Source organism: Aquila chrysaetos, chromosome 1 (genome assembly GCF_900496995.4).
Source record: "Aquila chrysaetos chrysaetos chromosome 1, bAquChr1.4, whole genome shotgun sequence".
NCBI lineage: Eukaryota > Metazoa > Chordata > Aves > Accipitriformes > Accipitridae > Aquila > Aquila chrysaetos.
The window spans coordinates 41,115,036-41,186,938 of record NC_044004.1 but is presented as its reverse complement, the minus strand read 5'-3'; the positions used below and the strand labels follow the sequence as shown (position 1 = coordinate 41,186,938).

General features: G+C 38.1%; 2 protein-coding genes and 1 long non-coding RNA gene across 7 annotated transcripts; 2 read left to right on the top strand and 1 right to left on the bottom strand.

Annotated features, from left to right (window-relative positions):
• The first annotated feature begins 23,378 nt into the window (after nt 1–23,378).
• LOC115352714 lies at nt 23,379–35,790 on the top strand. The gene is made up of 3 exons (XR_003927244.2): nt 23,379–23,506; nt 27,622–27,712; nt 35,499–35,790. It is a non-coding gene; the product is annotated as an uncharacterized LOC115352714 (long non-coding RNA).
• A 1,220-nt stretch (nt 35,791–37,010) lies between these two features.
• On the bottom strand, nt 37,011–55,722 carry FBXO8 (F-box protein 8). 5 transcript variants are annotated; one of them, XM_030040474.1, is made up of 6 exons: nt 55,520–55,722; nt 50,247–50,583; nt 47,894–48,020; nt 40,242–40,360; nt 38,420–38,616; nt 37,011–37,655 (listed from the first exon to the last, which is right to left on the bottom strand). In XM_030040474.1, exons 2-6 carry the CDS (start codon nt 50,573–50,575, stop codon nt 37,468–37,470), a joined length of 960 nt encoding a protein of 319 aa, XP_029896334.1. In that variant the 5' UTR covers nt 50,576–50,583; nt 55,520–55,722; the 3' UTR covers nt 37,011–37,467. The 5 variants fall into 5 exon arrangements, with proteins under 5 accessions (XP_029896334.1, XP_029896593.1, XP_029896161.1 ...); XM_030040733.2 differs by having other exon boundaries at nt 50,247–50,586; nt 55,520–55,688; XM_030040301.2 differs by lacking the exon at nt 55,520–55,722 and adding an exon at nt 55,301–55,405 and having other exon boundaries at nt 50,247–50,586.
• Nucleotides 55,720–71,479, top strand: CEP44 (centrosomal protein 44). The gene is made up of 11 exons (XM_030041130.2): nt 55,720–55,884; nt 59,142–59,288; nt 59,903–60,050; nt 61,065–61,211; nt 62,166–62,273; nt 63,699–63,830; nt 64,207–64,416; nt 68,037–68,106; nt 70,051–70,178; nt 70,438–70,475; nt 71,278–71,479. The coding sequence occupies exons 2-11, from the start codon at nt 59,200–59,202 to the stop codon at nt 71,333–71,335; spliced, it is 1,128 nt and encodes a 375-aa protein (XP_029896990.1). The 5' UTR covers nt 55,720–55,884; nt 59,142–59,199; the 3' UTR covers nt 71,336–71,479.
• Nucleotides 71,480–71,903: the final 424 nt, after the last annotated feature.

The following is a 71,903-nucleotide window of genomic DNA, read 5'->3' as shown; positions in this document are numbered from 1 at the left end:
ACCTGCTTTGCATTGCTGACTTATTTTCTTGGAAGTTTTTCTTTAAATTTGGCCACTGAAGTTTAAGCAGCTGAACTTCTCAACTGGCTTGCCAGGGCAAACACAGGCTCTGAAGGTAAGAGTTAGGTTTCCCAGAATAATATCACTGTATCTGTTTAGTTTTACCCATATATTGCAAGCTGTTTCCACTACGATGAGTCTAAACATAAAAAAAAGAACTATCTCAGTCTGTTTATATTTTCAGCATTTAATTTAAACAAGATATTATAATGTCTTTGTATCTAAAGTAAACACTTGCTGCTTTGACACTGCAAAATGTGATGCTGTAAACTAACTGGATCTTTTCCAGCTTTACCTTGTGTGCCTTGGTTGGCCTAGAATCAGATTTTAACGTTACTATTGGGACTACATTTTCAAAGTAATAAACAATTAAACAGTAGCAATGTGGTGGTGAGGAAATTTTTTTACTGTAAGACTTCAGCTAGCTCAGGTTTCTGTTTCCAGTGATTTTACAAGCAAACATTAAATTCCTTCTTTTATTCTTTCCTCGGATGACTTACAATCAAAACATGGCAGGAAAAGTTCAGTATCATAATTTTATACAAGAAACTAAATTTTATTAATGATTTAATTCTGTGATTATCTGTCAATTACACAGAATCAGATTTTTTAATCAATGGTCTCTCAACTGCTATTTTTATCGTACTTTCTGTTGATGGAAATATAGGACTGTGGCTACATACTATACAAAGTCTCCCTAAACCACAAGTTGTTTTAGTTTGATTGCAGGTAGCATAACTATGGCCTACAATAGTCATGGAGCAGATAATATAATAGTGAATGAGAAAAAAGCTTTGAGGGATGTTTTGTTAGGAGTCTCCAGTACTGACTTTCACACTGTCATAGACGTGGAATAGGAAAACATATATGAAAATTTGTACCCACCCTACCATTTTGTGCATTCTCAGAGACTTACGTTCAAGTGTGTTACACCCTTTTAACTCATATTTTGTCTCTCCTGGATCTCAAATGGAAAGCTATATGTCCTCCAATATATCAAAATATCTATGGGAGGGTTCTGTGTAGGCGCCATATAGTGTCTCTGCTCAAGAGGTAATATTTGGACTTCAGTCTTGTGGTGTGCTAAATTTAATGATAACTTAATATCCAGTCAGAATAATGGGTGGACTCATTGGTAGAGAGAATCCTTTAATTCAAAACTCACAAAGGACAAACATATAGGAGCAAAAAGAAAAACAAATTTCATTGTACAGGGAAGAAAAACCTTATCTCAAAGGTCTCATCCTATAGTTTGGATACACTGTTTAGTTTCAGTGGAAATCTTAGGCAATACTGGATGGAATGCTGGAAATCCCGAGAAGTGGTTTTTTGGATTGCTAATTTCTTTGCTGCACAGGGGTTCTAGCAGCATGGGCCTGGAGAAGCATGTGGTGTACCAGCGATGTTCCCAAACCTGCCGTACGCGGGTCACTGGCCTGAGCTGCAGAATGGGCTGAGTGAGACGGGGCCTCTGCCTCAAGCAGAGGTGACGGACATAGCTGTTTTTCAGGTGTCCTCCCCTAGTTACAGTGTTCGTGTAAATATTACCTAAGTGATTTTATTTCCTGCTCTAGCCCTTTCTTACACTTGATCCAGTGCCATGAAATTTTAGCAAGCTTCATTCTTGCACAGCTGTGATAAAGCAATGCATGCCCTTGTAAGCTGAGATCAAGACTGTCCCACAGGTAAAAATGGTGTAAGAGAATCCAGGAAGCCCCTTCCCTCCCTACTTCTAAGTAGGCTTTTTTTGTGCTGCTTTCCCAGACAATTTTCCAAAGAATCCAACGGTAGCGTCACAATTTAAATCCTTGTGCAGTTGATGTTCTTTCCACTGACTTTAAATCAGGCCCCTTTGGATCAGGCCCTAAGTAAATAATGAGAATTTCTTCCACCTCAATTTATGTTTAATTCCCAAACTAAGCAGTTATGTCTTTCATCTTTATTCTTTATATTTTTTTCATGACTCTGCTTGTTATTTTAAGGAAGCAGTAATGTATACAGCATCTATATACACAGAGTGCAATACATATATATACACACACACACACTCCCTGAAGTCCAGTGGATTGTCTTGGTGAAGGGATGAATATATGACTGCAAGAAACTCTTTAGAGTTCATCCAGAATACATAGTTGCTCATTACATTGTAGCCTGGACTCAGTCAAAGGTGTATTTAATAGTAATTTAAGATTTTCTTTTTTACCAGTGCAAACCATGATAAATGGTTGGAAAAGATGCACATTCAGGGAGAAAAAAAGCCCTCTCTTAGTATCCAGCTTGCTGCTTAAGCCTGCAAAAATCAGGAAATGATAATATATGTTCAATAACCAGTTAAAGAATAAAGCCAATTATCTCATCTACCGACCAATGCAAAGTTTTTCCCAACTGTACATTTTCAAGTGTTCAGTCCCAAAACTAAGTGCTTTTAATTCCATTCCTGTGCACGTGTGCATTTATACGAGGGCCTTTCAGTACAAAATCACGTAACACTAGAGATATTGGCTTCTCCCTTCCAGTTTCCAAATTAACTGTTGTCTATGAATGATATCATCACTGGCATGCTGTCTGTAAGCTGTTTTTGCTATGACATGAAGTGCTTTGCATCATACTGTATGTTCTGTCACATGCTAGCTTTCATTTTCATTTCTGAGTGGAAGGATAAATATTGCCTTTGGAAAGAGTGGCAGCAGAGGAAAGAGCGTGCTGCGTGTCAGAGATTGCTGTGGCTGTTGTGCCCTAGCGAAGCATCCTGCGAGACGGTGGCCTGGATGCACCCCACTGCCCTGGAGGGATGGAAATGAAGTCCCTCATTTGAAGTAACCTTAGCTGAGAAAATGTTACCTTAACTTAACCTTAGTTATGTTAACTTTGAGCCTCACAACCAATAGAAAGGCATATCCAGAGGGGAATTTGGATTCTAGGTGCCTCTCCCCACTGCTGGTGCAGAGGGTAACAGATACCTCAGTGCCTGTGTTTTGGTGGCGTTTTGGCAAGGTGGGCTTTATCAAAATTTTATGATACTGAGAGAGGAACAATAACTATTTCAGGAAAAAATTAGTATCTAGCCATCATCGATGTAAATAATTGTGGCCAAGGCATATTTAGGGGACAAATATGAGAATTAGAAGAGGGACTGTTGAGGTGGTACATAAAATCTTAAGTATATAGAGCCATTGGCTGTAACAATGCTCTCTTTCATTTCTGTACTAACCTTACTTTTGGAATAAATTAGGACAACTTGTTAGCCTTTCCCCTTCTTTAAATGACATGCTGAAGTGGTACGTGATGATTTTTTCCAAATTTTTTTTTTTCCAATTCATATATATATTTTCATAACATTTTATTGAGAACTGCCACGTATGTGTTTCCCACTGCTAGAAAAGCAAAGAATAATAATACTGGAAAAGCTATGGGCCAGAGGACATGTGGAGAAATGATCGTGGGAATACGCTCTTTAGATTTGAAATATGGGTCTTTGGGAGAGGAAGAGCAGGGAAGGGGGAATGCTGGCAAGTGTACTGGCTCCCTAGAAAGTAGGAAGAACCAGAACACAAGAACATGTAATGCTGCAGCTCCTGCAAATGTAAGAAACTGAGTGAAGAGGGGGTTGATGGATCATTCTTACTCTTTATATTGGCTTTTAACATGAGATCTGTAGCGTCTGTTAATATAATATCCTGCTCATACAGATCCTAAGAATTCAAATTGGGTCACTTGGGGTTTATTTAAGAAAGGAATGAAACAAAAAAAGCCTCTCCCAGATTGTGAGGAAAGCGTTTAACTTTCAACAGAATCTAATGCATGATTCGAAAGAAGGAACAGAGAAACCCACCAGAACAAAAAACCCCACCTACCTACTCTGAACCAAGCATACACAGCAGCCTCTCCCCAAATGTGCTCCTGTGCAGAACCAGCCTGGGAACGAACTCCTTTGTAATCCTCGTTGGTCAGTTCCAGGCTGCAATTTGATTTCAAAATTAAACCGAATTAACAGACAACTCTGCTCAAGTGCCCAGTGTTTTAATGTTTCTCTTCAGATGTCACTGTGGTCTTTCTAAGGATAGGCTTCGTGCGGTTTGTGTCTGCCTAAAAATGGTAACGAGTTGATAGTTTCAGGTTATGTATGAATTGGCTGGGAAATACTGTTGTTGCTTATACAGTAGCTACCTGTTCTCATGATCCTGCTGAAATACAGCCTTATTTATATGCAACTCTTGCTGCAGGCCAAAAGTGTGCTTTTGAAATAGTTCTTGCTCTGTGGCTGAAATGAGTTGCAGTATTTGCTTTTCTACCGAGGGCACTCTACTTTAAATATCTGGTATAACCATCCAGTGAACATGTTGTCCCCATCATGCTATGAAGTTCTGGCAAGCTATAACTATACAAACAATTCTTCATGCAAAGTAACTGAAAATGAACATGGACAGTGACTTAGTGAGAACATCTAGGCATCAGGTTCAAAGAGCAAAAGAATTTAGTTGATCTGTTTCAATGTAGTATATTTATTAACCTACTTTCGTTGTTTCTGTTATAAACCCAGAAGCTGGTGTTACCTTCAGATTCAATACGTGTATGTCCATTGCTGATCAGCCAGTGAAAGTAACTGCAGATGCTGTAGAGAGATTATTTATTTGAGATCCTTCTATCTGAGCGCATAGTCTGTAACTTACTTTTTTAGACAATAGACACAGATGTTTGATAGCATGCCCTACAATGTCCGTTTCTTTCATTAAGTATAAAAGATAACCTAGACAACAGTTTTTGCTGTGGACGTAACTGTGAACACATAACAACTGTTTAAATCTGATGATTCCCATCCTTGTAAGTTAAAATATTAAAATACAAGATACAAACAACATTTGCTGTTGTAACAAGGAGTCTGAGTGGGGTTTTATGTGTTATTTTAAAACTGAAGAACTGCAGATGATTTGAGGTAATAAGCTCCAGTTAGAAAGTATCCTAAGACTGTAGGATAGCAAAACAGCAAAGTCTAATTTGTCCTGCCTCAAGGAAAGTCATCTTTGGTTTTCTGCAACATACACCAGTAGTTGCACAAAATTAATTTGGCTGACGGGTAGGGCTGCTACTTAAATGTCTCCTGTACTTTTATTTGAACTGTTACTGGGCATGCAGGTAACTGCATGTTACTCAGGTATGCGCCAGTAAACAAGACTTAATAATTATTTTTTACTCTGTCTCGTGTACAAAATCCTTTGCCCAAAATAATGTCTGAGATTATACGTGTGAAGTTCAGCAACCAGAGAGAGCACGATGGTAAGCCCACTATCACTCATGTACAGCCTCGTAAAGCTGCGCTATATCTACAACTATCCAGCCTTTCTGCACTTTGTACCAAAGATAAAATGTCATGTGGCTGTATTACTGTGGGGGCCAATTTTTTTAAGCTAAAACCTCAGCCATGGGAATACCTTCATGGAAACCTGTAGACATTTCCATATAAGAAACTTGATGTTCAAGTGCCTTTGCCCTAAAGCATGTAGGATTTTTCCGATTAATCACAGTATCCCCAGGGCAAATTTGACCAAGTCCACAGACTGGGCACTTGGCTTTGCTTCGCTAAAGATAAAATATGTCTTAATTTTTTTTTTTTTTTTAAAAAGGAGGAGGGGTAGAGACGATATGCTTCTTCCCTTTTCTTTCGATGCACTAAGAAAAGAAACTGCAAGAGGGGAGGGTGATGAGAACTGAAGCCAGAGAGCTGGTTCTGTGCTGCCCAGCAGTACTGCGCTGTGGCCCTGCTCCAGAGTGGACAAGGCTGCTGTAGCTAAGGTGACTGTCTGTAGGAATTGGGCCTGACTTACCACAGATACTGGAAAGAGATGAAACAATAGAGGGACAGGAAAAATAGGCTCATAGTGAATGCTGCCTTGAGATCCCCCTTTTTGGGTGTTTTCACTCCTGTAGATGAGGGAAATGGCAAAGTATGCAGATGCTAGTGCTGTCATTCAAATATTTGCTTTATATTCAGAATTTCTTACGTTAACTAATTTGAGAGACCTGTCGCCAGCTTTCCAGGGGTACTGAGCCCTCATGACTACTGCTGAAATTGTTCAGTGCTGATTTTCAGAATCTATATATTTAAAGTCCAATTTTTCACAGCATTGTGTATGTTAAGATGGTCTTACAAATTTATGAGTTCTCCTGATCTGAATTTTTGGTTTCTCTATGAGGATAAAAATACCAGTAACCACATGGGTCTTAATAGTAAGGTGGTGTGAAATAAAACTGCAAAGCACTCCATTCCTCACTGGCTGTGAGGGAGAAAGCTGGAAGTGGGTATAAAACCACAAAGTTCATAGTTTTGTATTCAAATCAGGGCTTGCATAACATGCCTCTGTGTAATGCTTAAACATACAATGAATGCAGAAGACATAAAAAATGCAGTATTATGATTTCATCAAATAAGACAGGAGTCCTGTTGAAAATCTAATGCGGGGTCATAGAATTAAAGCTGGAAAAAAGTGCGTTTGCACAAAGAGGCAACTGAGGTGGGTAGATTGCATGAGTTTAGGCAATATTATTCTGGCATTTCCAAACTTAGCCCATCAGCCTTAATATTTGTTAAGTATCCTCTGAGGTATACAAGTTACACAATGTTTTCCCATTTTGCTCAAAGTGTTGTGAAGAGTTAGCTTTGCTATTAAGTATAATAGTTTGAATGTTTAGATTCAGGAAAGTAAGGGTGCTTTCAAGCAGAAGCTGGTATACATGAGAAGAACCCTACCATTCCTTGGCATGCTTTGGGGTTATAATGAACCATTTTGCAGTTCTGTCACAGATTCTCTAACACCTCAATGCATAAAATCTTTGTCGATGTTGAAATGTATGATAATATTATTAATACTTGTAGAACAAATTTATAGACCTTTGAAATATTTAACTATCCCTGTATTGTAGTAGGCCAAAAATTCAGAATATGCTGTTTGCATCCCTTAAATTCCACTTCTGCACAAAGTAGGTGCTGAATCTGAGAGATTTGATTCTAATAATGAATAAACAGCAATGTCTATATATCAGGAAAGCCTCTGAGTTTCTCTGAAAGTCAACTCCAACCACAACCTAGCTCCATTTGAAAGAGGGATCCTCCCAATCTCTCCTCCGTCCATGTCCTTTTTCCTATGGAGAGAAAACCTATATGCACAATCTAGATGAGACCTACATCATCTTCCTTGCGGTCTTCTGTTTAGGATGAACAGGGGCACCTTACTGTCCTCACCCATGCACTAGTCTAGACGTAGCTGATGTATCTAAATCCGGTGTGGCTCTTGTGAAGGAAGTTAAGGAAATTGTTTGTTTGTTTCCTATTTGCCAGAATGAATGACTAATATTCAGTATGGACAGGGGAGGTGCATTGTTCTTTATTTGTACTCCTGTAGTGCCTTTAAATTCTAAATATCAACCATAGGCTAAAGGTGTTTGTCGGTGTATAGACACTGTGAAAAAGGATACTGTGTAAAACTACAGCACTTGAGCAATAAATACACTATGGTCTTGGAAACTATGTGGGTTCTTTGAGGTTGCACATTTGAGGGTGTTCCCTAAGTTCTTCACTGTAGAAATTTTGGCAATTTCTTTTGTCATTTTAGAAATACCATATCTGTATAGAGAAAAGACTGAATTACTCTGAAATGCATATGGAGTGCTTTCCTGGCTGTGGTTTTGGCATATGATATGGGAAGTAAGTATAACGCTACAGTTCTCTTGATCCTGTGTCCTAGTGAAGTCAATATAAAGGTTTTATTGGTTCCAGTGCCTCAGGATCTGGATCAGAGTTTTCAAAATTTAGCTTCAGAAAATTAAACATATACTCTTACAAATAAGGCTTAGAGGACTGTGGATAGTAGTATCTGTGTAAATCCAGACTGTGTTTCATCTCTTTCAGCTTCATTTCCGTGCGCAGTGTACGCAGCATATTCCTTGGTAGTTACACACATAACGGCCTTTTGAATTTGCTGGTATCATTTCACTGTCTCATAAACACGAATTTCCTTGTGAAAGCAATTAATGAAAGTGAGATTATGCTGCAGAATCTTAGCTGGTGAAGAGATAAGAAGAAAGCTGCAAGATAGATACGTTAATATCATTCCCGAAGCAGAATGAAAATCTCAACTTCAGCAATGTCAACAAAAACATGTTTCTTTTCAGATTTAATTTCCATGAGAAACTATGTTAAATTAAAACCTTCCAGTGCAGTGTCCTTCCATTTTTTGCATTTTTACTACCTAGAGATCAAACAGTTTGACACAGCAAAATTTCTAGTGAGTTAGGAAGAAATGCTGATTGGTTTGTTGGCTGGTGGCCGGGGGAATGTTATGACCGAGTAATTATGTGTTCTGGACAGATGTATTAACCAGGCTTCGAGCTGGAGCCACTGGATATTATTTTAGTCATAAGACTAGAGGAACTGAATCATTTTCAAAGAGCTGGCTGGCTGACACTGCTTTAGTGATGCCTGTTCCAATGATTCTTTGGCAACAACTTCCAACACTGCACTTATGACACAGTAAACAAAAACTACATTAAAGGTTTGTTTTTTAATCATAAAGAAGTTGAACATTTCCACTGAGCTTTTTTGCTATTTATCAAGAAGCACTGAAGGCTATTCTAAAGCTTCCATCCCTATTTCTCTTACCAAAGAAGGGGAGCTGTTTAGCAAAACTGTTTTAGATCTGCTGATAGTAAGAATACTTCAGAATTCAAGGGTTTTATCAATTCATTGACTTCTTATCGCTAAACCTGCTGTGTCATATTTGTTTATTCACTCACTTTGTGAGGTGAGTAAGAATGGGTTGGGGTTTGGTGGCTTGGTTTTTTTTGGACTGACAACTAGAATGAGGGAGGTTTTCATTATCAGCTTCAAGTTAAGAGAGAGTGTGATTTCTCCTGTTCTGGTAAGTAATAACGTTATTTTGCAAGATGCTGCAACATTATATTGATAGGTGCAGAAAGAATTTGGGAGGAAAAAGGAATCAGTACTAAATGCAGTCTTCACTGAAAGAAAAAAAGTAACTTTTACATGTAAAAGTAAAACATTTATATGTTTAACATTTATATGTGTGCATATATTAATATTTAATCTGTTCTAAATGTGATACTTGAGATATCTCAGCGGGCTTTGTCACCTGATAACCAGGCATTAAAAAGGCCTTTGAGCTTTGAAGAAAAGTTGTTTTGTTCATTTTTAAGCCACTTGATTCTTGCAACTAATTTGCAAATGCCCATTGCCAGAGTTGTGGGTTTTTTAGGGGGATATTTTGTGGGTTTTGTAGTTCTAATCTGACTTCATCACTGGTTCTTTCCTGAGGACACAACATAGAACAAGAGCAGCCCTTCAGAACGAAGCAGGAAAGAGTCCGTTGTTTTGATTTCCCTCTGCAGTGATGGATTATGAATGTAAACTGTTATGTAAGGTCATTTTGAACATTGCCCTGGAGGCAGTATGTCAAGTGAAGCATAGCAAACAAGTCAAAGTTTCTCTTTCTTGGAATCAAAATGGGTTTAAATGAAGAAGGCTCTCTTCTGCCCTCAGATTCTCAGGACACAGTATGTGACTGGAAAAATATAGATACGTACCTAGAGCCCCAGCAGCTGGTTATATGAGTCTTGAGAAGAAGTTTTATTTTTAGGTCTCCTACTTGCTTGTTTGACTGTGGTAAATGGCAGGCTCTCAGCGCTCCAGGTTCACCTCTTGTAAAACACAGGTGATAAATTGTTGGGGCTGACATCAGCTACTACAGTGCTAAAGGTCTGAAGCTTGCGCTTTGTTTGGTTTGGGGGTAGTATGAATAAATGAATCGTAAAAATCGATGAGAGGAAGAGCATGCTACGGCAAAATGCAAAAAAGTGAGATCAAAACTCTTCTTTCAGAATTGTGCAGGAGTAAATTCTCCTGTTCCCTGGTGATCCATGGTGTCTTTTGATGGTTCTGTGCATGTTAGAGTGCTTTACAATTTGTAGACCCTGACCAATCACAAAGGAGAAATTTGGCCTCTGTGTAGGTCTTCCACCCAACTCCCATTAGCAAAAGAGGGGTTTGTCTGCAAACTTCCTCCGCATGTACCTGAGCTGCCAAAACTCCAGAGTCAGCTTGCTAAGACAGTGAACAAGGGAAAAGTGAGACCCTGATTATATATTTGTTCTCTTTCTTTATCAGGGTAGCCCAATGTTTCAGAAAAGCATAATGTTTCTTTCTGAAAGAGGAAAAGAAAGGGAAAGATATAGTAATTGGGCTCCTACAAAACACTTATTTCATAATTGCTTTGTTTTCTTAATATTTTTATTGTTGCCAGTGCAACATCGAATATTGCAAAGTTCTATGTATTTCCTGGCTTGATGGAAACTTAGCAAACAACAGTCAAACAGATGCTTCTCTAACAGGGAACCACTGAAGGAAGAATCAAGGGATACCTACACACTTCCGTTTCATTGTCAGTTCAGTAATGAACTTGGTCACTGCTCCGGTTTGGGTCTTTCAAGAGTCTTTCTTGTCCTGATAAGACTTGAAAGAAAGTAAATTTTTTTTTTTCCTTTTCAGAATCATGGAAGGGAATCAGAAAAACATACACTTAATTTCCTAAGTAAGACTTCATGCTCTACATTTTTGTGCGCATCCATGCATGTACATCTGTTTGGGTGTGTGCATAAATGAATCGGATTATAATCTGAGACCCATTCAGTGCAATACTAACAGGCAAAAGTTAAAGCCCCAAGTGGCACTTCTAAATTTGTTCCAAACTCTTGATGTGTCTAGGAGTCTGGCCAAGACAAGGTCTGAAAATGTCTTCAAGAGCTCCTCTATTCAATGGGCCAAATCCAAAGCACCCGAAGTCAGTAGGAGACTCTCCTTTTGCATTGATCTGATTTGGAATGGGCCCAATGGATCCAACAGGTTGATGTGATGAGAAACTAAGTGACTGCATATGCACAAATGAAATCCTGCTGTCGTACATGTCTAAATTATGCTCATTTAAATCCCCAGAACACATATGAGTGCTTAACAACCATTAATTCCTTATCCGCCATAATGAGCTTAAATTGTGAGCTGATGTCCCTGGAAGATTTATGCAAGTTTCTTCTTTTCCTTAATTGGAAAAATTTGGCCCTTTTATTATTATTACTCTTAAGAGTAAAAAAAAAAAAAATTTGTCCTTCTGGTTTAGTCATGATTTCTTTTCCTGTACTTACATCCGAGATGTTAACACTAAAGTATACAGCCCAGACACTGAAGTCTCATGAGGCAAATATGTTAATGGTTTATAGATTACAATAGCTGTTATCCCATTTACTCTGGGAATAAGCTACAAGATATAAAAAAAAGAATGGTATAATGAATAAATCTACTGTAACCTAGACCAAAAGTTGTTTTCTAAAGATGAAAAGTGGAAGGTCATGAGACTTCAGGCTGGCACTCTTTTAATAAAGTGTGCTGACAATTGTGTCAGGCAACTATAATCCTTAGACTACAACTATACATTAGCCTACAAATTGCTGTAAATGGAAATAAACAATGGTGCTCGGGAGGACTGGCTTAGTTTACACATAGCAAAATAACCCACTGAGAGCACAAATGAAGACCATGACTTTTTTCCTTCAGTTAATTTCTTAAAAGTGTGTATATACTACTAAATCTATGACATGAAAATTAGAAATATATTCTGCATTGGATATATGGATGCGCATGCAGAAATGGGATGGATAAATGCCCTCAAGCATTGGGACCAGCAATCCATGATTTTTGTGATTTTTTTTAATGGTGAATGGTCCACTGGTATAATCCTAGGAGCTGGGAATCAACAGCATATTTAGAAAGTTATCACCGAGAATTGACATTTCATTGCTGCTTTGATATTTGGAAATCAGTGGGAGGCAGGAACTGCTACCTTGAAAGAAATGAAATCTTGCTTATCTGCAGATCAGTGCCATCTCTTCTCCTTCAGTCACAGCAGCTCTTGGATGCTGGCTGGCTTATAATTTTAGTTAAAAAATAGATAAATAAATACAAGGTTCAATATCATCCTTAAAAGCTAGACTATTTTCGTCTCGTGCCCAGGATGCAGCTGAAGCAAAGTGCCACCTCTGCTGTGTGTGCCAGCTGTAACACTCGGGTGAGGTTGGCGCTTGGCTGGTAGGTTGTTTTTGAGTGATAGGATTAGGTGTGTGATTTAGAGGCTGATTTGCTTTGCCCTGCTGTTTTGGTATTGGTATTGGGAGCTTTTTATTTTGGGGTTTGTTTGGGGTTTTTTTTGTTTGTTTTCTTTTTTGAGCACAAGAACGACTAGGAGGATTATGCCGCTTTTAAACACGTACACAACAGAGGCAGAGTCTGATTTACAATTTTGGGGAGTATATGCTGAGAATAAATCCATTATCAATATGGTGCTACGTGGGCACTATATTCATATTTAGAAGGCCACCACGCAAGCATTTCTGTTTTCTTACAAACTAGATCGCTTTTATACTGGCAAGACTCCCGATACAAATATGTTAGGGATACAAAGGAAAGCTAACTGAATGAAGTTATTTTGTTTCCAAAATGAAGAAAAAAAAAAAACAAACCCTGGCACTAGTGGGTTAGGGCTGAGGATGTTTACAGGATAATTTGAGTGGGGACTAAAACAAAAGGAACATTTTCGTCCTTTCTGATTAATAGATGTTTGTACAGCACCACGAAGATGAGAGGTATGTTAAGTGTTATTAATTAATATTCTTTCAAGATATTTATAAGATATTTATAATATTTATGTATTTCTGACAACAAAAATGTTTCAATATAAAAGTGAATTATCCCAGAAAAAATGCCAAGCTTTTGATCTGCTTATACATCACATCACTGCAAACCTTTTCCTTTCAACCTAGAGTTACATTCAAAAGTAGAAAGATATACAGCTGACGTTTCAAACTGAACGACACCACGATAAACTAGGGTTTCTCTAGAAGATAAAATACATCATAAATCGGTGTAACACTTACCTCATTTTAAATATTACTGTCTCCTTTTATCAGGTAACACTATATAACCTCCCCTTACCTCCTTTCTTCCCATATTTTATTTGGTATATTAATTCTGAACAATGATCACAACCAGAATTTTTTTTAATTAAAATCAAATATATGACTTTAGAGGCTTAGGTTATCTGATAAAAATATTTTAATTAAAAAGATACCAACTCTTTTGATTCCCTGATGAATTGATAATAATTGAAACATACAGTGTTAATTTTAATCTGCAGCCAGTTGTTTAAAGAAATAATTCTTACCCTTCTTCAAAGTCAAAAATAAATAAGTAAAAAGAAATGTATTAAGGGGAAGAGGAATCTCTGGCCCAATGGGTTTTTTTTATTGCAGATTGTCAAAAAATCAGCCATTATTAGAAAAAGCTTATTGCATTTACTTATCAGGTTATTTTATTTTGTTTTGTTTTGTTTTTGTAAGGATGAGGAAATACTTGTCTGACTACAGTAGCTGAGTTATTTCTACTTTCATGGCACTCTACCTCTACAGGAACATTATATCTCTTAGAAATGTACTTGCTTTCCAAAATGCTGGCTCCATCATGATCAACTGGGAGACAGATTTCACTGAAGTGAGGATTCCCCCTGGGCCTTGCCCCGAGGAGCATGCATGGAACAAGGACAAGTTTCCAATTGAGAAAACTGTTTGTATTTTGGGAACATGGTTGGTGTAGGAGCTCTGCAATGCCCCGTTAGAGGAATGCAGTTTAAGGAGAGGATAGGAAATAACATTCTAACACTTCAAGAACAAATCAAGAGCATATGAAACCAGGAAAGAAAAAGTAAATGTTGATTTTTTTTTTTATTTTTTTTTTTTTTAAATTTTTAAAATTTATTTATTAATACTGTAAACCACTATCAGAACAACTTCTTTTTCAGGTATTTTTGAGAAATTCTGGGTCAAACTTCTATTTGAAAATTGATTTTAGTACAAGCTTTTTAAGATGGATCAGAAGTTTAGGAGTGGTTAATTATTATTTTAAATGGACACCCAGTGTAACATGAATTTGAAAACTGGGGCTGAAACAAAAGTATAGATCTTGAGCGGCAGATACTATATAAAAGTTTCTATATAAGAAAAGTTGGAAATGCAAGATACATTTGTGTAAGTTACCAAAGAAGTTATTTTTTTCCCTTTTGACGTTGTACTTAATTAGATATTAATTCCAGGTGGGATGTCACCTGGAATTCTTTCATTTAAAATGATTGATTTTTAAGATCTAATCCATTTTTATAAATCACCGTATGAGCATGACTCTGTTCAGAACAGTGATTTAATTCTATTGTGACTATTCTGACCTTAAATATCAAGCAAGCATGGGATACTCAATAAAAAATATTATGGAATACTCTTCTGAATAAAAAAAAATCTAGATTCACTTTTTCACAGAAATTTGAGTTGTCTTTATTTTCCAAATCTGATGATGATTAATCAAAATCAACTCATTACAATAAAAATCAACTAAATTCAAATAAACTATCATGTTTTGGTTTGGGTTTTTTACATAACAATTTAGGTTAATCTATACATGCACTGGCTTTAAGCCACTGATAAAATAAAAAGCTTGGAAATGGAGAGAAGCTGTGTGGGCCAGTGAATACTATGTAAGAGTAAAAACCGTTACTGTGCTACCCACAGAACAAATAGCACCAACTGCACGGTAGCAGACCAATTACACTGAAAGTATGTATGCAGATGTCAGGATACGAAGGGTTATTCCCTCCCTTCAATGTGCCTTCTGCCTAACCAAACACCTTATTTAGGCAGCTTAATAAGTATTGCAGTTTTCAGAAGTGCAGGACACTTTCCACTAGCATCGGTGGGAATTGTTGGCCAGACTTCATTAGGGGACTAAATAAGATCCTGAGAGTCCAACTGCAGGCATATACCTCCAATGTTTTTGTTCAGCAGCCTTAACCTGTAAATTTTCTTAATCTATGCATAGTTGATTACTGTCACTCTTTCCCGATCTTGCAAATATTCCCGGAGTCAAGCTTATTCTTGTGAGTTCTGTAAATTGTGCTTAAATATTTTCTTGTGTATCAGTTTTCACTTTGCATACACTGTTTTGCCTTAATCTTGCAGTAGGGGAAGGGGTAGGATTTATTTATCCTTACTATATTTTATATGTTATTTCTGCAAAAGTTTCATAAATTCTAATAAGATTTGCTGTTTTCAATACTTCCTGAACATGTAAGTATGTTTAGGGTGTGAGAGAGGATGAAATTTGAATTGGTAAATCAATGAAATCAGAATTTCAGAAACAGGTAGGTAACTGATTTTAATTCTTTGTCATTGAATTAAAAAATGTTGGTGTCTGAAGTGGTATCGCTGTTTTCTCATCATTTAATGTTATAACTTGACACTTTTGCCTTCCTTATATCTACCTAATTACCATTAGGTAACTGTAATAACAGAATTAAGGAGGCATTCTGGATAGAGGTTTTAAATCGGCACTGATCCTTGGTGAGCAGCATTCTCTCTTTAGGGTAAGATGCATTTGTTATTGGCTCCCCAAAAACATATTCAGTTGGTACTTTTTAGTCTTTTTTAGCTCTGTAGGAGGAAAAAAAAAAATTAAGATCAGCATACAAAGCTCGCCTCCACTAGGTCAACAGAGTGGTTTAGACACAGGTTTGTGGCAACCAGACATCCAATAGCTTTTACTTGTCTTTCATCTCGTGTCTATGCTGTATGCTCCATAACAGGAACAGCCAATATGAAGAAATTTGGGCTGCTTAAAAGTTATATCAGCCTGTGCTTTCCTTGAGTATAGCTTAGAATGACATATTTCTTCTCTCCTGTTTTTTTCCTTTTTAATGAATCAACCTTTTATTATCTCCCTTCACAGAAGGGCAACATTTGTTTCTTTATTTTGTATATGATGTTACTACAATAGATAACAGGATATTGCAGTCTTTGTGATGATTTAGAACCAAGGGGGGGCTTCTTTCTTTTTCCTTCTTTTTACGTGCTGTTTCTTTACCTCCTTTGCTTTTGGTTTTGCTCATGTTGGATTGACCTGCACATGTGCTGTAGACAGTCTTCTGGCTTGCATGCATACACACACATGTGGTGCATCTACCAACAGGATCCACCATGAGAGTCGGCATGCATTCCTGCAAATAAAACTGCTCTCTCTTTTGAAAATGTGGCTTATTGACATGTCTCACTACAAACAAAAAAACCCAACCTCAAATTCGGCATATCCTGAGAGAGGAATGCTTAAAAGCGATGCTAATATCTGGGAGAGATGTCTGTGTTCGTGACTGCTTTTAGCTTCCCGTTTCTCCACAGGAAAAATCCTAGTACTGCGTGGGGTAGTCTTTCAGCTTTGAAAAACACACACCCCCATTGCAGTGTCTGCGCCCTGAATTCGTGCTTAGTGCATATTTTGATGATGAATCAATACGTGTTGTTAAGAGCATTTTTGGTTTTCTGTTGATATAGAAGCAGAAATTATCGTATGGGTCACAGAAAAACAGTATTTCTAAAAATTGACATATTAACCAGTTAAAATGTCAGCGGGATAGTGTGCTAAATGACTACATTAAATTGTTGATTCTTCATTTTTGTAAATCATTTTATTGTTCTGAAAAAAAATCTTCGCAAAGTTTCAGAGGCAAATCACATTAATTCCTTTGAGATAACATTTATTATCCTGGTTATATGTAGAGCAAAACTGTAAACTCATGAAGTTATGTCTACTTACATATTTTATTCAGAAATCAGTTATATTAATGAAATAGTCTTTTTTTTAAGCAGAAATAAAGGAAATCATTTTTAAACATCACAAATGTTGCCACCAAGATTTGCATTTTATAAGTCTCTTTATCATACTTTAAATAACTTTATTCCCTCATTAGAGAAAAAAGATCCAACTTCTAACTGTGCTTTACTACTAAAGGTATGAAAATTTGTTAAAAAGGAAGTATAGGATCAATTTACTGTTAAATGTATTACAGAAGTGAAATGTTAAAACACTGCAATGGTATGTTGGAAGCATTTAATTTTGATAGGCATGATGTATAGCTAGGGAAGTAAGTGTACTCAAATAATTATGCTGTCTTTGAAAGACTAGGCAATTTAAAAGTAGATTATCCAATGAGACCGAAGTAGTAGTTGTCAAATTTTCAGGAAGTAATTAAACAAGCAGAGGGACTCTCTTTTTTACTGGCCGTTTCTGGGTTACATAGGGATTATGAAGAGAGACAAGAAAAATGACAGAGCAGGCTAAACAGCACATCAAACTCCCCTTGAAGAAAGCCTTTTTTTTTTTTTTTCTTAGTGGCTTTCTGACTTACGAATAAGCTAGGTAACGTTTTATGATATTTTGGTGCAGGTATCTGAGAAAATGTGCCCTCTGGAAAAGCAACAGACAGCATGGACAACTTTTTTTTTTTCATAATACCTCTCAATGAAATCTGTATTGCCCTAAAAGACTGGTTCCCTGTTTAGGGTTTGGGCTTCTTTTTTTTTTCCTTCTTTTTTTTTTTTTTTTTTTTTTTTAGGGCTTTTGTTTAGACCTCAGCTCTTCTGGTCGGCTGCCATCTGGCACTCTGCCTTTTCTTTCCAAAAGTAGGGCTGCAATTGTTTCTCCAGCTGCTGTCAGTGCTGCCTGAGCCTTCACACAGCTCCACACCACTCATGGGGTGCCTCAGTCCTCCTCTGGCATACACAGCCCGGCTTCGTAATGCTCTGTTTTTTTCAATTCGCATGCTGCAACACGTAATAGCTGCCTCTGGGTTTCTGGGTGAGATTATGTCAGGTAATGAGCAGCTATTCGCTTGGGTCTTGGTTCAGCTAAGAAATTTTGGTGCCTGCCCCTTGGAGCAGAGAGCAAGGGTCCAGCGCAGGGACACAGTTAGATGATCAAAAAACACCCTCTGGCCAGCAGAAACATGGAGGGCAGGGCTGTGTCTTTAACCCCACCTATTTCCACTTGCCTTGCTTAGGGATGGACAAAATTGCTCCATTTTTAATGATTTGTGAGCCAAAATACTCCATGGAGAGGCAAGGTAACTCCATGCATCCTTTGAATTCTACTCCATTTCTTAAATTTCTTTTAAATACAGAAATTGTGGTTTGTCCTTAAAAGAAAAAAAAGGAAAGAAAAGAATAAAGGTATTCTAGCTCCTTCAGGTTTTAAAGGGTACCGAGTCTCTATCTTCCATTTCTTCGGTGTCCGACTAAGCTGAGTAACAATTAACTCAACCATGTGCAGTTCTTTTTTATTTAGAGTAAATATAATTGTAGATGATAAGGAACTTGATCCAGCGATTACCAGAAGGTATTGTGAGAAGATGTCCTTTGGATGAGGCACCTCGGGGAACTTCTGCAGAGAAATGTATACTTTCTGGGTCCTAGACGGGCTCAGGGTTTAGTTGTGATTATTCAGAGTCAAATTGAAGGTACACAGGAAACTTTAGAAAGCACAGAGTTATGGAATTTAGGTAACATGAACACAAACTGAAAGCAGAATTAAATATCGGAGTCCCAAACTGTGATTCATAAATCTTAAAGGTTTTATTGTGCTTAATCCGTAGTTGTGGCTTTTAGTTTTTGTCCCCATAGGCAGGTTTCAGCAGTCATAAACAAATCATGAAAAATGTAGTGCTTTTGTAAATTCTTATGTAACCATCCTAGGAATCAGCCCTTTAGTATCTAGGTAGTAAGTGCTGTATGAAATCAAGAGGTTTTCTGACTTCAGGAAGATGAGAAAAATGCTAATTTATCTACAGTATGTGTTCTGGAGCATCTCTTATACAGCGTACTCTGCTACTTCATTGTGGGAAAAGAAAAGTTCAGTAGTGTGTTCTTGTCCTCACTTCCTTGCCAGGGCCCTCTGGTAGTCAGGGTAAAATAGCAAGGTCAAGCTATCCCAGGAAAAAGAATAGCTGAAATGTCTGAATACTTTGAACTGTGGTTGAGTTTTGGATTCTCTAACAGGACAGAGAGCCCTGAACAGGAAATCTAGTTCAAGGCAGGGCTTTGGCACGTAGACACTTCTTTGAAAGGGTGTATGTATCTCGTATCAGTCATTTTTAAGTGAAATAGAGCTGAAACCTGAGGCTCTTTAGGACATAGATTATCTTTAATGGTGTTTATGAATTTGTAACAATGAAGTATCTAGTTTTTGGCAGTAAGGCAGTACTCATGCTGTTTTCTTAAAAAAAAAAAAAAAAAACCACAACATACACACCAAAAGAAACCCAGTTCTTGAAAAAGTAACTCCATTTAAGCTGTGCCCTGTTTTGTCCGAATGTCATCTCGCCATCAAAGATACATTCCTAAATTTGTATACACTGAGCTGATCTTCAGGGAGGAAAATAAATAAAGCTCATCATACAATTGTGCAATTTTCTATGTCTGTTACTCCCTTCTATTCTTGACAGGCGCATAGTGACTTTCTGAAAGCAGCCTAACCACAATTTGCAAGATAGCCAAAGTAATAAGCATTGCCTGAATAATAAGATGTACAACTTCCACCACAGGGCTCATGAGCTGTTTGGCAGGGTTGTTGGCTCGGGCAAATGGAGACACGCTGCTTCTGGATATCTGTGCTGACTGTACAAGCCAGCTCACATCACTCTGCACCATCCTCCCAGCTCTTCTTGGTCTAGTACCAGGATAGTTCTTCAGGAGCCCTGGCTCCTCATATGACCCTTTGTGTAACAGCTCACCAACCATCTCATGCCAACACCCACAGGATTTTCCAAAGTCTGTAAAAGCAGGAATGTAGGAATCTGATACATGAGTGTCCAGCCATGAAAATGGCTTTCATGCTTTTTCTAAAATTTGCATCCCTCTTTCTCTGTATATTCTAGTAGAGCGGATGCAAGAGGAGAAATCACGACAGTCCCACCCCAGAAGGTGAGGAAGCAGATCAGATCACTGCAGCAGGTTTCTCTGAGAAATGGCTCAGTAGAGGGTCACAGGCAGTAAAAACCACTCCTGTTCTTGCATGAGCCTTTGGGAAACCTCCCGCAGTATCCTGTGCCTAGATTTGCCATTGCGCTGCACAAAGCAGTAAGCAACACCTGAGACCACTTGGGGGGACTCAAGGTCTGTCTGTCTGGACTCTCAGAAAAATAGGAAGGGAACCAAAGTATTTTGAATAGCCGGACCAACGCTATAATTGCCTACAAGTAGTTGTTTCTCTCTTGACTTGTTCCTGAGGTATGGCATTTCTCCTGGGAGCAAACTGCTGACCTTGCCATTCTCAGTTGCCTGAAGAGCTAATTTGCCCCCACACCAGCCAGTGCATCAGCCCGTCTCTCACCTGGTGCTGGAACTAGTGTGGAAACTTTCCATATTGACAACAGAGCCAGAAAGGGCTCTCTTCATCTTTTTTACCCTCTCCTATGATAGACTAATGCAGGATTTCTCTCTAAGACATAAGGATTTATAGCTGTTTACCTTACCCGTTCACTGCTTTAAACTACGGGATGTAGACTCCTGATTAATGCTGCTAACTACTGAACAACAGCCGTGGTGCTCTGTTTGGAGGGCTGGAAGTCACCAGTGGGATCTCTTGGAGTAAAATTCCCTTTTAAAAAGTCTATAATTGCCTGTGCAGCAAATAATCCAATAACATTTCCATAACTAAACCTTAGAAGTGAACTTGTAAATGAGATGTACACTTTCATTTTAAAAGTGGGAATTTGAGAACCTGGGTAAGATTTTTTTTAAATTTATTTTTGAAGTAATCACCTTAAATGTTTTCATTTCCACACCTCACAAACGGTTACAACTTTTTAAAAAATAAATTAGCTTTACTTTTTTTCTTATCAGCTTTGCAATTCTACATGAAACCTGCATTTTCAAAACACTATTTCTGGTAGTTGGAAAATTGAGACAGTAGGAAATTATGACAGTAGATGAAGGTGATAGCTGTTTTTCTTAAGACTTTCTACAGTCACAGCTGCAATGGCCTGGAGTAAGGTGAGAGGCCATTGCTCTTCTGCAGTTGCACCATCTGATTAGGAGTGTATGCATGACACTAGGTAGTGTTGATGACACTGACCAGGCCCTTTTCAACGTCCCTGTTCCCGGTAAACCCAAATATGCACCTGCATATCAAGATTATTATACATCAGTTGTAGACAATTCTGACTGCATCCACAATGTACAGGAAAGGTATCAGAAAAAGTACTGATATTTGTTAGAAATACGTATAGGTGCACATTAATACAGTTTTAGGACAGGTCTGATAAAACAGACTGATTTTCTTAACTGAAACAGCTGAATGGAACTGGTTGTACTGTCTTTGGAGTCACCAGCCTGCTGCTTTTAAAGGAAATGGTGCTGGAATCAGTGTCCAGGGAGAGGCTGACTTGTGAAGAGGCCAAATCGTTGCAAACCATTTTGGGACTGGTAGGGAAAGGCTCCCCTTGATAGCCCGGAGAGGGGTACCTGGAAGGTCACGTTTAAGAAAAGAAATGTTTGAAAGTTGGCAGTAACACTGAAATCTGCAAACTGCAGATCATCAGTATATTTTCATGTGGAGAACACTGAGACATTAAATTGAAGCTGTTAATTGCAGTTGTTATTAATTACTGTGGGTGTAGAAGGGATTACAGGAAGGAATAAGATTGATTTGCAGTCTGAAAGCGTGTGTCCAGAGCATCCTTTGGTGTTATGCTCCCTCTCAAGCTGAAGAGCAAGAGACTAATTCTTCAAACAAGCATGGTGTGAATAACTTCACAGTTCCAGTGAAAGGGTTTGGTCGTATGCGTCATCCCCTACGTTTGGGGAATTATTGGGCATGATTATAAACTCACGGAGAAAAACTTGTGGGTGTGTGTGAGAGACACCAAAAAGCCTTGTCCTGAGATTTGTTTTCAGTCCTTTATCATATTAGCTCAGAATTAGAAGGCTTTGAATTTGCCCCAGATGATTAAGATGTAACTGATTTCGGGGACCTTGTTTGATCCTTTGGCTTCTGTGCAGAGGAACACGAGTACGAATACACTTGCCAAAGCACTTAGTTTAAAAAGAAAACCAAATAACGCTGTCGGAAGGGTTTTTTTTACCCAGCTAAAAGGCCGTGTTCTTTCGTTAGTCTCGCTGCACTCCTCGAGCAGCACAGGCTATTTGCAGATGAAAAAAAGGAAAATACCAAAAAAAAAAAAAAAAAAGTATTTCCTTTCATCGGCTTTCATTTGCACCTTTTCAGCCTTACTGCACTTTTCCCACTCGTGTTTCAGGAGCGGCCCGCTCTCACGTCTCTGTGCCGCCACCGCGTCCCTCTTTACCCTCTCAAATAAATAACTCTGGGGAACCTTTCCGTGCCTCCCACCCTTTCTCCCTTGTTACCGGACTCCTCCTAATACTCTTCCTCCCCCCCCTTTTTTTTCTCCTTCTTCGGGTGGGGGAGACGGCTGGGCTGGAGCTGAAGGCGAAGGCAAATCTCCCGCCCGCCGACGGCGCGGGCAAGGGGAGCCCCCCCCGTGCCTCCCGCGCTCTGGCTTTCCTCTCCCTGAAGCACTGTGTACACAAAGGGCTCGCTTCTGCCTTTCAATTAGGTAACCGAGATTTATTTACTTTTGCTCTTTCTCCCGTCCCTACACGTATTTAGTGTTTGTAGCTCCTGTCAGCTTTGGGATTTGGCGGTTTTTTTCCCCTCTCCCCGAAGAAGTTATTTATTTGTGTTTCTCCGGAGGCAGTTTTAAATCAAATGTCCGTGCCGGGGAGGACTCCGTCCAGCCTGACTCCTAAAATCAGCGGACGGCTCTCCGCCGCTCCGGCCGCAGCGTGCGGGTGGCGGAGCGGCTTTTAATGAGCTGTCGGGGCAGATGAGGGCTCCGGCCCAGCGCCTGACCCCCGCCTCGGCAGGGCCGGGGGCTCCCCGCTGCTCGGGGGGGTGCCTGAGGAGCCCCAGCCGGGTGGGCGGCCACGCCGAGCCCGGCCGCAGTACATCCCCTCAGGAAAAAAACCAAAAAAAACCAACAACAAAAAACAAAACCGAAAAAACAAACCAACAACAAAACCCAAACCAACCAAAAACCAAAGCAACAACAAAAAAAACCCAACCAAAACCAAACACTAAACCCACCAGGGTATCGTTGGGGAAGGAGGATTTCCCCCTGTTTAAGGGGCTGAGGCGGACTGGGGTGACCCGAGGCGGCCGGGACAGTGCTTGGCACCGGCGGGTCCTGCGGGGCTTTCCCGGAGAGCCTTATATGGCGGGGGGGGATTGGGGGGGAATAAGGGGGTCCGCCCCGGGCACGGCTGCGAGGCGCCGAGCCCAAGCCGTGGGGGAGCGTGTGGGAGTGGGAGCTGCTGCGTGTTACACGCGGTTGTGTGTCATTCTAGGTGACAGACGGAGCGGCTACCGGAGGGGACGGGGGATCTCTGAGGAGAGCCCATCCCGCCAGAAGGGAGAGTAATGGCATTCCCCCGGCCACGGAAGGTAAATCTGATTTGGCCTCTAGAGGTTGGGGGGGCTTTTTTTGTTGGTGTTGGTGTGAGGTTTGTGTTTTGGTTTGCGTTTTTCGTGTGGTTCGTTTTGGGATTTTTTTAGGGTTTGGCGGGGGAGGGGGGGGGCGGTATTTTGTTTTGTTTTTTTTTTTCTTCTCTCTCTTTTTCCCTCCTCTCGGCGTTTCCCGAGTGGCACGGGCCTGCCGGGGGCGAGGCGGCTTTGACACCGCGGGGTAGTGGGTGTTGGGGGTGCCCCCGGCAGCTCTCTGTTCTGTCCCGTCCCCTCCCCCGTCCGTCCGTCCCCCGGGAGGCGGACACGGCCGGCTTCCGCGCCGGCGGGGGAAAGAGCGCGGAGAAGTGAAGCGCCCCGTCCGGCAGACGCTGCCCGCTCTGCCCGGCGGCCCCTCCGCCTCCCGCTTCGGCCCAGCCCCGGCGGGAGGGAGGGCTGCCCGGCCAGGCCCTTGCTTTGCCGCCCGTCGCTCTACCGGTACCGGTACCCCTGGGCCGCGGCGATGCCACGGGAGGAGGCGAATCTCCTCCGCCGAGGCTCCTTGCCTTTCTTCCGTGTAGAAGTGGAGGGGCTGGGGGGAGGTGGGAGCAAAGCCAAGGGTTTGCCTATTTTGCATTAAAACGGGGAAAAAAAAAGAAAAATGGTCTGGAGCGGCCACCTGCTCTTTCCCGCGGCTCCCCCGCGCCCTGCCCGGAGCAGAGCCCGGCCCCGGGAGCGCCGCGGCCCCGAGCGGGGCATGCGGGACCTTTTCTTGTCCGTGAAGGGTAAAACGGGAGCTGCCGGTCAGAAGATCAGAAAAAGAGGCATTAGAAGAAACCGGCGCCCGGGCACCGCACCGCGTAAAAAGCGTGCTCTCCAAAGACGCTTTCGGTGGAGCCGCAGTAAAGGTTTTATCGGTGATTGAGAAGCGGCTCGCACCCGCAGGTTGGGCATTAATGACCGCTTCCACTCGGGCAGGCATCACACTGCCTGGCTTGTGGGCGAGACCTACCGGGCAAAGGGCGCTGAGCGGTAATAACAAGTATTTACTGAAGGAGTTAGTGCCAAATGAATGCCGGGATTGAGGCTTCGATTTGCCGGAGAAACTTTTTAGTAAGTCTGAAAGCAGGCCAATAACTTTTACAGAGGAAAGAAAATATTTGAAGTCAGTAACTTCTCTAGTAGCTGAAAATTAACTTCTGACAACAAACGGGATTTTCCCTCCTCGCCGAATCAAAGAAACTTCTATACTTAAATTTCACCCTGAAAGATCTACTATTTGAAAAATAACAGCCCCCCGCAGGGCAATTTCTCAGCTTTAGAAGAACCTTCTAACCCAAACCAAACGGAGGTGTTGCCTGTGGCAGACGCGTACGCTCAGCGCCGTTGAGAGCAGAGCATCCCCAGTATTTTTGCTAGGATTTTCGCGTATGCAGGGAGCACAGAAATGTTACTCTCCCCCGCAGCTCCTGAAGCTCTTCCTACAAGATTTTCTTTTTGATCTGCTTGTTGTCAGACGAAGTAATTAGTAAAAGGAATTACCCGCTCCGGCGCTGTGCCTTCAGGTAGCAGAGGCATTACAGCTGTAAACTGACCGTCTCCGGCTCATCTTCCTCCTCCATCAGCACCGGACCTTTCAGGGTTTTTAAAAATTTGACTTTAGGTCGGTGTTAGTCAGTTGTGAAGGGGTGGGTTATGTGGCCATCTCGGCCCATTTAAAATTAAGAGACCGGGTCCAGTGACTTGGCCAGAGGCTGAGAGGAGGCAGCGCTGCCGGCAGCCCCCCCGCTCTGCCTTCCCACCGCCTCCCGGCCCGCCCCAATGGCAGCGCTGGGATTCACTGGGGAGCACTGCTGGGAAAATTAGATGAGGCGTCAATAAGCGCGGCTTCCACAGTCTTTGGGAAGGCTCCCTTCTTCTGTCATGGAAAATCTACCAGGCGAATTTCCCCAGTGGGCCCCTATATATTAATTAATGCTCCCATAATATTAATTTTACTTAAAAAAAAAAAAAAAAGAGAAGAAAGTGAAGGCACTTGTGACTAACAGACCTTTGAATTTTTACCTTTTCTCGGACATGGTTCTAAACTCTTAATTTTATCCGTGCAAACGAAAGCAGTAAAGATTGAAGTCCGGATTCATAGAGATACATAAATGAACACGCAGCTGCAGTGTGGGTGTGTGCGCATATATATAAGCAGTTTTGTCACTTGTTCGGAGCGCTTTCCTTGAAAAAGAAAAGTGGCTGAAGAAACGGTTATACCTTCAACAGATTAAAATCCGTCTGTGTTTTTAAACGTTCAGATCCTTTCGTCAGGATTATGGCTTTATCCCAAATGATAAAATATAGGGATTTTGCCTGTCGCAGGAAAAAAACCCAAACAAACCAACCCCCAAACCATTTTCTCCACCTTCCCACCTCCAAAACAACAACAAAACCCCGGAGCATCCGAGCATATTTGGTTTTTATTTTGCTTTCGTTATTCAACGCTGAGACTTAACAAACGATTACAGGTCAGAAAACACATTTGAAAACAGTAGGGTCACGTTACGACAAAGGTCTGGCCAGCATTAATCTAGTGTTTGGAAAACAGTTGACGGTTGCGAGGGGTTGTTGTTGTTCCCCCCCCGTTTCTTTAAAAATAAATCCCTTCAAAAAGAAATCACAAACCCTATCTCTAGGTAGAGTCCCCTCTCCCTTTCCACTTGCAACCAGTACGAAGGGGTAAATTGAAAGATCATTTAATTATTTTCATTCTAATCGCTTTAATCCCCCTTATACTAGGAGCAAATGATGATAATGGGATCCACATGGAAAAGACCCCTGGGCGGGGGGGGTAGGGCAGGGGGATCCTCCGGGCCCTGCGCCCTGGCAGGTGGAGCCCGACGGGGCGGAGCTGGGCTGGGGGCTTTAATATAAAAAAAGCACTGGGGTAAGGTTCCCTAATCTGTGGGTATCTTATTTTTTCTTTTATTATTTTATTTTTGCTCCAAGCGACGCGGCTGCAAAGTGGCCCTGTTGTCACCGTGTGGTGACAGGGGACCTTCCCGAAACGGGGGAGGAAAAAACCAAAACGCCGCTCTCTTCCCCCGCCCCCGCCATCCCCCGCCTCCTCGGAGCCTGAGCAAGGACAAGGTGATTAATTTTCTCGGGTCGCCCTCGCAATCCCCGAGGGTCGCTTCGCTCTGCCGCGATCCGCGGCCGGCGACCGCGCAAATCCCTCCGGCTGCGGGGGCTCCGCTGGAGCCGGGCAGGAGGAGGAGGAGGAGGAGGAGGAAGGGCAGCTCAGCTCAGCTCAGCTCAGCTCAGCTCAGCTCAGCTCATCGGCGGGATTAGCTATAACCACCGCGGAACAATAGTCCCGCCGGCGGCTGCAGGAATAGAGCCAACCGCGAGATCAGCAGGCGCTCGGTTTTCTTTGGGTGGTTGCAGATCTGTACAAATACGGGACCTGCCGGGTTTTATAAACATCTTTCGGGACGCAGTCAATCAATCATACTGGCAAGCAAGCAAACCAGGAGCCTAGGATATATACAAGGCATAAATATATACATATAAACCCTGTCAACTTTGTAGTATTTACACCCCTTTTTTCCTTTCTTCCTTTTTTCCTTTTTTCTATAAGCCTTTCTAAAAGAAACTGTATCTAGAAAGATCCCAACAAATTCAGGATAATCACAGTGAAAAAGTACGAGGTATTGTTAGGAAGTTGAGTTACATTGTATGTTTTAATACCAGCAAGGGAAATGTTAGAAAAGAGAATGAAAAAAGTGTCTAAGCAAGTTGAAGACTTAAAAAAATTCCCATTATGCTCACAGCCAGGGACACAATTTCAAGAATACATGGCTGAAAAACATGAAACTTGGTCATTTTAAAATACAGTGCAATAGATATACCTGGAAAATACATCAGTTTACCAGATTTTCTAGTCAGCAAATTATTCTTTATGTTACAGTCATTTCTAGTCTTACTTTAATTTGAAACATATTTGTATCCAGGGATAGGTCCTTGCCAATGCACTGTATTTTTTTTTTTTTTAATTATCTATTGATAATAAGAGCTCTGCACAGCATGGAGTTTGTGCCCTCTCTTTCTGACACTGAGTCTTCTGCTTGCAGAAGGATGTGTGTGACCAAGGAATCCATGGCAAGAAGAGCCCAACAGACATGAAGCATCCCAGTAATGCAGAGAGTATAGTTACATACCAAGGTAGGAGAAAATCAAGTTTCAGGACATAAAAGAGAAGGGCAGATTCTGAGCTGGTGTAAATTAGGAGTTTCACTGAAACGGAGAAGTGGCTGGTGCCACAGAAATGGTGGGTTGCTGTTCTTACATTGCCATGATGTGAAACTGTAGCCCCTTCTTCTGGAGAGTGAGCATCAAGGAAAGCCCTGGGCTGCCTTGGCTCGGTGGGGGAATGATGCTCAGAGAGCAGAAGCTGTGCTTTGGCAGAGAGTATCAAGGGGAGCTTTTCCCACCTGGTGAAAGCTGCCAAAGCAGCTTGTAAAACTGGGGGCCAGAATGTTGGTTTTGCTCAGGAGAGACCTTGCGACTGCATTGCCTCTATGGAGCCATTGTCAAGCATATTTTTCTTTTGTTGCCATTACTGCATTTGTTGTGCAAGTTTTCCTATCAAGAACAAACTTGATATTAAACTCACTTTCACTCCATGGTTGTCATCTGTTAAAACAAATCATATAAGGAGCCCGAGCCAAATACTACTTATGTCAGGAGAGGGGTTTTTTGGTGCTGCCCTTCCAAGCTGGCTGGGTCTAACAGACATAAATAGTATGGAAAGTTGGTTTCATTGGCTTCTCAGAAACTTGTTTAAAGATGTGTATCATCAGCAGAATAGGGATTGGGTTATTCATCTGCTTACACCTAGGACACTTCCCCCCCCCCCCCCCCCCCCCCCAACTTAAGGACTTGTGTTTAAAATGGATTGGATCACTTGCTTGCTTAAAGGACATTTTCATTTTTATATAGCAATTTATACTTGTCACCATGTAAGTGAGAGCTTCATCAGTCAAAGCTTTATTCTTGTGAACCTAATGTATTATGGAGTCCTTTCACAGAAACTTGTCTTGATCTGTAGTAGACAAGACGGACACAATGAGGGATACAAGTATTAATTGACAATTTCCAGTTAAAATAGTGCATGAAATAAATAACAATAATTAAAATAGTAGGTGAAGATTCGGTAAATATTTAATAACTTTGATGCAAGTGATATTTTTGTAAGCACGGTGACACCAATTCCATGTTCTAACCTTCTGGGGTGGTAATTGTAAGGCGACTCTCTTCTGCTCTCAGATACCAGTGGATCAGTTTGGGCTTACATGAAGTTCACAATCTTTATTCACAAAAATTCTTGGCAACCACAGGAATGGTATTTTAATGTTATGGAAAAACTGTGAAAGTTCACATATTTTTTTTACCCTCAAAGATTCACAGTCTTTCTCCCCGCCCCTCTAAGAATGATATAAACAAGCTTTTTTGGAAATGAAGAAAGTGAAAAAGGAGGAAAGGGGGAGAGAAGTATACAATACACATACCTGACAGTATAAAACCCCACCTAACCAACCAACTTGGCTTTCCTCAGCCTTTGAACATACCTTCTAAACTTTGTGATATGGCAAGTGACAAACCTCTTCCTGGGAGACTTTACTTCTAAAGACAATGTTACTGATTCACCAAAGACTGTTTGTGAGAAGTGCCAGCCAGAGCAGACAGATTACTATTCATCAGCCAATGAACACACAAATTCTCCTTTGCTAGATTATGTGGTACACCTGTACCATGAGAACTGGCTACAAAGAGAGTGAAACCAAAAGGGCACTTAAATCACCGCTTGAGAAAATCAGATTATCGTTTACTAAAACTGAGACACCTTTTCTTTTAGACCAATATTCTGCTATGCCTGTACAGGTGGGACTCTGATATTTATTTTACAGATCTCCTATGCATCAACGGGCATTGAATTTTACTATTTCTCTTTTCTCTGAGGTTAAATAATTTTTGACTAAAGCATTACTTGTATTAAGTATTACTTGCACTGCTTGTAGTGCAAGTAGCTACTTGCAGCCTCCAGAGAAGTCAACCTGCTTTTGTTTCTTTTCTTTATTGGGAATAGGTTATCCAAAACCATTTGAGAATACTGCTATGTCACAACTGGCAACATAGTGACATTTATCAGCTTAAACAGTGTGCTGAGACCATGGGTCGTCAGAAGGTGAGGCATTAAAGATACTTCTAAGCTTCTGCTCTTCCAAACCATAATGACATCCTGACTCTACTCCCATGAGTTACCATTTGCTTTTGACAGTGGTGGGGCCAGAATTTTACTAGGGTGTATCTTGTTAGGTGTGTTGTAAGGGTAACGCAGATTAAGCCTCTTCAAGTGTTATCTCATATTCTATGTAAAATTCTGCTTAGTTCAGGTATGTAGTGAGCAACTTCTAAAATAGACTAAGGATTGTTAAGCAGCATTCATGGAATTAATCCGAGGACAATTTTTGAATTATGAGATTGAAGTTATTGACATAAAGCTGCACGATTGGCAACATGGGCTTCCTTTTCTCTTTCTTTGGTATAATAGAACAACTGTCTGTTCTTAAAAAGTATCAACACTCAACTGAGAGTACATCGCAACTACTAATTTCTTTTGTTTCTGTTATTTAACCGGTGTTAAGAAAAATTAGAGAGAACACTTCATATTTTAAAAATAACAAGATGACACACAGTGCATTTATGAATTTGGGGGGAAGAGAAGAGTGGGCTGCAAAGGCAGACTCTGCTCAGCCTCACTGCGGACAGCTGTGGAGAGGAGCACGCTGGGACAGGGCAGGCAGGCTGTTATGTTACCGCAGGAAAGAGGGAGGGTGAGGTATGAATACCGCTGGGACCGTGTAGCCTCTTACAGAAACCACTAATCTCACCTCTTCAAAACTTCTGTCTCCATCTGCATTAAAACCAAGAAAATTTTAGTTTTAATGAAACCTTTAGTGAAAAGTCTTATCAAAGGAAATGTCTTCCTTTGGCTTTCCTCCCCTTTTACTAATTTGTGTCTGTAGACCCAGACCATAAATCTTGACCTATGTTTAACAATTTAACTTAATATTACTAAATATTACCCATTTAAAAGAATTCTCGATACATTTCAAGGTCTTTATGATTTTAAATAAAACCTACGTTATATAGGAAGTCAGCACAATGTCTATCTCTGTACTATTTAAATCTTCAAATTAGGCCTTTAAGTGCTGTGATTTTCAGTATATGTTATGCAGCACAATGTATATTGTGAAGACTTAATACCAAGAAAAGGAAATAATATATTAATACATTTATTTTTAAAAAGCTGAAAAAAAGTTTTAACAAAAGCTGATTACTAATCATGTCACTTCTGTATTTTATTACATATCTAAACCTTATATATAGGGAAAAATGATTCAAGCATTTTTTTATCATATTTTTACTATGATAGATGAACGTTGTGTATCTACTGTAACTTTTGCTGTTATGCCAGGGAGAAAAAAAAACCCAACAAAACTAGCTTTTGCTAGTACAAATCAGAAATGGTACTGTCAGACTTTAGACAGCATGGAACAGTAACAAATACATTTATTGATATAAATTCCTAAGAGGAATATAGAAATAAGAAGTTACATTTAAGGTGAAAAAATACAGGATCTTGATTGTCCCTAAGAAGCACACTGAGAGGTGCACTTCTCTAGCACTTCTAAAGTAGTTCTGTAATTTCCTTGCTTATTTTGTCATGCAGATGATTAATGCTGCAGAAGGCAACTAAGCTTAAGAAGTTCTCCAGTTATAAAAGTGTATTTCAATTCACTTGCGTTACATGTAATTATGACAATTAGTCTGCATTCTGGACGTGAAGACAGGGAAACAGCTGTTGTGAAAATACTTTTTTTAACACGTAAGAAATAGCGAAGATGAAAGTCACGCAAAGAATACCTGCGGCATCAGGCCCCATAGAGTATGTCCTGCCCGGTGTAGCAGAGCTGTATTAAGTCTTTTTCACCATCTACATCTCTGTGAAGCCTCACGGGATTTTTGGCCTGCCGAGTTAGTGGATAGAACTGATGTTTAAAGGGGTCCACAGAAGTGAACGGAAGGTCAGTTTGTTGATACAGGGTTACGTGACTGCAGAAAGACTTGTGCAGCACAGGCAGACATGTGTTTTCTTGGAAGGGGAAGGCTGCTTCTGAAATTAAAGTCTCCTTTTCAGTTTTTGTGTATTTCATGTGTAAGGAGAACAGAATGCTCAAGCTGTATCCCAACAGAATAAGTTTCCACAAGGAAAGCAAAAAAGACAAATCTTAAATAATTTTCAATATCTACCTTACAGTTCAAAAGAACGGCTCGTTTTCTTACGTTATGGTTACATATGAAAAGTATTGCGAACTTGTTAGGTTTTGGCTGTTAGCATACGTGTGCACACAGATGTATCTGCCTCGAGTCCAGGCGAGCATTCCTTGCCACTCGGCAGCCTATTCGCGTGCGTAGGGCTCAGATCCTCCTAACGGAATACAGCCAAAAATGAGACAGGTTGCATAGATGGTCTTTCTCCAGAAAAACTTACCTGAACAAGCTTTGATTTTTTTTTTTTTTTTTTCCTTCTAATGAATTTGTCTGCATGGATTATAGGATTTTCCATAAGGTTAATAATAAAGGCTATGCCTGCTCTGAAAACTTAAGTTTATACTGGTGTCCACTGTCAAAATCAGACTATTGAAATAATGAATGAGGTTCACTTCCTCAGAATGTGTAAATGTCCCAACTTGGAGTTAAACTTTCAACAGCTGAAAGACAATACCATTGACATGTACCTGGCACTAGTTACTCAGGTTTATTTTTTCCTGGAAAGCTGTTTTGGGCGACAGAGTGGCGTCCGGGTTTCCCAGGTTGTTGTGCTGACAAACTGCAGTGGTGGTAAAGGCAGGGAGTCTGACAAAATCTCATTAATCATTTTAAATTAAATCCAACATTCCTCTCCAACACTGCCAAGAAGAAAGCTAACTTTTACAAATGAATACGCTCTCTGAAAAGAACTGGTATCCTGACCGTGTTGCTTTCACATAAATATGCTTGATTTCTGTCATGTACACATACTCAATAAGTAGTAATTTTAAGCTTAAAAAACTATTTTTGATTTGTTGGATTGCTAGAAATCTGAAAAGTGCTTTTTCTTGTTTTCTGTATTAGGTGCTATGAGTAGAGCCTCTTCATTCTTTCAATGAATTGTAGTTTTTTGCCTTTTTAATCATAAAGCAAATACAGAAAGTTCCTTTTTTCATGCAAGTAAATTTCACATAGGGAATGGAAGTATTCTGTGTAACTATTTTCTAATCCATCTCTTCTCTAAGCTTGTTTGTATGAATAAGAAAGGAAAACTGCAAATCTACTAACATAGTCAGCAAAAGCACTATAGTGATGAAGGAGCAATGTGATCTCTTTAAAGCTTTTTACATACATGTTCATTTCTGTAACTAATCCTAGCTATGTGGTTATGATTTAATTACACACATCATATGGTAAGTATTAACTTTTAACATCTGATAAATAATATTAGAAGATCACATAAAATTTTATCTTACTAAAATCACTGTTATATGTAGATTATAAAAGTTTGTATATTATTTCTCTTTAAGGCAAAATGAAACCATAATACGCCTATGGGAGACACAGGAAATCCTTTAAGTCTGTCCTTTGTCTGTTTTAATAGCGCTTTGGAGATTAGAGTGGTGGATTTTACAATGGCAGAGAACAAGTCATCAGCCTTAATGTTTATTAGTTTTGATACTTATATGAAATATGTGAAAAGAAAAAAAAATCTCAATCCAATATATGGCAAGTAAATCTGACTTTTCTAAATACTTCATATTGTTATTTTGACATTTTAACGTGATCAAGTAGGTATACCTCAATTTTGCTTAAGTACTTAAAATAATTTAATACTTGCTTTCTAAAAACAGAACTATAAAAAATATCAGATTGCACAATGACAACCTTACAGAGAACAAAACTACTACCCCTTCAAAAAAGAGCTATTCCTGTTAATAAATTTGTTTATGTAAAGAACATTAATAAACTGCAGTATACTGAAGAGGAAATAGCAACATTTATTTGCTCAGCTAGACAGTTCATTTTCCTAAACCTGTATTTTGAAACTGTTTATAATTTTTCTTTTTCCAGTGTGGGGGGTGGGAGGGAAAGGTTGAGGAGAACAAATTGAATTTTTTTTTCCTGAATGTGAATTTCTTGCCCACTTCAAAATTGACAAACCTGTCTCTAACTTACAATTGTTTGGGCTTTTGTATGTTGAAGCAGCTTTGATTTATTTTAAAAAGCCAAAGCTATATAAATCTGTTGTTTAGAGTATGAATGGAAAGTGTTCAAGACAGAAACAGAGTTTTGAGAAAATGTAGAGTATCAGACACTGTCTAAACCACATGAATACGTAATATATGCTGTATTCTTTGAATAAATGCAATGAGAGCCTCAGAAACGAATGCAGGCAAAAATGAGCTGTGTTATGTGACACTTTACATAGACACAGGTACACTCACTTCCCCTACATGAACAAAACCCAGTTGTCCTTCTGTCACATTTGTGTACACTAAAGTTAGCAAAATTTCAGAAATGGCCATTCAGAACACAACTTCAGTGTCACTCAGGACCAGAATAACTAGCGTTTGCAGGGGGATGGGCTGCGGGCTCACTTCTTCCATCAGTGCTGCGTGCAGTTAGCGTGAAGGCAACATCGCATGGCCAAAGTTCAAAGGACATGCAGTGGTGGAATCACAATAGCGTGGGAATCACTTTGCAATTATGTGTATGATTATGCTCATGTGATTAGGCTTGGGATCCTCTAAGTCTTCTGAAGTGCTTGATCAAGTAGCTATTTCCACATCACATCATTTAGTGACACCTGGATCAATGAAGTATCTATCACTATTTTCTTTTAAAATATATGTGGAGACACCAATAGTGCATTGAAGATGACACTGCCCAACACTTAGTTTTTACAGGGCTTTTGGAGGATGACAAAGAGAATTCAAGCTTTATTTTTCTCACTTTCTAAGAAAGAGTATTGTTACACCTGTGTAAGATTTTTTTCTTTTAAGACTGAAAATTGCCTAACTTCATGAAAAGTCTAGATTCTTAAAATGCAAAAAAATTACCTCTCCACCACTCTGGAGCAAGACTCAAACTTCAAAAGAAAAAAGGACAGAAGAAATGTCTATTGTCATTTTTTTGCTTCTTGGTTACCTCTAAGGGAATTCACACTCGGCATGTTGTGTTTGCTGTTTTCTGTTCCACTCTGAGTTAGTAATGTAACACACAGCATGAGTTGGGCGCTAACCATCTAACACTGTTCAAAATCCTATTGTGAAGATCAAATACTGTTATCTGTATGTGATTAGGGTTTTTTTTTCTTCTCCCCTGGACTTGTGTCTTACGGAAATTTTAACCTTATCATCCTGTTTCTAATTTATCTTCTTGGCTGTTACACTGGCCTTGAAGCTTTCTAAACCTTGTTAATACATGTACTCATCTATTCCAGAAAAAACACATTTTTGTCTGCCTGGAGGCTTTGTTTTCTATCTGTTTGAGGATGGAAACTGACAGTACCTGGAAATTAAGAGAAATGCAGATGAACAATTCGTATTTTTCTATCAGTGCAAAATCAAAACCGGTATCACTGATGTCAACATCAATACCGTTCAGAAGAGAATTAAGCCTCGTTCTGCACTTCTGCTTTGAGAAGAAAACATTTCCTGATTAGTTGTAGTTTCAAAATTCACTGATTTCTTCTTTTTAAGTGTATAACTTCTGAGGATTTTTCTGCAGTCTTCACGTAAGATCACTTTAAGGAGCACAGAGACACTTATCTTTTATTGTTGGTTTTACAGATTGTGTTAAAATCTTAAAAGTTTTCCAATTTGTTGTTATTTTTTTTTTTTTTTTACAGGACCAGATACCTGTGCCTTAAACAAAGCTCCCCAACGTACTGTACAGTCTTTATTTGTGTTTGAGATTAATTGACCACTGCAGAATGCATCCTTGGGCTTTCTGAAATATATGAAATGACACAGGGTGAAGTGATGAGAAGTTATCCTGAGAGAGGGGAGTGATATTGTAAAACCCGTCTGGAAGATAGCTGCAATACTGCTGGCTCCTGGCTTTGGCTGTGTATGCTACACAAATACAAACTGCATTTACACTTGATTAAAGGTAATGTAATAAAAAAAATCCCCAACTTTTTCTGGGTGTATGTTTGCATGTGGACCAGCGCTGTAAACAAAACGTACTAAACACTTGAAACAGCAGCAGTAGCTACATTTTTTTCTCTCTGTCATTTATGTAGCCCTTATGTGGACTGTCATTGTCATCGCTCTTCTCAAATCTAAGACAAATGTAACACCCCCTATGTGCCAAATGGAAAGCAGCAGCGTGGGCAAAGTGCGTGCCCATGAGAAGTATGACCTGCGTTCAATTCCTGGCTCTGCCACAGGCTTCCTACATAAAAAAAACAGATTAATCTGTAAAACAGAACTAAGAATATTTTCCGACCTCACCTCATGGTGGGGTAGGGAAAAAGAATAAACCTACTTGTTACCATGATGAATCCAGATGCTAGTGATAGCTGAATATTATGTAAACAAACATAATCAGGAACAGCTCTGATTTCAACTACGTGTTATGTCAACTGAAGAAAAGCACTGCTCTATGAGTTATCTGAACAAAAACCAGGCAAATCCTCATTCAATTCCTGCACGTGTACGGTAGTTGCACTGCTAATATTCTACACACTTTAGAAGATGTAAGACACAATCTGACCGAAACCATTTTTGAAGTATTATTTTCAGAAATCTAGAACTATTTAAAATCTAGCTACATGACAGATTTAGAAAGAGTAATTCAGTATTTGAGTCTGAAATGGCTCTCCAATCCTGCACAGTCACTACTCTAATCTTGCACAGTCAGTTTTTAACAGCTTTAGCAATGAGTCATCTGGTATGTGTTTGCCTAGGCGCTTCCATCATTGACACTCCTAGACTGAGGGAAGCAGCTGAAAGCAGCAACATGTTAGCTGCCCCTACCACTTTCCCTGTTGAGATTTTTTCCTTGCGTACTGTGCTGAATAGATGATTGTAGTTGTCCTATGTCCTGAATAGGTAGTGTCTGTAATACAGGTTAGGTCTCTCTATGTAAACTGTACGATTTCCCTAGGCTATCCCTGTATGACATCAGGGTTTATCTAAAATAGAGGTTGTAATCTTTAAAATTGAGTGAATAGCAGATTGGCAATATGCTAATTCAAGTTAGTCAATTTAGTATTAAATATCAGTTTAGATATTTTACAAGTGTTCTGGCATGTCTGAGAGTAAACGTAGTATGCAGACCAATATTTCTCTAACTTACGTATCTGAGGTAGTCAGCATTGTAAAAAAATGCAAAAGAAAGAAGTACAACACTATTATAAGAGATAAAAGGAGAAATTTTAGTTAAAATATTTTACAATAAAATAATTATGATTATAAATCTCTTTAGTTAAATATATACACATTACATGGTATTCTAAAAAGAACGAACTTATTAAAGTTTCAAGCAGATCTAATGCACAAATTCACCACTTTGTCAGCTTAGACTGTAATGTCAGTTTAACATTCGTAAATGGCTGTGTCAGACTAATGGCATTGTTTTGTGCAAAGCTAAAAAAACTATGAAAAACAAATCTCCAAATCCTCCCGTTCCCATGGTAAATAGATAGAAAAGGTAGTTTACACATACACACACTTACACACACAAACTTCGATTGCATACAGAGGTTAGAATGACCAGCACTAAAATAACCCCCATCTCTACAAAATAATTAATTTCTTGAATTGATGTAGTTTTTGAAAATTACAAATTTTAAGTGCTAACAAATTGTGCTTTTAGGCAGCCACATGGCCAATAAGGTAGATGTTGTCATAAAGGTGCCCTACAAAATCTTCACTAATATTCTGTGCAGCTCGTCGTGTATTTCGGATGAATTCCCTCTTTGACATTTTGTTCTTCACATGAGGGCTTGTTAGATCAATGGAAAGTAGAATTAAAGAGTAACACAGCACATAAACTGCATCTAGACAAGAGAGAATAAAAAAAAAAATTAAAAAGGAAATTGTGATCATTAAAAATACTGTACCCTATCCAAGAACTTTACAGTCTTCATCACCTGGGCTTATAATTACATATATACACACATATATAACAACTTAAAAAGGGTATCCCAGTGAAATAAAATTTAATATAGCAATTTCCAAAGTAATAATGTCAGCACATTGCCAGATGAGGATTTACAAATCTCTTAATATTTTTACATTATCCAAAAGTCACTAAGGGCTTTATGCACATTCATTTAAACAGATTCTTGAAGTTTTTGTATACTAAGGCCAACATCCTGCTAAAGCTTATCTTTAAATATGTAAGGAGTCCCACTGCTGAAAACTGGCTCGCCCCAACCAATTAGAAGTGCTTGTTAACTTGAGTGAGGCCCCGAATTTCCTCTCATTTCTGTGGGACTATCCACAAGGTAAAATGTTAAGTGTATGTCTTTGCAAGAGGAAACTTAAAGATAGTACAGAGCTTAAGCACAGACAAAAGTGAAGGAAAGATAACATGAAAATAAAATGCATTTATCAGCTAGGTCTAAGAAAACAATCTGTATGTTATTTTTGGATTTTTTTCAACCTGAGAGGGAGGATGCCTGTATGCTGAACCCTCCCAAGCCAAGTTTGTACTTTCAGAAATACTTGTTTAGGTGCTGATTTTAAAACTGTCATAAACAGTAGCATCATCCAGAAATATAAATACTGATTCATTGAATCAAAGCTCTTTTTCGCTTACCAGGGCTAAGGCCAAGCTCTCTCATCAAATCAGGGTTACAAGCACAGAATCTGTGAGAGAACTTTGTTATGAGAGTCTCAAGGTACTCCCCACGCTCCTCAGGAGCATGAATGTGTCTGAAGAACTCTCTCAGTGCATTTGGCAAGAACTGATTTCTGAAGTTGTGCAGTGTCACAAGGTCATCCAAAACATCTCGCCTGGTAGAATAAAATCCCACATAATTAGAGAAATTTCTTTTAACTGTTTAAATATGAAAATGTAGGTTTTAAAAATAAAAATGAAGCTTTAGAATAGTTTATGAGCTTTGTTTTTGCTGAAAGACAAAGAAAAGTATCACTAACAGCACAAAGATAATATAAACACATATTCTTCAGACACAATAGTAGCTAAATATTACAAAAATATACATTAATCAGAATTCTAAGTTTCTTTACATGCAAATGCAATCATAGTCTACATAAAGGCTTTGCTTCCTTTAAACTGTCTGATAAAGCCATTAAAAAAGACAGTAAAGGGAATAGATTCATGTGTGTCACACATTTTGGTGCCTAAGTAGAAGCTGTTACAGGAGTATCTTAAAACCAGGCTTAAGTTAGATAAAATCTGCTCCTTTAAAGTCTAAGTCCATCAGGGTGTGATGCTCTCAAGCATTTTCCACTGAACACAGAAACATCTAAAGGATTCAGACTAGCCTACACGAACAGCTGTGCAAAAGACATCTGAAGGAAATTCGGACGCAAATTTGAAATGAACCAAAGAATATTCTCATATGTTTATTCATTCTATTAAACGTTTCAGTACTAAGAGGGGAGTTTCAACATTTAGAAACCTATTTTTTATTTTTAGTGCCTGATTACACACTCCGTTTACGAAGGGAAGAAGAATGGCAGTAGAGGTTGCTAATACTAACTTGCAATCTCATCTGTTAAGTGGTTTTGTATTTTTTCTATTGCCAAAAAAATTGATAATCTGACGTTTTACAGCACAGCACTGTCAGTGGTGATAACACTACAGAATGACTCCTTTTATTCCTTTAGTGGTACAGGTTGGGGAGGATGAGAAGCAGGAGATGGCTCCTGCTAGAAGCGCTGCTGTCCCTCTGCTCTTCCTACTTAGGTCCAGTTATTATTCTCCTCCTCTTTTAACTTCCCTTGAACGTGTTGGTGCTCCTTTTTCCCAATACTGCACTACGCCAACCTAAAGGTATCCTGAAGGGCAACAGAAAGCCTTGTGGAGGTAGAAGAGCATGCTACAGCAGGGATAGTGTTCCCTACTGCAGCTTATGCTGTGTCCAAGAGCATGCTCTATTGCATCTTAGGGGGTGGGTGTGACCTCCACTCCAGACATATCAGACAACCAAATAATGGTTAGATGATTCAACATTAGTTTAAAAGCTATCACTTGGTAAAGTGGTAACTGCTTTTTCTGATTAACACCCATACTAGATAGGAAAAAAAGAAACCTCAAGTCAAAAAAAAGCAGCAAAATATCTATAAAATCTGAATGTCATACAGCACAAATGCAGTTTAAATGCTCACTATAACTTCAAAACAATTTATGCCCAGAACTGCAAAAATGCAGAAAAAGCACAGGATATGAGATTTACTAGTTATAGGTGGTATTTTCAGGGGTTCTTATAAAGTGTTACAGTCACATAAATACTTGAACTGAATAACTGTTCAGATTTAGCAGCAGCATTACTTAGTTGCATTTTCTTGCATTTTTACATCTTTAAAATTACATCAATACAAGCAAAAATACTGTTGAATGGTGCTGTACATTTAAAATGAATAGGAAATGTCTCAAGAGAAATTCAAATTACCTTTCATCAAGATAGATTCTCAGCTTCTTCCAGTTTAGTGTTCTTGTGCAAAAGATAAACTTAGCTATTTCTTTCGGTGAATCGTCTAGTATGCCCTTGGACATAAAGTAGTTGACTCCCTAAGATAAAATACATGTATGTATAAATATGTTTAATCTTCCTAATGTGTTTAGGAACAAGTATGGTACTTAGCAATGTAGGAACATAATCCTACTAATTAGTTGGTTTGTTTTTCAGAATGATTCCTCTTCCTCTAAATCACATTTCAACATGCACAATACACTCTAAAATTATAAATCAAATGCAAAGGAACAATTTACTGTTATGGTTGAGATTTTACATATACTCACAGTAGGAAATTTAAAATTATGAACCCCATAATAAGCATGATGGTTCTTCAATAATTTCTTCATAGTGTAGACTAGTATTTTGGTTTTCATACTTTTGTAATTGTGTTTAAAATGCTGTGGGGACCATAACTTTTAATTTCATAACTTTTGTAAATAAGAAAATCTTAGCCATAATGTGTTTAGTCTTTAGTATCTTTCATTAAAACATTAATGTTCTCACATGTATACGATGCATCACATTCAAATAGATGCATTAAATGCATTTGTTTAAATGTGTAATAATGCAAATAAACACAAGCACGCTGATTTCAAAGCATAGGTAAATATCAACATATATAAATATGCATACACATAAATAAGAACACTGTGCCTAACATAAAAAAAAAGTTTAAAAAGATAGAACAATTGTATTTATTTTATATTCTATTATGATTTCCAGAATTTTCCACACTTTGCCAAGCACACATTTTGTATAGAATACACATGCCAAATTTAATTTAAAAATATTTCAGTGATATTCTGGATTCTTTCTGTTCATCGAAATATCCCAAAGCATAAAACTATTTTCCTTATGATCTCAGAAATCAAAACCAACCTAATGGGTTTAAAAAATGTTCACATTTTTCAACAACAAAAATCTAAACCTGAGAATAACTAACCAACTAGTTTCAATTCAATTTGGCAGGGGCTGAGAGTGGTTCTGAGCATTTGTTACAGAGAAGTCTTAAAATACTTAAGTACAGTATCTCTTGACTATACCATAATGTTGAAATAATGTTAAATGTGTAGGACAGTGCATTTCTGCGTAGGATAATGTACCAAGGCCATAATCTAAATCACCTTTAAAATACTTCTGAAATCTTTTTTCATAAATCTTCTGATATCAGACTTCACAATATTTTGCAAGTCTCCCCTTTCAGTTTACATTACATCTATAAAGATGTAGGGGTAACCTGTCACTCAGTGTGTAAACTAACTTCCCAGTACTTTTCAATTTTGCTTAAAAAAGAAATAAAGGACTGAGTGCAGGTTTGGAAAGTTGTTTTATGAAGTGGGTTAGTAAAGCAAAGTCTCAGTTATATCAAGCAAAAAAGAAATTAGAATATATGCTTAAGATATCGATAACAGAATTGAAAAGCCAACAAACACCTGTAATATTATCTAGCTGTTTTTACCAGGCCGTAATTTTTGCTTATATAGTTATAGAAAATAGCAGTTAATCATCATACTTTTTTTTTTAAGAATGTTTTATAAAATAAATAAAAATATAAAGGTTTTATACAGGTAAGAGAAAAAAAAAATATTCCTAGCAATTTTAGGCCCCGATTTTAAGAAGAATCTTTATTTAGGACCGTAATGAAACATGTATTGCACTATAAGCTTGCATTTAAGTCCAAATGAGATCATATTTAAGTTTGTCCATAATATGAGTGGACAACATAAGGTTAAGTACTTTCTCGAATTAGAGCTAAATAGGAAACTAAAAATGGGAGATCAAAACATCAACTGCATATTAATTCTCCAAGTATTTTGGCAATTTATACAAGACTAGCGCAGAACATCTCCTTTACATCTATCCTGACCTAATGAGACTTACGCATTTGCTTCAGTAATAAGTTATTTGCTCAAGGTAATACAAACTGAAGCCTGACGAAGAAGTCTCAGTAGTATTTCTGCTGCAATTATTTAACAAACACTTCTGCAACGTATCCAGAAAATGACCTGGCACATCACAGATGAGGCAGGATGAAAATAACACCTCCTTTAAGACAGACAAACGATTGGTTTCTCCGTGACAGTAAATGCCATGAGTAATTTCTTTCATGCACTAGATTTCAACTCAAGGTAGGTTCTTCACCTGATAGGCTACAAAGTCTTTGCAAAGCATTTTTATTCCCTGTCTCTAATTTCCACTCTCCCCCCGCCAGCACACATCATGCTTGACAATATCTTTCTCTGTGAATGCAGTCTCATTATTCCTTTTCCTCATCTTCTTCACAAATAAACAGCGTATAAATAAAATATACTTCGGCACATGCCATCATTTTTAGTTGCTTTTTATTTCTTCCTAAGCAACCGCAAATACTTTGCAACAATAGAAACCTGATTTCTCTTTAAAGTTCTTAAATTTTGGCTCAAAGCAAATGAAATTTATTTACAAGATTTATGGCATGTCATCAAATCTGCTTTTTGTAACGTTGTAAACACTGCCTTGAATTCCTCTCAGAACCCATACTTCAAATAAAGGACTTTTGGTAGCTAAAATGGTTGCTTGTGGCAGGTATACTAGCTGAAGGAAGTAGTTCTATAAACTATTAAAATCTATGCTAAGATTATTTATCAGTCATCTGGTGATTCTCTTAGGAAACATTTGACTGAAGGCAGGTAGGCAGACCTGCTCCAGTATCTACCAGGTTGGAAGAGGTCTTTTTAACACTTGGGAAACACTGCAGGATGAGCATACGCGATATGTTCTTCTTATTCTGATTTAGTGGAAGAGTAGTCAGGTGAACAGTACAACAGCCAAGATTTCCAGTAGCACTGTGTCTGCCTAACTTACATGAGGAGCCTGCTTGTCACTATAATGTTCTTAGCATTAGAGAATTAGGAAAGGTGCCTTAAGGATACCTTGCCTCTGTGGCAAGAATGTTACCACTGAATTTCAGACAGCTCAGGATAAAATCTCAGTGTATGAAAGTGTTGATTTAAATTATATATGCAATAACCATCATAACTATAGACTAATTGTAACAACAAAAGCCATTTGTTGTATTTCAGTATGTTATTTTCCACGGTTGTTCCTTTCTTTCCAGTCACTCGATGCTTGTTTTACCAACCTATTCTATTACAGCACTGACACTCCTTGCTTGCTTTCTACCTGTTTCCAAGAGTCTTTCTATTCATTTATATCCACACAGGATATCTAAAAGTTTTCTTTTTCAGTACTGGTTTCATTTCTGCATTGATTTTCTTCTCTGCCAAGAGTACTTTCAGAACATTTCAGTACAGCAATCAACATTAAAACTTTTGTAGTTACCTTTACCATCTCTGTTTAGATATGCATACAAAACAAACCAGACATATTCTAAGTTAACGGCATAGAAATCTTGAAATCAGTATTTTTCTACACATATACATGATTTCTCTTTTTAATATTTAAATGGAGTTGTTTGCAAAGTCAGAGTTGGGAGACAATGAAGCTTTTTACCTAATGTGCATTTAAAAGTAGTGCAGGAAAATATATGACAAATACATTTGTCAATAAAGACAAATTTCACTTTATATTTGAAATTTCAGATTTCACATAAATGGTTGTATACATGCTCTATTTGTTTAGCTTAAATAGTTTTAAAATGTGACTAAGGAAATCACTAGTAGCATGTTAACATTAATATTTTTAGGTGATTTATAATTCTGTGAGTTATATGCTTTTACATTTTGGTAGGATTACATAAGTATCTATGTAAAATACTGATTTCCTTCTAGTCTGTACTGTATTAAAAGAAGACAATTTTGATCACCAACCAAATTAAAATGTTCTTAAATAAAAGCTGAGGAAATATAGGAATTCAAGTTTAAATACTAGCTTAATTATTTAGATAAATTCTTCGGGGGTAGTGACTGTCATTTTATACTGTATATACAGTATCTGGCATAGTAGGGCCTCAATCTCTAATTGGGGCTTCTAGGTAACACTAACATTATTAGTAAATAATAATTAGACATGTATGGTGTTATTATTCCCATTTTTCTACGGAAATGCAGTATCTTAATATATTTCATGGTGAATCTTCTGGAACAAAATGCACAGTACTGATGTTATATTTTCTAATATAAATTTTTTTCCTAAGTTATGAATCAAGTAATTTGGTGACAAATGTGAACACAATATAGACAAACAGTGTCTCTTTCTTTGTATGACTTTAAAATACAGTCTCAGTGATACACACTTATGATGGCAGAAATCACAAGTAGAACGTAGAAATATTTTTCATGTTACACAGAATCTATAACTAATATTTACAAGATTAAAGTTCTCTGACTTAACGTAGAGTTTTCAAAAGGTTTCCGGTGTCTGGTCCATTCTAACTTTTTAGATAAATCACACAAAAGAATTTCTTCCCTCTACGACTTACACATACTTTTAATATTCTTAGGACAGATAAATCAATTCATCTCAAAATTGGCTTGCTTAGTAGATCACTATGAAATTGTGTAAGTTTTCAAAAACTTTGGTTAGAAATATACAGCACAGTAAATATTTAATCATCTACAGACTATCTATAATTAAAGTCAGGTAACGTAGCTTTACGCAAGTGGCTAACAATTAATTTATAATCAAGAAAAGGTCAGAAAACTGACCTCCCTGGCAAAAACTAAGGGAAGTAGGTAGTGAATGAGACAATCAGAAGAGTGGAAAGCGAGGCTTAGTATAAGCACTGTCTTACTGTACTTTATTGTTATTATGCTACGTAAAGGAAATCCCAATCTCATTAAAGTCTGAGAGTTTCGATACAGTCCAGATTCCAATAGATACATAAAAATAAATGCTATTGAACAGAATGAGTTAGAATCATTATCATTAAGAATGAAACAAAAATTAGATCTTCTTTCCTGATCAAAGGATTCTCTTTTCCACCTTCAGTTCCAATTTTAACTACATAGCATAGCTCCATGTAATAAACTTGACAAAATACTTTGTAGGGAGTTAGGAACAATATACAAAACAGTGGGAAATAACTTTTGGTTGCTTACAAATTCTGAGTCATAAGCGTATGAGATATGAAATGAGCACTGCATGAGAAACATTTCACATACACCATACACTCTTTAGAAAAAAATATAGCAGAGACCATGTAGGCAGATTAAACAACATAATATTCATATTCAAGTGTTAATACTAACACTAAACCATCCCCTCTCCCCAAAGAAACAAAACCCAAGTTCCAAAATCTTGGCTACAATGGTGCTGCCATATGAAAAAAAAAACACCAAAAAACCACCACCAACAAAAAAAACCACCACCAAAAAAAGGAAAAAGGGAGAAACCAAACATGCACTGGAGGGTTTTTTTTCAGATTATGTGTAACGTGATTAGGCACATCCTTCCAGCAGAATGTGAGCACCTGCTATGAATTATGCAAGCTCATGCACACAATCAGTACATTAAATTACAGCAGGTATCACAACACCATGCACACAACAATGGCTAACCAGAGAATCCTACCACAAAGTGTGTAGATGCTCTTCCCTACCCCGTGAGCCACCGCTAGCTCTGGAGCTGTTGCTGTGGAGCCTGGTTACCCATTTTCATGACATGGGCGGTGTCCTTTGGAGAATCTTGCTCCTGTGGCTGTAAGTATTCCTATTTTTATAGTAATTTGATCAGGTCTGTTATCAAATGTAAAGCAGAGTTTGGCAGGAAATTCGGAGACGCAATTTGTAATAGTGGAATGTCATATCATATATTCCAGTCACAGTGTCCTTATAATAATAATTCTGCCAATATCACAGTCGTAAACAATAAAAGCAAGAGTATTTGTGAATTCTCCTGAAACTCAGGCCCTGAATGATTCCTGCCAGGCTACGGTGCTCCACAGGGAGAGAGGAACAGAAGCCCTTAGGAGATATCCTGAGGTTCTTGTCTCTCACTAGGCCTGAAACGGACTGTTTGTACTACAATTGTACAATACAACCATAATGAACCCAGAAGAAGTAAGTGTGTCATAATAAATTTAATACCTAATTCAGGTATACTATAAGGTAGCTCTAATTTGCAGATCTTAATTTCCTTTAAAAAGAATGAATTTTTTATTCAGTGCCTTTTGTGAAGGCTCCACATGCTTTAAACCTACCAAGATTACTTTAAATTAGGTTGGAATATAACAGCATATTATAAACTAAGATAGTAGGTGAAAAATTATGTTAAAACAAATTGAAAGACAAAGAAAAATTTGGGTGGACAAAGCTGTTACTAATTAAAACTTGATATATTCTTGAAAACACATTTAAGTTACCTAAATATTGCATTTCATTTGAAAAGCTTTACATTTATTAGAAAATTCACCAAAATCCTGCTGAAAATCAATGCTAATTACTCGAGTGGCAAGGTGCTGATAAGATGTCTCAGCACTGCGTATCACAGTTCAAGGCAGAGCTCTACCAGAGACATTACAAAATACTGTAATTTGTGACTAATAAAAGTAGTGGGTTTCTTTATCAAGCAGAATATGAGATAAAGCAAGAATTTAAACAAAATCACATTATTGTAATGATTCATACAATTTCTTGATTTATTTCACCCCTTAGTCACAAGTTCATGCCTTCTGTATCATATCAGCAGAGGAAACTATTGGCTCCTAGAAGTGTATCTTTTCATTTCTCTTAATCCTTTTCCTACTTCGGATTTATTCAATTACCACTTCCTTGTGTATGTATAAACATATGCAGGAAGTTAATACTACTTTTTGTTCAGTACTGTGTACCTTCTTTTCCTAGAAAACAGGAAGCAGGAGTCTGGTTTCATACACAAAAGAGACCCTTTGTCACTTGGGCATTAATTGCGTATCTCCCAGGCAAAAGCTGTCTACTCTCAAACTCTTCTTTGAAAGGTGACAGAGCGAAAGCAGAAACTGACTTTTCCAGTTAGTTACATGAATTAATAAATGGAAATCTTTTAGTCTGACACACGATATTTTTTGAAAATAAATATATGTTGCTATACACTATAAAGAAAGATTATGTTTATGCATAACAAACATCCATAGAAATAAAATCAAACCGATCTTTAGGATAGTTCAGCAGTACATCTTTTTCATAATATTTCAAGATTTGCCCCTTGATAGTGGAAATATTTAAAAATCCCTTACAAGAAACCATAATTGTCATAGAAGTAATTGGTGTTACTTTATACCTCATCCTGCTTTAACTGAAGTGGGATCAAACTCATACTCTGCAGAAGCATTTTAGCATTTTAATTTATGTAAGCATATTATTATCCTTTTTAAATTCACCATTGTCTCTTCAGTTAGGATCTCTGCCTCGTTCCTAAGTCAATACGCAGTTATGAATTTCTGGCATCCATAGGTCAGACGGCTGTACAGAGCACTTAAGAGGCAAGCCATGTAAATGATGTGCACAGGTACCATATGCAAAAAAGATCAGGATAGGGCTGTAACTTAGTGTTAACCATTCCTACAGTAAAACAAACACCTATTAAAACTTGGCTTTTAATATGGCTATAATTATAAAACAATCACAATTATTTTAACTGTTTATTACTGTCAGCAACAGTTCACTTACCTCATCAGGGTTGGCATTAAAGGTGAGACTGCCCTCATCTAGCTGCATATACAATTTTCTAAAAGAAAATCCTAGAGGCGGATTCTTATTGTATATAGAACAGTGACCCCAAGTGGATTTGCACAACCTATGAAAATAGAATTAGTCTATTATCAAAATTCCTTTCTGTATTTCATGTATTTTACAGAAGCAAAATGTAATCAACACCGCAAAGCCAAATACTCAAACTGTAGGAGAAGTTAGAAATAGGTTGCTTGTAACACTTAGTTATTAAGTCTTTTGCACGTGTGTTGCTAAAGTCTTCAATTATATGATTATCATTTTCTTCTCACCCAGGTTTTGGTGTATTCGAGTGCAATCTCAAAACATACCCCAGTAGGTGGCATCATAATGACATCCACACAGCTGAGACCTGCGGCACTCCTAGTATCTGATCACTGGATAACTGTGACAAGTTCTCCTGCAGCAGTGTGACATTAAAAAATTGTGTTTCTTTTCTTGTGCCTCAGTTGTGCAGTGAGTGGGACACCACATCTGCACAAAATTATGCCATTAACTCACTGCTTTCCCCATCTGTCCTTTTCTACCTGACTGTCATTTTCCAGTCTTGATTATTTGATCCAGGCCCATTCCTCTATATCTTCCATCACTTCTCAGTTTCTCTCCCTTCTACCCCACTCTGACTCCATATCTCAGTTTCATCGGTTTCTGTCCCTCATCCCAGTGTCCTTGATGACACCATCTGGATTTCCCTTGAACTTTCACTTTCTAGGCACTTTGTTATCTAGATTTGTTATTGAACTGGTAGTTCTGCTTCAACACATCTGTTTTGTAAATAATTAGGCACAATGCTTAGGACCCAGCAGGTAGCCACGGAGGACATCACAGAAACTTTGTTTTGAGTTCAGAAACCTGGATCTTATTTGGACTGAGTTCAGAACTGCAGCCACAGGACCTGCCAAAGCCTGAACTCAAACACATCCAATACATGCAGAATATTGAAGATTAAGATGTCTATAGAGATTATGCAAATTAAGGTTTTTATTAATTTTTATTAATTTTCTAAATCAGGACACATTTTGACTACTGAAGTGTATACTTTGAACTGAGTATTATTTGGGAAGATTTCACTAAAAATGATTGAGCTATTTCCCAGGATGAACTCTGAGAAAAATACTGTACGTTAAGACTATATACTGCATACAATCAAGAAGTTATAGTATCTTCAAGCTTTGGTCCAGGGAATTTATTCGTATTTAGTGTGGTTTTGATACTAAGAACCGAGTACAATGCAATGTATACTGATATACATAAACTTAGAAGCTTAGCAGGATCTTCACTAGAATTCCTGTTTCCTGCCAAGACAACAGTCCCCAACAGCAGAACAATTGTGAGTAAGAAGTTAAAATTGCATTATCCTCTTGCTGAGTTCATAAAGCGTGATAGGAAGTGAAGCTGCTTAATTCAAATGCAGAGGGGCAAAGAAACAGTTGAGGGAAGGAAGAGATGTAGAGCACAATGAAAGAAGAAACAGAACCTGAACAACGATGCAACTATTACAGTAATACTACTTACTGTCTGTTAAGGGGTAAGAATATGTTGTGAAAGAAGATACAAGTTCTGCTCACTGACTATTCTAAAGATAAGTATGATTTCATGAGTCTTTCCTGGCGTTGTAAAACACTAAATATCAAAGAAAATATTATAAATTAAATTTTGATTTTATACTATTTTATTTAATAGAATGTTCCTTTATTAATTTTCTGGACATACAAACTCTGCATATGTTATATAAATGTGTTTCAACGGTTAGACTGCAGAAATTCCACTTGACGCGTGTGCAGAACTGACCTGTTCTTTCCCCCTTCCATCACTCATCTTCCAAAAACATACACTTAAGTTGCTCTAAGACAATTATATAGATGAGTTCTCAACCCTTTCTATCTGGAGCTTCAGCAGAATAGGTTTGCTTGCTCAAGCTAGATATTTGTTTGAAGTTCAGAGAAGTAATAATACAAACATTTGAGATGTGCTTTGAGCTAATACAAAAGTGAAGACAAGTCCTTGTTTTTTTTCCCCATGATATATCAAACAACAGGTGTGTAGTAATACACATGTATACTTGTACCAAGCACACTTGTGTATGTAGTAATCTCCACTAACACCTGATAGTAATTAGAAATCCAGAATAACACATTTTTAAACCACATTCATGTTTCCCCTATGTCAAATCTCATTTAACTTAAGATACCTTTGCTAAGGTTAGAATGACAAAAAGCACACACTGAGACAAATTTAAAATCTAATAATTATTTTTACTATGTCCACGTGATAGTTAATTTTTTTTGCTTACCCTTGCCAGAGAAGCTCATCATTAGCAAGATCCTGCCAGACGCATGAAGCTAGACAGAGATCAGTTGCGTTCAGGTATGACAAAATGGTAAAACTAAGCTCTGGTGGCAGCATTTCCAGGTTAATGAATCCTTCTTGTTCTTTAGATTTTCTTGTCTTCAACAGGTGGTAGATGTCAATGCCTCCTTGGGCTTGTTTGCGATGACTTGTATTGGAAACATTATTAGTAGCTATTCTCCTACCATGTTCTCTGGTAAGATAGCCTTGTCCACTGTATCCTTGGTGTTGCAGTTGCTGGTTCCTAGCAACTCTCCAGAGTCCCTGACCCATCTGCGAGCCTGCTGGACATAAAATCCAAATTAAATGTTGACACCTATTTATAAATATTTGTAAGACAGACTCAGCACACACTGGAAAAATAAAATTGTAGGACTGATCTGAATAGAAAAAAAGTGAGTTTTGTCAAAGTTAATGCTAATGATGTAATCTGTCTCCAATGGAGCAACTGAATAAATACTGAAAACAAACCCCGTAAAAAAACTTGAAGATTTTTTTCAAAAATTTCTACGCTTGAAGAGTTACAAAATTAACAATAAGCTTCTGCAAACAGTACCAAACATTATCTATGTCCTATGCAAGTTAAGAAGCCTTACCATAAGAACATTTGGAATTATTATCTCCAGACTTCCTTTAAAATTTAATAAAAATACCTTATTTAGAGTTAATGAAGTGCTATAACATGTAAGGAGAAACAAAAATGTCTTGAGTAGTGGGTAGCACACAAAATTAGGCCGTGACTACATTAAGAAAAAGCTTAATGGCTTCAATGATAATGCATTAACGATTCAGTTTCTTGTTTCTGAGCACCAAGAGTATCTTTTCAAGCTTTCTTGCACAGTAGCATAAAAACTTCAGGATAAGGCTTCTATATCTTACTAATCACCGTTTGTTATTTTTTGTCAAACTTTGCTGCAGATGGTAATAAAGAGAACAGACCCTGAATGTTAGTCAGTTATCACGATTTCCGAGTGCCACAACTCAAATTTCAGTAACCTGTATTTACCAAGAGAGAAAATTAAAAGTAAAATAAATCATACTAATTCAGTATGAGAATGTTGTCTTAATCCCAGCACAAGTAGTGTATATATGGTGATCTATCTTATTTTTCAACCTTTGCTATGATGACAGATCACTAAAGCGATCATGCTAGTAATCTGCAGGTTCTCAATGCTGACTTTCAAAAAAGAAACACTTATGGCCTGGTCTGGTAGGATCTCACGTGTATTTGAAATTATGTATATTCTATTAGCATGAGGAAGTAAAAACGGGGCTTTAACACTGTTAAAGGCTGGACATGAATGGAAACTGTTCTATGTAAGCAGAAAGAAACAAGCCATGGATGCAATGAGTGATTATGGGAGAAAAATGGAGAAATTAGAGAAATTACAGAAAAAAAGCATAACCAAGACGGAAGTAGACAAAAGACAGGTTCAGCTGGCTGGTGAAGCAGTTACCTATATAAGCATCCATTCAGGGGAAGTTCAAGAATTTATTTCTAGATAAAGCCACAGTTGTGAAGAAACTGTAGTCACACGTATTATATTCAATTTAGTAATATGCAAGGTTTTACATAAATTCATCATTAATTTTATTCTCATTTCTTTTACAGTTACATATTTGGCTTAATTTTTTATCAGACAGAGGCAGGTTAAACCATGATCAACTGCTATAAATTATCAGGCAAGTTTAAAAAAAAAAAAGCTGAATCATACCATAAATAGGATATGCAACTGGCTGCAAGAATGTATGCATAAAGAAGGTATTCTCATTTTGTCGAGACCAGCATAAAATTTTTAAAAGTCCTTCAGGCTACTGGTAAAGTTGCTTCATGAGATAAAGCTATACCACAATCTGCCATTTAAAAAGTGGCAACACAAGGATGAGCGATCTGATGAAAGTGGGGCTCAGTAATTCATGCTGGTGTTTGCATTTAATTTATGAAACTTCTAGCTGTAAAATAAACACATTTCTTCACAAGATTAAGAACCTACCTTTATTTTTCATTGCCTAATAATAAGAGCTAGCAACTTTTTTAAAAGAAACATTGCCAGAGCTGCAGTTGCTCAGTGCCACCTTTTTCTGGTTTTGAACAACTAAATCTCTCCAAGAAGGAAGTTACTAACCTTCATCCCACAGCAGGATCACCAAGCGCTGTTACAACAAAATCAAGAGCTATTAAATGAATTGGTGGTAGGTGTGCCAGAACTGGCATTTGGGACTACAAGCATAGACCCATCAAGTTGCCTGCAGCTCCAACTCCAGCTGCTGCTGCTATTGCCCCTGCCGAGCAGGCAGAGCATACAGTGATGTGCAGTGAAGAACCAAGCTAAAAACCAGTTTGTGTGGGTAGGCAGTAACAGCCAAGGGCTGGAAGGAGGAGAGGAGACTTTCCTAAGGGATGAAAAGAGGAGATAAGGAATATTTCTGAGCAAATTCATTTTGCATTTCAAAAGGAGCTACTATCACCGTGCTAGAGGATTCAATTAATATAAAGTTCCTGTTTTGCTAGGCACTGTATATAAGCTTGTTAATTACTTAAGTACTGTACTTAGATGTCTCTAAATACCTTGGGAGGCTTCAACCAATTCTTGACCTTAGCCCTGCGAGTAGATTGAACGCTGCCAACAAGGCATTACACTTTCAAATATGCAGATGCTAAATTCAGAGGCTGTGTTCACTCTCAGAAGATATCAGATGACCTGAATGACTGAATAAAAACCATCTTTCAATTCAATTATGTAAAAAATTTAGGGTTTTGAAAGAGGTAAATGTATACACAGACATGTAGATGCAACTCAAATATATCTGCACACTTTCTCAGTGTAGCTCTTCACGTAAAAACAAAAATAAAGTCTGCCTGAAAATATAGCATTGACTCCAAACAAAATGATAAAATAGCCAAACAGCAAAATACTAGTTTCAGGGACAGAGAGAACCAGGAGTGAGGGGTTGTAATTCCTCATCATTATTTCAAGCCCTTAACCACTAAGGCAATAGAAATCAGCAGGAAAAAAATATGACAAGATTGCAATATTAAACCTTATATTTCACAAAAGATGAAATGAGAGAACCTATTCTATGTAAACTGTGTATGTCAAGTAGAGAGAAAGGAAAGTTCTGTTAAAAGCAGAAATCTGTTGAGGTAACTTTTTGTAAGACAAATTAAGGAAATTATTTTGATAGTATTTTTGCCACCTTTTCTGATATTAGTTTGTACCATTATAACAAAGCCACATTTCTAAACATCATCTGTTAACTCCCAACTGTTAAAAATCTTCCGAAAATACTAATTATTTGAGCATAGTTTAAATAAAAGAAAGGAAAAGAAAAAAGGATTAACAGGGAATTCAAGGCTCTGAAGATCATTAGGAATCATACCGTGACAAGTTTCATAATCATAATACACCAGGAAGACGAGAAAGACGAGCAGCATTATCAGAAACAGCTCATAGAAAGGCTGTGCCCAGTCAATTATCAAGTGAAGTGCTATCAGGTAAGCATCTGGCAATTTTGTAACAGCTTTCAAACCTCTTCAAAGTCAGATTATCTTTCTGTTCTATATGCACTACTTGTAAAGAATTTGGTAGTGGTCACAGAGGATCAAGTTTTACTACTCAGCCCTAAATCAAATATCCAAATTTTAGTTGCTAGTTTAGTATCTTTATTGCAATATTCAGCTAGAAGTTCCTGTTCACAAAATACATTCTATTGAGGAATACTGAGCTAACAAGAATATTGACAGTTCTTGCTGGTGCTGGTTTTTCTCCCCACACAAAAGCTACTTGCTATACATCACCAACAACATAATCATTTCTAAATTATTTAATACTAGAAGTGGCTCCAAGACAGAAAAAAAATACTGTGTCATTCAAGGAACTAGCCTTCTTATAATGTACTCATATGCTTATACAGAGAATGTCAGTGCAGAAATAATTTTTAAAGTCTTTTTAAATGTAAAAAATGATAAAAAATTCATATATTTGCTATTTTAAGTACCAACTGGAGAAATTTCAGAGAAGAAACAAAGTGAGACAATTTAAACCATTCTCGAACCAGCTGCCGGAAATCCACAAGCTTCAAAATGTGTAGCTATTCAGCAGCCTATATGCTATTTGTTAGATCACATTTTATTTTCTCCATCGCACAATTACTTTCAGCTTTTTAGTAATCCAGGACGAATGCTTTGAGAACTCACTCATAAAACAAGATGGGTAAACTCATTATTATTATTATAAAGCCTTTAAAGTAATGGTGTCCAGGACCATATTTTAAAATTATTTTGAACATACATTTTCAATCTCCAGATTCACTCAAATGTATGGTTCCAAACTTCCAATTATGTAACTTCATCTAATAATTGAAACCTCTTGATAGCTTGGCCGTAATGACTACCACAGTAAAAAGAACACCAAGCTTGTTCATAAACTGCTGATCTTCTCTAGGTCTGTCTGATATCTATCAGAGTCTGACTTCAATTTTAATCATGTCTTCTTCATGTTACTTTGCTCCTGCATAATAAATTATTTTGCAGTGTTGAAGAGCGTGACGGGATATTAAAAGCTAAACATAAGCTAGATTAATGCTGCATTGGTACTGGCTTCTGCTGTATTAAATAAAAACCAACATACGCTCTCGACATAAACCCCCTCCACTTTATGGTAACCGAGCTCTACAGCTGCTGCTTTGCGACCACAATTATGCGAACGGGAAACGTTCCTTCCTTCGCTGTTACCGAAGCCGAAGCTTCGTCCTTCGCAGCTGCGCTCGTAACCGAGGCCTGCTGGTCCCCCCAACGTGAGGGCCTGCCAAACCTGACTCCAGGCAACTACGCTGGCGGCTCCAGAGGCACCGCCAGTCCCTCACGCCCAAGGCCGCCCCAGCTGAGGGGAGCGCCCCGGGGAGCCCCCTTCGCCGAGGGCCGCGGCTGCCCTCCCCCCGCCCCGCGTCCCGAGGAGCTGCGCGGCCGCCCTGCTCGCCACCTCCCCGGCGCCTCACCGAGTCGCGCTTCTCCCCGCAAAGGGGGGCCGGGACCTCGGCCGGGGCAGGCCGGGGCACGACCGCCCCCCGTCTCGGCGGACACCGGCGAGCCAGGCCCCGCGGGAGCCGCCCCCGCGCACCATTGGGCCGCTCCAACGGCCCCGGCTCTCGATTGGATGCGCCGCCCGTCCATCCGCCCCCCTCTGCCCCGCTGAGGGAAATCCGCGGGGCCCCTACCTATGCGAGCTCCGGTCCCAACCGCCGCCGCGACGAGCCCGGCCCGAGTCGGTGCGTGAGCCTCGCCGGGCAGGAAGGGGCCGAGCAGCCCCCGGCGGCGGCGGGGAGAGGCGGCGGGAGCCAGGCAGGCCCCTCCGGCACGCAGGGAGGCCGCCGCCGCCCCGTCTCCTTGCCTGGCAGGTTTGACGTTTGCTGTTGTTGCTGGAAGTGGCGTCACCGCGGAGGGACGCGCGGGAAGCGGAAGCGGCCGTTGGGTCTGGCGGCGGCGGCAGATTCAGTCTGCGCCCGCCGCCGGTCGGCGGGTTCCTGAGGGGAGGCGGCGGGCGGGAAGGGGGTTCCCGCAGCGGCGGCGGCGGCTGGCGCGGGTGAGCGTCGGGACGTCTCTGGGGGCGGGGGTTTGGGCCCCCTCGGGGGCCGGCGGCGCGGCACAGCTCCGAGCCCAGGGCCCCCCTTCTTCTCAGTGGACGGCGAGCCCCGGGGCGGAGCGGGGGAGGCCCGGTCTCCGGCTGGTCTAGGGGCGAGGAAGGGCCGGTGGCGAGCCGGCCCCGGTCCCGCTCTTGCGAGTTCGCCTCAGGGCGCCGGCGCGGCCCCGGGACGGCAGCCAGGGCTTTTTTTTTTTTTTTTTTTTTTCCGCCGGTGTTTCGGTGGCGCCCAGGGCAACCGGCCCGCCACGCGCAGTTCCTTGCGCGGGTCGCTCGTTTGCAAGTATCCTGTGTGCTGGAAGCGAGTCTGTTGCAGGTGGCGCGATAGTGAAGCGCAGTGTTTGTCCTTGACGTTTTTGCATCTCTGCGTAACGGTGTGATTGCCCCCCCCCCCCCCCCCCCCCCCCCCCGCTCCCCGCCGCGTGTAACAGAAGAGTCTAAATACAATTAGAAGAAATTAGAAGACTTTTTTGTTAGGCGTTTTAAAGACAGTGTTTACAGTGTTAAGGTGCTTGGTAACTTGTATGGTTTTTTTTGGTGGTGGGGTGTTTTTTTTTTTTTTGTTTTTGACATTTGTTAGTTCTTTGAATACCATATGCAATTTTGAGAGTAGTTCTTTAAACCACTTGCAGTTCTGTGTTATCATCTCTTAATGCTTTGTTATACCCGGTTTTATTCTGGATAGCCAATGTTCTGTAAGTGTTTCGTCATGAATTCCTACAGGCAAAAGCTGTGTGCCACTTTTTACAGTGTTCACCTTCCCAAGATGTTAAAGTAGTTTCTACCAACTTAACTCTGTTATTTTTATGATCTCTTGAGCTAGTCGGTTTGTAGTGATGGTAGTTGCCAGTTTTTACATCCAGAGGTCTGGTGTAGAAAGGATTGATGATACTTTTGGGAAACTGCCTATATGATTAAATGAATTCCTGTGAGAGTGTCTTCCTCAAGTATTTGCACTGCAGATTAGAGCTTCAGTTTTATGTCAGACTCTTTGAGACTTGTATTGAGATCTGGTTAAATTGGCAAAACCATAGGGTGGATCACTTTGTAAGGCAATGCAGGAAGAATAGCTGCCTCAGTTTCCAAATATGTGAGGTTAAATTGTCTCTAGCCTTTAACAATGATGTTGTGTAGTTATATTTGGCATGACTAATAACCCAGAACCTAATGATTAAAGAGGAAGAACCTGATAATTAAATAGGAAGAAAATACTTTAACAAGGGCAGAACACATGTGAAGATCTTCATCTCCTTGAAGATTGCTGATTTAAACACCATAGAGGCACAAGAGAAAAGAAAGAAAGAAAAAAAAAACCAACAAAAAACAAACCCAGATAATTGTGAGTGCAAGCTTTAACTGTATTTTCTTTTTTTTTTTTTTTTTTTTTACTATAAGTGAACTTTGTGGTCAAGAAGTTCCTTTCAAGAACACTCATTGCTTTAATGAGTAGAACCAAATAACAAAGCTGCAAACTGGAGTATCCGTCAGAATTAATTTCTGACAAGGCTAGACATAATCTCTTTGGAGCGTTTGGTCTTTTAGTCTGAATCTTGTGTCAGCAAGAGAAATGATATAGAAGTCTGTATTTTGAGAATATCTCTTCATGTATAGGCTGTCAGGCAATGCCTTTTCACTGCTTGGATTTGTAGGCTTCCAAGTATTTGTTTTCTGTTATGAAGACAGTGGCAGGCAATTATCTCCCAAGTTCTAGCAGAAAATTGAACAGTAAGTTTCTGTTCTAAGGCTTTATAGCTGAAATCATTACTTTTACTGAGAATTTTGGGGGAAGTACTGTAGAGGATTAAGCCAGTCACAAGCAGATCTCAAGGAAGTGAGGAAGGAGAACTTTTTGTGAGGTGTCAACTTTCTGTACTTCTGTATTTTAACTAACTCTTTTTTTTCTTTTTTTGCCTTGGTTTTTCTCTAAACCGTTCAAAAACCACTGAGTTTGGCTGTTTGCTAATAGACTTTCTAAAGTTCTATCGGTCTGTCCAGATTGCTAAGATGCAAGCCATTTGTTTTCAATTGTGACTTAAGAGCTGGGCTATCATCTGGTCTGCACTTTTAAAGTCTTGTGTTGGAGAAAAGCTAATATTGGTTGCTTATAAACAAACGGTTGTAAGATACAGCAAATAGTACTTATAAGCTGTCTCTAAATATAAACATTTTGAAGCAATGGAGTGAGGGACAAGGTTTTTTAAGATAATTGCTAGTACTGATATTTGAAGGTACTGTTTCAGGTGTTTCATTTTACTATCTGCCAGCCAGGTGGAGTTGCCAGTATTCTTCCTCCATGTGAGATTTTACTAATCAGTTCTGTGTGGTAAAACGTATTAAAAGTGTAAGCTTCCTGTACTTATTTATCCCCTTGATAGATCTAAAAACTGATTTGGATGATGGTGATTTCATGCTTTGCTGATTCTCTTTTGTTGTCTTCCCCCTCCCCTTTATTTTTTTCTTTCTTTCTTGCAGTCTTCAGTTTCCTTTTCCTTGCAGGATCGTTCTGCAGGGAGAAAGTCACCTTTTTGTAGTTTGTACTGAGTCCCTAGATGAGTCTCTTTCTTCTGTGAAGCAAAGCCCACAATAAATAAAAAGCAGGTTCTCAACTTGTGTGTTACAATGTAGAAGTTAAACAGGGACCTTTTGGTTATCATCCCAATAAACTTGCACCTATTTTGAAATATCTAGGCAGTCTGTTACCCCCTCCCCCTAAACAATTTTAAGTGTATTTAATGGATCATCTAAATAGAGAAGTATTGTCTGTGATGAGTTGCTAGTCCTGTCTTCTGATGTTTACACATCCAAACATTGCTCTTTTGGCCAGTGAGCTTGGGGCCAGGTGAAGAAAAGAATAAGCAGCAGTTTTCACTGCTTACGGAGTCTCTGCTCCTTTGAAACAGTGAAGAAACTTGTTTTCACTCAGTTTTAGTGGATTTAGCCAGACCTAAATTCTTAATATGCTTTCAGATATCTTTAAAGATCTTTGGTAGTTGATCAGATTGAGGATTACTACTTGGTCCTATTTAGAATGCATGAAGATGATGGCTGATATTAATTGGCATCGAGCTGTAGCTCTGTGCTGTGTTGTAACACTTTGGAAATAGTAATGTCTAGAAAACAGGAGCGAAAACATTTGAATTTCAGTGATAATTCTATTGCATTTTGTAACTTTTATGTACTTTTTTTTTTTTTTTTTTAAGGAGAATGTACTATATTACATTTATTTCATAATCTGAAAGAAGAATAGCATTTGGAATAATGGCAACAGGAGACCTAAAAGGAAGTTTAAGAAAAATAGAACAAGGACTTCGCTTGTTAAATTATCCAAGAGATGTGGATTATACAGTGTAAGCGGCAGTGTGAATAAATTTATGCTAATCCATGATGACAGCAGGATATGTAAACAAGATATGTATAAATATTAGCATTGCACCCAGTGCTGAGTAAGCAAAGCATATGTCTGTGGGAAGTTGGGGTTTGATACATGTGAACTGGAAGATAAAAGGATGCAGTTTTGCTGTTCTGAGCAATCCTGAGAATAATCCTGAAGTGTATCACTATCTTGTTCTTCTTTCTTCTGCTGTTTTTCTCTTTTCTTTGATTAATCTCTCACCTTTATAATTTCTTTGTAAGTGCTAGCAAAACTTTCTTCAGAAATTTTATCCTGTAAAGATTAAAAAACCCAAGATGTTGAATGTTGAGATGGGAATGCTGGTGGGCTTTAGACTAGACAATGTTAAAATTATATGAGGATCACAAAAGTGTAGTTTTGAGCATTTTACAGATAACAGTCAAGACTGCTGAATGAGATATGCCTGGAAAAAAACCCTTAAAATGAAGGAGATACTTGGATATAATATGCTGGCTATATTAAAACACCTTTCAAGTTAGACGTTTGAATTCATGCGATGAAAGGCTTTTGTTATTTTCTGCTCTGTAAAATACTGTTGTTTCTCAATAGGTTAGTAAAGGGTGATCCAGCTGCATTTCTACCTATCATCAGCTATTGTTTTACATCTTTTTCAACTCACATAGCAGAACTTTTGGTAAAGTGCAATGTGGAACTCACAGCAAAGAGCGACTTGCGTTTTATTGAAGCTATTTATAAGGTATGTGTCTTCATGTTGTTTGCAGAAGAGACACAGTTTTGAGTATGGCCTCATAAAAATTAAGCGTTTAGTTTGAGTTTTACTAGAAAGTGTCAAAAATTTTTGGCAATGAACATGAATTGTAATTCTGTTAGGATTTAAGATGAGTAGTAAGCAACTATGTGGCAAGTCTTTAGATTTTCATGAAAATAAGGATGGATGTTTTTACCCAAATCTCAATTTTGAAACAATTGCAGAAACAGTAATATTATTGTTTTATGTTAGTTTTGAAGAATACCAAAATATTTATTACACAGTAAGTTTTATAGAAATGACCTTAAGAAATCATAAGCAGCAAAAAAAATCACAGCAAACTTTAATAATTGTAATGAAAGCACAATTAAGAAATACAGCTATTTTAAAACTCTATGCCATATCAATGTATAAAGTCCAATACTTAACAGTTGATGAATTGGAATAAAATTCTTAACTGAATAAAAATAATCTTGAGCTATCCTTAAAAATATCCATAAGCACATTTTTATAAAAGGTAGATTGATGTATTAATGAATACTAGCTTATTCAGACTAGTTTTCCATCTGAGGAGGACAGAGGCTCATTTACAAAGAGGCTCTTTGAGAGCCTTACTTAGCCTTCTGATGCGTTTGCTGAGATTAATACAACTGTTTATTGTGTGTTCACTTTGGAAAGTTTTTGTTTAACTTTTTAAAATATTAATGTCTACAGTCATTTATTTCATGAATCTTAAGACTGTGAGTTAAACTTTACAAGAGTGATGTGAATGAAATGTTTCTGGAAGAGGTATGTTTAAAGTCTAGTTAGAAGAACCAGCTGAGAGTGTGTGTATATATATATATATATAACTAAATGAGAAAATAACCAAATGAGAAAAGGTTTAACTGCTGAAGTGCAGAATGAAAGAAAAGATTGTAGAAAAATAACCTGAGCATGCCATTTCTACAGCAAATTGCCTGGTGATTTTTGAAAGTGAAATAAACTCTTACTTTGTTGCAGCTGCTTCGAGATCAATTTCAATATAAACCAATTTTAACAAAGCAGCAGTTTCTTCAGTTTGGCTTTGCAGAAAGAAAAATGCAGATTGTTTGTGACATTATCAACTGTGTGGTGAAAAAACATAAAGAATTAAGTAACTCGAATAAGGTACTGATTAAATGGTAACTTTATTATAAGATAAGTTTCTTTTGACATGCTTGCTGCAGGTAGAAGCTGAAGACCAGTTTATTTGAAGATGCAGCATTGCTGATGGTCAAAGTAGGGGGAAATTAGTATGAAGTTCCATTGTAAGATGCTTGAGTACTATCAGGTATACAAAAGACATGAAGCTGCCAATGCTTCGTAGTATAAACAAAAAAATAGAATGAAGATAGATCTGGTATTTGGTATCTTTACCTAAGTGACATATTTTCTTTTACACTTCTCGACATAGTGAATGTTTATGTAACTCGATAGACTTTGCAGGTAGATTTAAAAACAAAGCAAACTCATCTGATATGTTGAAGTTCTGGTAACATTTAATTTAAACATGACACTTGTATTTGTTTCGGTGGTATACATCTCAAATCTGATTGTTTTCATTAATCATATTTGTTTTACATTGTGAAGGCATTTTTTTTTATTGGTTTATGCTGTGTATCAATCTGTGCTTTAATAGAAGGAATTTTCAGTCTTCGTATTTTACAGGATTTTGTTTCGTTTGAGTGTATAACAAGTCTTCAGGACTTCTGTATACTTCGTTTGTCACTTTTGGGGGCATAACTACATATTTTTCATATTTGTCTTTCAACTCTGGTGCAACTTGTCTTTTCTATTTTTGACCAGCTTTGATGCAGCCTTGCATAGGCATTAATAAGTTTATGAATATGGCATTAACTTCCAGATCTGTTTTTTCTGTAAATTAGGGTGATACTTAATTTTTTTTTTGACATTATTGTACTGCAGAAGTTTAAATGTGTTTGTCCCATGCAATATTCCTGCCTGTTAATGATGGCAGGAATGGGGTGTGTCATCCTGTGCCCTTGTCATCCATCTCTGCCCCTCCCCCCCCCAAATATTCCTGTGCTAGAAGCATAATTTTTTTTTTTCTTCACTTGGAAGGTTAAATACCAAACGAGGAAAAAACTCAGATCTTTTAAATATGAAGTATGGTCAAATTGTGATAATGTCCTTGCTGATCCTAGTGGCAGTGGTCTGAATTCCAAACAGGTATGAAAATAGTTTTTATGTTGTGTGTCTAAAGGTTAACCTCATTTGTAGCAAGTCAGGCTCTTTCTGGAATATGTGCTTTCATTTAGGTTTTAATGCTTGCTCAGACTAGGTTTGTGTTTTGTTTTGTGTGGGTTTTTTTTTTTTTTTTCCCCCCCCAAGGTGTGGTTGACTGAAATAATAGCTGAAATACAAAGGATATTGCTTCTCTCTTTTCTGAGTAGTTGATCTCAAAGTCTTGGTGGTAATGATCTAGTACTGTTCTTTGCTGTTTGAATTGTATCAAACAGAGGGCAGCAATGAAAATGAAGATACAATTGGAAAAAGCATGTACATCCTGTTTGGAGATTGAAGTGTGTTTGGCCTAACATTGCAGTGCTTTCAACAAGCTTTTTGTTATTTTGTCTGAATATGTTCAACAAAGATTTCTTAACATAGTATTCCTCTTGGCTTTGGTTTTACAAGAGTAACACTTGATTTTATGCGCTATGCTACTCTTGACCTGTGGAGGACATGGCTTTCCTAGTATTTTTCCGCTAAAAGGGTGCAAAGTAAAATTGCACAAAACTTTTAGGACTGTGACTGCCCATTAAATGTTGGTGACTTCTATTTAGAAGGAAAATGCTGATTTTAGCAGTGAGGAAAACTTCACAAAGAAAATATTTGGAATGATTTATCTGGTGCTTCTGGTTGTTGAATGGTAGAACTGAATGGGGATATATGTGAGTGTGTTGATTCTCTAGAAGAGGAGAGTTTTAGCTTCACTAAAACGTCTAGGAATCTGGAAGTGTTTAAGGTGCTGCACAAAACTAGTAATTGTGGGTTCTTAATCATTAGGTAATTTATTTTGTTTTGTGGCAGGTAGTGACCATAGAACTTGATCCACGTGGAAAGAAAGGCAAAATTTGTCTCATATTTTGTTCTCTCTAAGGGAAGCATTCAAAGGAAGTGAAATGTGTAGCTAGTAGGGCTATTTTGCTGACAGTTGTCAAGGAAAAGAGAGAGTTCTAATCTTCCTAGTTAAACTTTTGTTTCTCAATGTTTGAGTGGTGGTTTTGATGTCTATACATATGTTAAAACATGCAGTGAGATTCATACCTCCTGAACCACACTGAGAAATCTAACAATGCTTACAATAAGAGAGGACATTAATACCTTCATTACTGTTTATGGAAGGGAATCAAGGTACACAGTACATATGGTAAAGCGTGTGCATATTTGTTTTACAGCTCTTTCTTGTCTATATGATTTTTTTAAAGTAAGCTGCCTGCTGTTGCTTTCTGCGTTTTGCAGCTAGTTGGGATAAGATTGTCAGATATAGATAAATACTAAAATGATAGGTCTTTTGTGTCAGTTACTTGGCTGATGAATTGAAATGTTCTGGTAATGAATAACACCAGTGATTTTTTTTAACATACTCAAAAGAAGCCTCAAGTAGAACGGCACTCAGGAAATGAAGTTAATGGTGACCTTCATCCACTACCCCTTCCAGCACAGGGAGGTAATGAAGAAGAATTGTACCTAGATCGTGATGTTGTGGAAGTTAAATGTGAACAAGTAAGAACTTTTATTTTAAGATGCTGTCTGTATTCTTAACTTTTCTTACAGGGCTTTTCTAAAGGGATAAAGGTTTTAAGAAGATAGCTGCTCCTTAAGTATAACTAATCGATATGTAATAAATATATTGAAAAAGTTGAAAAAAAGTCAGTTAAATTGTACTGTCCTTTAAACAGCCAGTTCTGTCAACAGTTTCTTTTAAAAGTTGAGTTCCATGAACAGGCATATTATGGCAATTCTGAAAGAAAAATAATTTTCTAATGTTGCAGAATGTGGTTGCTGAACTTGAGGAAGATTACATTTAATTTCATTGATCAAATGATAAATTATATCTGTTTTGAAATTAGGGGAAATGTGTTCTTAACCATATTTTCAGGTCATAGAAGATAATTCTCAGATTGAGTTCCTAAAGAGTCAGCTCGCTGATTGCCAGGAAAAGCTTCATAAGCTAGATTGGATGGAAGATAAACTATGTGTTTTAGAAGAGAAACTGAAAGGAAAGGTGATCATAGATGAGAAGGACTGGAATAACTTGTTGAGTCGAGTTTTGCTTCTTGAAACAGAACTTTTGTTGCAATCCAAAAAGGTATGTTAACTTCTGTTTTTCTTCTCAAAGAAAAGTTGCCCAGACACAATGTTGTCAGCCTGTTTCTGCTCTTCCTGCCTCCTGATTTATAATTTTTCACTATTTTTAAAGGCATGATCTGATGGAATTGCTGTTTATGGAGTTGGTGGTATTTTTCTCTTAACTGTTAAGTTCTGGTTTTTTTCTCATGCTCTACGAAGCAAAGCTCTCAATTGGAAATTGTTTTCTTGCAGGTACAGCAGGTATAGCTAAGTCTATTTTCATTTGTAATGACTGTGTGTGTGTTAATTTCCTAGCAAACTTGTAGAAGGAAGCTTTTGAAGACTCTTAATTATGCTGTCTTTGAAAGTGTAATGTTTCTCTAATTGAAAGTTTCATGATGCTAGTGACACATTTAAGGGTTTCCTTTTTCTAGTCTGCATTATTCTGGATTTCTTATACTGGTCTGTAAATGTTGTTGCTGTTGATACAGTTGAATATCTATTTTTTTAATTCTCCAAACTCTAATCAGATACAGATATTCCCCTTGGAAGACTAAGTCTTCATTCTGTATAACTATCATTGACACAAATAGATGGCTAGCTCAATGGAAAATACAAGGTTAATGGAAAAGTTAATTCTTATTTTAGTCCTATTCTTAGTTTGTGGCTCTTTGAAATTTCTAGCCTAATAAATAGTCTTTCTCCTTTTTGCAGCCCCCTCCCCTTCCTATTTCTTGTCCATGATGTTAGTTGCATTTTTAAATTCGTGAAAGTGCTACAGTTGTAATGTGGCTACATTTGTTGTATCTGTCAGAGTAAATCAAGTATTTTGTTGCATTAAGACTTTGTGCTATTTTTCATGCTGTTGAAAGGTCCTTGTATGCACATTGTATCATTTCATATATGTACACATGTAAATATTTTGAGATGCAGTGGACCATAACATCAGTTCTGTGATCACATGCTTAATTACAAAGTGTATTTGCATATGTATCTTGTGTATCCTCCAGATACTGTCAGATGCTTTCCAGAAGTTGAAAACTCTTGTGGAAAATAGTTGATCAGTGTTGCATTTTTCTCTGTAGTTGTAAAAATGTTGAATTTACTTGTAAACAGGAGCTTTGTGTGTGTGGCTGGCCTTGTGTTGTGGTTTGACCCCAGCCAGCAACTAAGCACTGCATAGCCGCCCGCTCACTCCCCCACCCTCACCCCTGGTGGGGTGGCAGAGAGAATCAGAAGAGTAAAAGTGAGAAAACTCCTGAGTTAAGGACAGTTTAATAGGTAAAGCAAAAGCTGCACACGCAAGCAAAGCAAAACAAGGAATTCTTTCACCAATTCCCATGGGCAGGCAGGTGTTCAGCCATCTCCAGGAAAGCAGGGCTCCATCACATGTAACGGTGACTTGGGAAGACAAATGCCATCACTTCAATCGTCCTCCCCCTTCTTTCTTCTTCCCCCAGCTTTATATGCTGAGCATGACATCATACGATCTGGAACATCCCTTGGGTCAGTTGGGGTCAGCTGTCCCAGCTGTGTCCCCTCCCAACTTCTTGTGCACCGCCAGCCTACTTGGTGATGGGGTGGGGTGAGAAGCAGAAAAGGCCTTGGCTCTGTGTAAGCTCTGCTCAGCCGTAGTGAAAACATCTCGGTATGATCAACACTGTTTTGGTCACAAATCCAAAACATAGCCCCATACCAGCTACTATGAAGAAAATTAACTCTATCCCAGCCAAAACCAGCACACCCTGCAAATTTGAAAATGTCACTGATACTTGTATACAAGATGTTTTTTTTCTGTGTGCCTTTGCTAGTTATGCAAAGTCTTGAAATGGAGAAGTGTTCAGACTGATCACGAGGTCGTTTATAAAGGCTGTAGCTCAAATGATAAGGATTGACATTCTCAATCACTTTTTTTTAAACACAGTTTCAGGTCAGTAATGGCTCGAGTGATTTACCATTTGAAAACAATTTCTTATGGATATTGTAATTTAATTATCAATGACATGTATCCAAATAACACCACCAATGATACTGTTTTCTTCTGCTAGCAGTCTCAAGAGGCCTTCAGCTGAACAGCCACAGACAATTTTCTTCCTCTTTCAAGTGTACTCTCTTCAAGAGATAGTTGTTGCATTTGTGACGGTAGCAGCATGGGAAAGCTTGTGTTTCAGAGTAGGCTGCTGCTTTTATTTCTGTAAATTTGGTTTATTATTATTTCAGTAACATGTTTATTGCTGTTCTTCAAAGGTTTGGAATAGTGTTTGGAAAATACTTAACATTAATATCACTCAAATATTTCCAGTAAGATAATTATATTTCTGTGCTGCATGTTACTAAAAGCAGTCATCTGCAGAAACAAGTTTGAATGTAGTTTGTGTGTGGCATTGTTGCTTGTCTTTTTTCAAAGCAAAATAAGCTGGTTTTTATATAAAAAAAAGTCTTCAAAACCCTAACTTTTTTGCAATAGGCATTTGAAAACCGCCAAGAAATAATCCTTTAGGCCAGAGAATTGCTGCTGCTTTGTTTCATGAGATTCCATCCAAGTTGTGCTTCACAGATAGAGAAGCAATTCAGAATTACTCCTTTCTTCTTTCTCTTGCATTTTTCAGGAAACTTTTGGCATCTAGCCAACATAGCAGGAGCACTCTAAGATCTGTCTTGCACTGCTGCCAAAGTAGCAGCAGCTGTGCATTTAGCTCTGGGAAAGTCTGAAAGCTACCAAATCCATTTCAATGAAAGGAATTGAGCAGAAGTAGTCAGTGCACATAACTTCTTTTTTTTTTTTTTTGAGAGGCATCCATTATTACAGTTTTTTCCAGCTTCTTCCCACACAATACCTACTATTTCTCCCTCATTCACTTATTTGGGTATAATATTCCCTTGTTGACTGATATAGTTACTCCAGTATACAAAGTGATATACTTTATCAAAGTTGAGATTTCAAATCATAATGATAGCTCATTGGTGAAAAAAGTCTAGATGTTTGAGTGTTGGATTTTTTTAATTTTGAAATTGGAAAATTGCACTCAAAACCATTTATTGTTAGTACAATATTAATTTTTTTCCTTGTTTATGAACAGCCCTTTCTAAGCTAGATTGAGTTAAACTGAGAACCTTTCTTAAAAGAGCCCTCTCATTTAGGAGCCTGAGAAACTAGCTTAAAATAGGCTTTTGAATTCTAAGCATTTAAGTGGAATTAATTTCAGTTCATCTATAGGGTAATTTTTCTAGGACTGAGGAGCTGCATTCCTGAATATCAACCAGGAGTAGAAGGCATGCTTATTTTGTTAGGGTAACGGCAGCCAATGTCAAGATGTAATTGTTAGCACAGGCCAAGAACAGACTGATTGTTCATTCTACTCATACCTAAGTTATATGCACTATATTTGGACCTGGTTTTGAGCTGTTTACGAATGCAATATTGATGTTAAAAAAGCCCTCATTAAATGGACTAGTTTTTTAATGCAATGTATGTATGGAAATTTTGGATTTTTTTAGTCCTGTAAAGACATTTGTGCAGTGCCAACATACCTGGATGGTGTAGCAAATGCATACATAATTGTACTTAAATATACTTTTCTTCAGTCAAGATGATTTAAACAGTATGTATGGCTAAAATGCAGTAAACTTGTATTTCAGGGAGACTTACCTACAGAGTTCAGCAACGTAAGTCAAGAATGTACTTCTAGTAGGATTCCAGTTTCTCCTGGTGCGTATTAATGATTTTCTTTTTAATTAACATCATATGCTAAACGCTTCTTGATGATCTTGACTAAAAACATGGTTTTTATGTAGAGAATTGCAATTTAGTGACCTCTGAGTTTAAATGCATGCTGCAAATTAGAAGTTAACCTGCTAGTTATTTCATGTTTGTAATTTATCCTTTAGAAGCTTTACTTTACTGAAATAGTTGTTAAAGCATTAATGAAAATATATAGCATAGTAATGAATAGTTACAAATAACTACTAAAAATCTCAAAGATGCAAATTTAATTAAGGTGCTATAGCTAAAGATGTGAAAAACAATAATGTTATCTGCACTTTAAAAAGTTATGTTTTAAAAATAAGCTATTCATAAGCACAAAAGGAATTATATTTGCTGTCACAGGTTTGTTATAATCAAAATAGTATCACATTTACGATCTTTTTTACTTTTATAATGGTGCTCAGGACAAATCAGGGCTTTTTCATTATAATCCATTTTGTTTTTCACATCACTGCTGAACATCTTCTATAGTTTCATCCCTTTTGAAGCAGTTAGCAGCTATTCAACTAGCATTTTTGCTAAGCTTTCTTATTTTGAAGAGCAAGACAAAAATATTTTTCTTCCATTTCCAACTTAATTTTGATAACATACAAGTAGTAAATGAAACAGCCTTAAGTGGGAAAGAAATTAAAAACATTCCCCAGGCCATAAGTAATTCTTCTGTCTTCCTCAATGGTAGCTCTTTAGCCCTTACCTTGTATCATTCTCTTTATTAATTTGGCCTGTTTCCCCTATGGCAGCTGTTATTCCTACCACCAGTAGTAAGGAGGATATTCTATTTCCCATTCTCACTTATTAGGCATTTTTGTCCAGTGTTGGGCTGTTGTATTGAAATTAAAAGCAAAACTCAGTAATCCAGTTTCCATGGAAATTAGGAAGGCAGTTTCTTGGTTATGTCAAAGTTTGTTTTAATTTTGAAGTCTCAGAAATGGGACCTTCTTTTTACAGACCTTAGAAAGCTTGCAACATGTTTACTTCCTTTCATAAATTTAGTGGTATGTTACTGACACTTGAGGACTTCATAGTCAGCAAGTAGGCTGATGGTCTTTAAAAGAGAATTTTCATATTTTCAGACTTCTAGAATTCTTCTGAATTTGTTATTCCTGTTTTTCTAAAATATGATTCAGGAAATTTTAGGCATACAAGTTATGTGGCCAGTCTTAACTCTTCTGTCTGAGATGTACACTACTCAGAATGCTTTGATGCTCTTTTTGGTTGTAGTGCTCTTCAGGATTCAGAGCTGTACAGAAGAAACAATTTTTAATTTTAATTGAGTAAAAATAATTTAATATGATTTTATGTACAGAATAGTGTAGCTAAACATGTTCCAAAGGTGGCCTTACTAAAAATAAGGGTATGGGAACACTTTTTTTCTAAATACTAAATTCTCTTCCCTGACAATAGTACTCTAAAATTGCAAAGAGTATTAAAGCCTTCCCAATGTAAAAGAAAAATCTGTTTCTGCTGAATGGATCCTAAACCTGTCCCAACAGGAGGAGAATTAGGGAAACAGCAAGAGATTGACACAAATTTTAAGCTAAGCAAGAAGGTGATGATTTTGTTTATATTTATGCTGCTTATAAGACAGGTTACTTATCACAAATTAAAGACATGTTTGAACAGGCAGTTTACAATAAAAATAATGTAAACTACTTGAAATTATTATTACATATTTGACCCAGTCTGTTATACATAGTATACTGTACTTACCTTGTTTTAAGAAAATGAGAAACCTATTTTGGACCCTCACCAGTAGCTTTTCTTCTCTCTCTAAACAATGCATTCTGTTCTGTTATTACATACTGTAAATCAAGCTATTTGATAGCTGACCTTGCAATAAGAGAGCAAAAAGGCAAAGGTGACACAAAAATGAGTATTTCTCCATAGGTACAGAGAGGAAGGAGGAGATGCCAGAGAGTCTTCATCAGTGGTCTGGATACAGTTCACTATTATCCACAGACCCATCTCCCAAAGCCATGACCATTAATTCTCATGATCTGACAGATGTTTCAAAGGTAAGTAAAACTGGCAAATGCTTAGGTGATTTCCTTTCTGAGGTCAAGAGAACAAGTAAGCATTAGTTTTAGTTGTTTATACTACTAGTGAAAAACAAGGAAACTGCAAAACTACATCTAGGTCTGTCTCATAAAAATCCTTTTGATATGTAAACAGTGCTTAAAGTCACATTTTCTCTATGAATTTTTCAGGTTGAATGTCCATCTGAAGAATGTTAGCTTTGAAGAGTTCACTAACTTTGTTGCTTTTAAATTGCAGGAGACAACAAGACAAAGAATGGAAAGGATAAGTAAAATGTAAGTAATAGGAGAGGGCAGCAGGAATTCATTTCCCAGGAGGGAGTCGTACTGGACTAAGGCATATAGAGAACGTACATATGTGTTCCAAACCTCAAAGGTCTCTACATCAGGTGTGGCATTTCCTTATGACTCCACTGGATAATAAATCCACTTACAGTTCTGTATTTGTGGGATGAGTCACTGTTTTGGTTTCTAAAAGGCAATAGAAAGCATTCTTAATAGTATTAACTAGAGATTAAATAGTGTTTAGAATCTGGTTGACAAGGAATAGCAATATTATTTATCTTCTGATAGGAATTCCCTGGTACTGGCAACTTTTCTTCCCGAAAAATAACTACAATAGCTTAACTCTGTTTTTTATTATTTAAGGAAAGGTTAAACCAATTTCAGCCTAAGCATTGTGATAACTGTATTAAGGTATATTTGATACTAGTCCTGCAATCTGTAATGAAAGTTTTTTATGTAAGAAATATTTTTATTACACTTGAAGAGAAATGCTCTGCTGTATAATGTTTCTTTAGCAAGAGATTTCTATTCTATAAGTACCTGGCCTGAAAAAAGCTGTAGTCTTTTTTGTGATTTAATTCTATTGTGTGGGTTACTTGATATGTGGTTTTTTGATATGTGGTAGACATTTAAAATGCAAACCAATTGCAGAGGAAAAGGGGGGATGAGAGGAAGCTTAAGGTTTCATGCTGCTTGTTAGTATTTTGGATTCATTAGAAAGTTAAAGGCAAGTCAGCTGTTTCTTACTGTATTTTAGTAAGTGTGTGTGTGTGTAAACAAAATTTATTTTCAGAATTGAAGAAACCTCAGAATTGTTGAAAACATCAAGCAACACCTCTGAGAAGACCTGAAAGCACAGGTCTTCAGACCTGGTCCCTGTAGACTTATGGATATCAGAACTAATATGTATGTTTGTACAGCGTTAAATTTTTAATATATCAAATTTGTTATGATCACAAGTCCTTTTATTCCTTTGAATAAATATTTTTCTCTAATGCATCTGTGTATTGATTTCCCTCCCACCGGCCCCAATTTTTGATTTTAAAAACTGTTCGAATAGCTTCTTCTCTGCCCCCCTCCCCTTGCTTTTGTAAAGTGAAGTCATTACAGCAGTGTATTTTTGTGTTGACATTTGTTAGCAGTGTGCTAAGTAATATGTGTTTTAAAGTGCAGGCTTGAGGACTGTGGTTTACATCCTGTTGGAAACATTCCAGCTGGGACTTGCATATTACACCCAAGAGGCTTTCTTACATACCATCTTACCATCTGTACTGTTGAATAAGTCTTAATGAAAACTTAAATACACAATATCAATTATGTACCTTTTTTGCTGTTTTTTTTTTAAATATAAATTTTCATGCTGAGCCAGAGAGCACCAACACATTATGGTTTCCATTAACACTGACAAAGTGAGGGTCA

Excerpts from the sequence above, each read along its gene's own strand:
- CEP44 (XM_030041130.2), top strand. The coding sequence starts at position 59,200 with ATGGCAACAGGAGACCTAAAAGGAAGTTTAAGAAAAATAGAACAAGGA. Across the intron at positions 61,212-62,165 it reads AATTAAGTAACTCGAATAAG|GTTAAATACCAAACGAGGAA; the intron begins GTACTGATTAAA and ends TTCACTTGGAAG. Across the intron at positions 63,831-64,206 it reads TGGAAGTTAAATGTGAACAA|GTCATAGAAGATAATTCTCA; the intron begins GTAAGAACTTTT and ends CCATATTTTCAG.
- FBXO8 (XM_030040474.1), bottom strand. The coding sequence starts at position 50,575 with ATGGGTCAGGGACTCTGGAGAGTTGCTAGGAACCAGCAACTGCAACAC. Across the intron at positions 40,361-47,893 it reads TTAATGCCAACCCTGATGAG|GGAGTCAACTACTTTATGTC; the intron begins GTAAGTGAACTG and ends ATTTTATCTTAG. Across the intron at positions 37,656-38,419 it reads AGAGCTTGGCCTTAGCCCTG|ATGCAGTTTATGTGCTGTGT; the intron begins GTAAGCGAAAAA and ends TCTCTTGTCTAG.